General features: G+C 43.3%; 2 protein-coding genes across 2 annotated transcripts; both read left to right on the top strand.

Moving 5' to 3' along the window:
• Positions 1–916: 916 nt before the first annotated feature.
• Positions 917–15,846, top strand: LOC120727380 (sodium/hydrogen exchanger 9B2-like). The gene is made up of 15 exons (XM_040021612.1): positions 917–1,189; positions 2,829–2,900; positions 4,998–5,087; positions 8,563–8,665; positions 8,812–8,982; positions 11,115–11,257; positions 11,340–11,467; positions 12,654–12,735; positions 13,425–13,518; positions 13,599–13,705; positions 13,789–13,938; positions 14,068–14,176; positions 14,367–14,503; positions 14,979–15,153; positions 15,274–15,846. The coding sequence occupies exons 1-15, from the start codon at positions 1,133–1,135 to the stop codon at positions 15,360–15,362; spliced, it is 1,707 nt and encodes a 568-aa protein (XP_039877546.1). The 5' UTR covers positions 917–1,132; the 3' UTR covers positions 15,363–15,846.
• A 6,506-nt stretch (positions 15,847–22,352) lies between these two features.
• Positions 22,353–39,937, top strand: LOC120727381 (sodium/hydrogen exchanger 9B2-like). Its single transcript, XM_040021613.1, has 13 exons — positions 22,353–22,815; positions 23,570–23,678; positions 23,901–24,071; positions 25,015–25,157; positions 25,261–25,388; positions 25,581–25,662; positions 28,030–28,123; positions 28,205–28,311; positions 28,396–28,545; positions 28,675–28,783; positions 28,974–29,110; positions 38,890–39,064; positions 39,152–39,937. The coding sequence occupies exons 1-13, from the start codon at positions 22,780–22,782 to the stop codon at positions 39,190–39,192; spliced, it is 1,482 nt and encodes a 493-aa protein (XP_039877547.1). The 5' UTR covers positions 22,353–22,779; the 3' UTR covers positions 39,193–39,937.
• Positions 39,938–55,348: the final 15,411 nt, after the last annotated feature.

Raw genomic sequence — 55,348 nt, 5'->3', positions numbered from 1 at the left:
TAATACAATATGCACAGTCATGAATACGCTGGGAGTGGTGCTGGTCACATCGCAGGCGCTACATGGAGTCACTACAACAGTCTAAATGAACAGGTTTGCAGGTCCGGGTCACTGCTGTGTGCATCTAAGCAGAGATGCCCAGACTGTTGACTTACAAGGAAGCACCTCAGCTGGGAGGCATCCACGAGGCATGATAGTCAGGTCCCTGAACCACTTCAGCAGGCTCCTGTGGATGTGGACAGCCTTCAGAGGCAGCTCATACCTGCAACCACAGCTCACAGACAGAGCAGATCGATCAGTAAATCAGAAGCTTTGCATTCACATTCAGGTCTCTCTCGACCACAGATAGTTACAGTGCCCACATTACTGCAGACGCTGCACCGATCCATCCACCAGTCTCCTCCTTTCTCCCTCGCTCACAAACCCCAAGATACTTAAACTCCCTCATTGGGGCAGCATCTTACTCCCAGTCCAGAGTGCTGCTGCCGTCCTGTTGTTCACATCCTCAGTCTGGTAACCGCTGATTCTCCAAGCAAACATCTCAAACAAAACAAAGTAGAACGTCCAAACATCTTGTCTCACTTGGCGAGCATCACAAACAGTATTCGTCACAACTTCCTGACTCTTAAGAAGATAATACCCTGATGGTTTAATAGTTAGTTGCAGAAGCAAACCACTAATCCTCAGATACGGCGTGCGTGCACAGGTGTGGTTTTTGGATCACAAAGCAGTGGTTTCATCGCGCCTCTCAGCTCTGATTTAACTCCTCACATGAACATTTCAGTCTCTACAAAAAGGTCAAAGCTGGCCGTCACCTCAGCACCTGCGCGCGGCGTGTTAACGTCAGGCGTCCAGTGTAAATGTGCAGTCAGTGCTGCATGTGCGCACACACGGACACACACCTGCTATTATGTGTATGATAATGTTTGTGTCTGCTGCCCTGCAGCCTGGCATTAATACAGAGGACTCAGGGTTACTGCGACCTGTGTTCCCATAATGCCAGGCTTTACCACGCGTGTGTGTCTGTGTGTGACGTCTGTCATTCTGCACAGCGACAAACACAACAGAGTTAAAACCGTCTGTTGTTAACACGCGGCAGACACTCGCTTCCTCCGTCTCTTGTTGCTGCTTGATGACTAAGTCGCCTCCTGCTCTTTGTTCCAGTCACACAACTTTTCATCAGCTCGAGGTAAGAGCCTGAGAAAATGAGAATAATTCAGCTTTTATGGGTACGTGATGGGAAGTGTGTGAGGTTTCAGTGAAGCTGTCAGCTGGGACTGGAGGGAACATTTGTCCTTTGTTTTGGGTTTACGTGGAGATTTCTGTGATGGGCTGAAAAGACCTGAAGTGGAAATGGAGAGTAGTTGGACTATACTGTTTGACTTTTGCTTACGCACAATTAATAAAGCAGTGCGTTGATCAAGTACTGAGGCCAAGTATTTATTTTACTTGAAATGCCAATTTTCACATTTTTAAGAGAAAAAACTGCATATTTATATATATGCATATATTATTTATATATATTATTTAAAAGAATAATTTCTATTAGAAATAAGTTAAAGTTTGCCTGATATGTCTTACTCCTGCATCACTGTATTTCCAGGTAAAACTGCACATTTTATGTAACTTTGCTTTTCTGAAGGCTTCAGTTATTAGTCATGCAGTAGATTAAGAGATTACAGTAAGGGTGGCGTTAAAGATGAAAGATTTCCAAGTGTAAGCTTTTTCTAATCTGCTAAGTCTGGTAATCTATAGTGAGGATTATCAGCATGTTGACAATAACAATCATCAGCTGGCATTAAAACCTTTGAAGAAGTCACTCCGGGTACTTCTTGAGTTTGGACTTCTTTTCAGGTTCTTGGAGAAGTTTCACTGTTTATCCATCCAAGAGGTTTGTTCAGGTCTAACAGCTGGTGGAGACTCTCAGGTATTTACTCGTTGTTGGAGAGTCACCTTGCAGATGGTTCAACCCTATAATCATGAGAATCATTTGGGGTCACAGGGGCCAAGGTGGGAATCAAGGTGTGGGTCACTGAAGTGAATTTCTTATGAGTCACTGATCGCTCTACAGTCATGTGAGGCATTGAGGCATTAGGAGCACATTGGCTAAGGTGTGAGTGGAGATTAAATTGGATGAGAAGGGATCTCAGGACAGCATTAAGTGGAATTTCTGGTGAAGCAGAGGTGGTGCGTTCACTGTCCACCGCAGTCTTGGGATGGCCTGTCTGCCTGCAAAAAGCTGATGTCAGATGGAGGCGGTGCACAAATGGAGGCCTGTATGTGGACCGACTAATGTGTGCGTCACTCTTGCTTGTACTGCTGTTGGTCCATTCATCAACCGCAGAGAAGAGCGAAAGGGTTGCAGCGGGCAGATTTGATTGGTAACAACAATGAAAAGTGTCCGTGATTAAAGGTGTTGGTGGGACTAAAGTGCACCTACTTACATGATTACAGGGCGGCTCTGCGAGTCTCTGGGCCGCCGGCAATGTGTCCATGAGCCTGTAGAACTGAAATATCCTCTCAGATGAAATGTGGAACATCTTTATTAAAATTTTAAAAAGGTGAATGAAACAAGGATTTAGATGAGGATTTTCTGAATGGTCACATAAAGTAAACTGACACCGTCCATTAAGACGTTTTAAAATGTTTATTTGGGTGCTCATTTTGTTCATGATTTCCATGACATTTTCACTATTCTTACTTGAATAGACTGATTGGACTTCAATGGCATTTAGCATTAAGGACTTTGTTAGTTTGAAATCAGACTTATTTGAAATATTTAAATGCGGCTCCTCACATATATGAGAAGAAATGCGTGATTGTTTCAGATGATGGATGAAGAGGCCACCAAGCGTTACCTTCGGGTGAGCGACGTTGGGCTGCAGCAGGAACAGGCTGAGGTACCACCGACTGTTCACATCACACAAAACATCCACCTATTAAAACCACACACGTGGAGTCACGTGGCCTACAACTTTATCTTTCCTTCTATTTCTGCTCTGACATGGTAAAGAAAACACAACTGCTCCAGCCATCGAACTAGCCCAGTACGTGTGACCAGTTTGTCATCCAAGACTGGAGATGGTCACTTTAAAGTCTGTTTGAGATAACAAACTGACAGGGTGCTTCTTCTGTACCTGTGAAATCTCTCCCACACCACTGGCAGCTTGAACAGGTGATGTAAGGCAGGATGGATCCACGCTCTGACCCTGCCTGAATGTTGCAACAGAAACTGAGACTCATCAGACCAGGAAATGTTTTAACCATGTAAAGTGAATGAAGGCCGGAGCAGTAACGCTATCACATGTCACAGTGGACCAATGTATGGCAACGACAGATCATAAAACAATTAACAGATTTAGAGGTACAGATAAGCTGCTATTTGATCATAAAAAGTTGTTAAGTTCATGAAATTGGATCACCAAACATTAAACACCCGTGTACTTATTCGGTTATTCTTAGAAACAAAGTCAGCTTTACGTGCATGGCTGTCTGTCACATTTAAGCTGTAAATCACCCATGTGGCTGCAGAGTGTTTAGAAATCATCAAAGTTCTTCTGAAAACATAAAAGGTTGGATAGATCAACTGGAAACCAGCAGACTTTAGACATTAGTGAGGGTCCAGAGCCATAAAATGTCGAATGTTGACATTTTTCATGATCTGTATGTGTGTGTGAGAGGTGGGACAGTGTATCTGCTCGTTTAGTGACTGATGGGATGAAACAATAACTCTTTGTCTAGTAAACAGACAAACAGGAGGAAAACAAACAGGAATAGGTGTGCGTTCCTCTTTGACATGTGCTCACTCAGTCTCACGGTGGAGGCGTGGCCTTCCACAGGTTAGTGGGGCAAATGGGCAGACCAACAACAACCAATACCAGCACACCATAATGAACACACCCCAGTTTCTTGGCTGCGTTATCTGACTTTTAGGAGGTATGTGAGTAAGGAAGCCATCACATGACCCAATCAGAGATTACACCACACAACTACGTCACAATATTCAATAAAGGTTTTTGACCTTGGTAGTCATACAATATAGTAATGAAAAAAATAATCACTGACAAGTTTTTGCAGCACGAGCCCAATTAATGTACTTGGTTCACAGCAGTTTGGTGCTTCTGCAGCCGTTGTAGTAACCTGCAGGAATGAGGTGGCTGGCCTTGTACTAGTCAGACTTTTAAAGCATGACTCTACTCAAAAACTGCAAAAGCGACTTTGTGGTATTTGGTTTATAGGTGTCCCCTAATATATGTTGCAGGAAGCCTAAACTGGATAAGTGGTTTAAATAATGGATGGATTTTTAAGATTTATGTGACATACAGAAGAGAGTTGACCCCATATGTTATGAGCTTGTTGGCACCTTCCGATCCTCCAAAGATGAGGCTTGTTATATATCTAAAGGGTGACCATAAATTTTTCCATCAGGGCTTTCCAGCTTTGAAATGACCAGCCTGAGGAGATAAGGCTCACAGAAGTATTGGTGTTTTGCTGTGATTGAATCCTTTATGATCTTTTACTGCCTTTGATTGTCTTTTTGAAATCAGCTTTCAATTATGTTACAGCGCTCTCTGTTTTTGGTGGTTCTTCCATACCAGTTTTATTTCTCTTTACTTTTTTTTTTTGGGTTTTCCTATTTCTTTCTGTTCATCTCATCACTTAAATATTATAATAAAATTATTACTATTTTTAAAAAGATCTCTGAACACGAACAAAGTCCTGCATCTCTAAATCAGCAGTCTTTTGCCAACTTTTAAAGAAAATCTAGGAAGTATTGAGGAAAACATAAAGAGCAAATAGAGTAACTTCTAGGGCCTTAGTAATTCGTCAACCATTGAAATTCACCTGCTTCAAGAGGTTTGGCTGAAGAGGACAAAGGACAAAACCCTACAGCCCATGTCTCTCAACCCATTCTCTCTCTCTCTCTCTCTCTCTCTCTCTCTCTCTCTCTCTCTCTCTCTCTCTCACTTTTGTACACATGCACGTTTCTGGTAAAGGTAGGGAGTAAAGTTCAGGCTGGTCAAGAGGACAGAGAGATCACCGTCCTGCCCCGGAGGAAGACGGAGGAGCCGGATGACACGACCACGGTGAGTGTGATTCACCTCTGAGCTCTGAGAAAGGCCGTCTATTTATAGAAACCATATGCAAGTGTTGGGGCTCTGTAATTTTTAAGGTTTAGACTGAATGTAGGTGGACACATGAGAACTGCAGCTAACCTCTGGGCAGTGGGCTCTACATGTGAAAATATGTGTAAAAAACACTTTGGAGTCAGAGTGAAGGAGACCAGCATGCATACAACGAAAAAAAAAAAAAGACCAAGCATTGTTGTTATTAAGGCAGTTTCTACCCATTTATTGGGGAATTTTCCTTTCCAAATGTTAGAACATAAGAATTCCAAGGACAAAATTCATATAAGACACTTAATTTGAAGGGTAACACCTTATAGTTACTGAATCTGTGCTCTTTTAGCAACTACAGATGGATCGAATGCAACCTCACTCTAATGAAACCTCAGCAACCTGGTTGTAGTTGAGGGTTTAAAGTTCTCATGAATATTAATGATAATAAAGTTTGTGGTTTAGGCGTTGTGTCCTGTAAGTGCTCAGTCACCCAAGTGTAGAGACTGGGGATGGGTATCGTTTAGGTTTTATCCGATACCAGTGCCAAACCGGTACTTTTGAAACGGTGCCGGTGCTCAAACGGTGCTCAAACCGGTGCTTAAAGAATGGAGAACACAAAATTGGTCCAAAAACCTCTCATGTTCAGCTGTTTTTTTTTGTAAAAAGATAACAATGTTAGCCTTTTCTGCAGCTATAGGGCATATATGGTATCACTCTTGGCTGGAAGCAGTGCTTAATCAATGGAAAAAACACAAACTTTGTCCAAAAACCTCTCATGTTTAACTGTTTTCCACTTTTTCTTTGGTCATTTTAGCCTTTTTGGCCAGGGTGAAAGGAGTATCTGCCATCAAACAAGAAGACAGACACATGTAGCTATGATGAAGTTTGCTAGTTCACCTTACATGCATTAATGTAATAACGTGGTTAGCCTACTCAACGTACAGTGGGGCAAAAAAGTATTTAGTCAGCCACCGATTGTACAAGTTCCCCCACTTAAAATGATGACAGAGGTCAGTAATTTGCACCAGAGGTACACTTCAACTGTGAGAGACAGAATGTGAAAAAATAATCCATGAATCCACATGGTAGGATTTGTAAAGAATTTATTCGTAAATCAGGGTGGAAAATAAGTATTTGGTCACCTCAAACAAGGAAAATCTCTGGCTCTCACAGACCTGTAACGTCTTCTGTAAGAAGCTTTTCTGTCCCCCACTCGTTACCTGTATGAATGGCACCTGTTTGAACTCATCATCTGTATAAAAGACACCTGTCCACAGCCTCAAACAGTCAGACTCCAAACTCCGCCATGGCCAGGACCAAAGAGCTTTTCGAAGGACACCAGGAAAAGTATTGTAGACCTGCACCAGACTGGGAAGAGTGAATCTACAATAGGCAAGCAGCTTGGTGTGAAAAAATCAACTGTGGGAGCAATCATCAGAAAATGGAAGACATACAAGACCACTGATAATCTCCCTCAATCTGGGGCTCCACGCAAGATCTCATCCCGTGGGGTCAAAATGATCATGAGAACGGTGAGCAAAGATCCCAGAAACCACACGGGGGGACCTGGTGAATGACCTGCAGAGAGCTGGGGACCAAAGTAACAAAGGTCACCATCAGTAACACACTACAACCGGCAGGGAATCAAATCCCGCAGTGCCAGACGTGTTTCCGCTGCTGAAGCCAGTGCATGTCCAGGCCCGTCTGAAGTTTGCCAGAGAGCACATGGATGATACAGCAGAGGATTGGGAGAATGTCATGTGGTCAGATGAAACCAAAGTAGAACTTTTTGGTATAAACTCAACTCGTCGTCTTGGAGGAAGAAGAATACTGAGTTGCATCCCAAGAACACCATACCTACTGTGAAGCATGGGGGTGGAAACATCATGCTATGGGGCTGTTTTTTCTGCCAAGGGGACAGGACGACTGATCCGTGTTAAGGACAGAATGAATGGGGCCATGTCTCGTGAGATTTGAGCCAAAACCTCCTTCCATCAGTGAGAACTTTGAAGATGAAACAAGGCTGGGTCTTCCAACATGACAATGATCCAAAACACAACCGCCCGGGCAACAAAGGATGGCTCCGTATGAAGCATCTGAAAGTCCTGGAGTGGCCTAGCCAGTCTCCAGACCTCAACCCCATAGAAAATCTGTGGCGGGAGTTGAAAGTCCGTGTTGCTCGGCGACAGCCCCAAAACATCACTGCTCTCGAGAAGATCTGCATGGAGGAATGGGCCAAAATACCAGCTACTGTGTGTGCAAAACCTGGTAAAGACCTATAGTAAACGTTTGACCTCTGTTATTGCCAACAAAGGGTTATGTTACAAAGTATTGAGTTGTATTTTTGTTATTGACCAAATACTTATTTTCCACCCTGATTTACAATAAATTCTTTACAAATCCTACCATGTGGATTCATGGATTTTTTTTTTCACATTCTGTCTCTCACAGTTGAAGTGTACCTCTGGTGCAAATTACTGACCTCTGTCATCATTTTAGGTGGGGGAACTTGCACAATCGGTGGCTGACTAAATACTTTTTTGCCCCACTGTAAATTACACACGGACAACATTAAGCTACTCACGCAGAGAAGAACGGCTGCTGCTGCCATCACCATCCGGGTCCGATAACAGGCACCACACCCGCAGTAGATGCGCTCGGTGTGAGGTCTCGCGGCAAGCTTTCAAATACGGCGCATTCTTCGGCTTTTAAAAAAAACGCTATGCGTCGCCAGGTGTTTCATCGGATTTGAGGTGTTTTCACAGTATCACCTTAAAGCACTTGTTGCAGGCTGCTGAGTTTGCATCTTTTGCTGTGAAGTACAGCCAGACTTTTGACCGCTTCGCCTTGGGCATTTTTAATCTGTAGCTCTGCTCTAAAAGAACGTACGTACCTGGAAAGTGTATCACATCTCAGGGAAAAAAAGCACCGAAATAAAGCACCGAAATGTGCGCTGCTTTTCGGTCTGGTTACTACCGTTTATGTCAGAATCGGTGCCATCATGGCACCGGATACCGGTACCCATCCCTAGTAGAGACTGGTTGGCGATGTCCTAGAAACAGTCCGTTGCTAGGGAAAAAATAAAAATTCACCATCTGGTTGCTGGAGTTTGCTGGCAGACACTGTTTAACTTATTGCTGAAGACTCAGTAGGTCACTGCGCTGACCGAGAGAAAGGCCGGTATAAAAATGGAAATGAAAAAAAAAAAAGTATATTTCCCGATGTTGGTCAGTGGTTGCTAGCTGTCTCTAGGTGAAATAAGTTGCAAGTTGTAGGTTGCAGCAAAAATGAAAACGTTTTTCTTGAAAGACAAATGTTCTACATTTGGCAATAGTTCAGACAAGCTGGCGTCTTCTATGCAAACTACTGGTGTCTGCAGCAATCTGTTGCTGTGACCAAATGAATGATGAATATCAGAAACTGAAAAACATCTAATGAACAGATGAAGACGCCATCATCTGACTCTTCCTGCTGCGCGTCCTGTATCAGTCTGAAGGACAGATGTCCTCGACCTCGGGGAATCATCAACCTGCTCATCACCAAAGGTAACGAACACTCATGATGCCTGTGTGTTTGTATAAGGTAACATCCTCAACTATGTGTCTTCATTAAATACTCTACCTGACCAGCAGCACTGTGTAAATGTGTCCTGTCACACTGAATCTTAATGGGATGTCACATCTGCTCGCAGTGTGTTTGTTTGCTCTGCTGTTCGGAGTCGTCTGGTCCATCACGGGAAAAGAGTGTTTACCTGGAGGGAACCTGTTCGGCATCATCATCCTCTTCATCTGCTCCGTGCTGGGAGGGAAGCTGGTGGGAATGATCCAACTGCCCACACTGCCCCCCTTCCCTCCACTGCTTGGTACAGCCCAATCACTCATTCCTTTTATATTTTAAGCAAGTAGAGCTGGGCGATATGAGATTTTCTCATATCACGATATGTTTTTTTCATTTCAGGCGATAACGATATCTATCACGATATAAGCCAAATAACTATATTTGTAAGATTTAAATGTGCCGTTGCTCACAAGTAAAATGTGAAATAATCAGCAGCTTGTTTTGATTTAAATATTTATTTCCCATAATAAGTTCAACAGGGCAGATGTACTTAAAATGAGGCTTCAGTTTCAGATAAATAAAGGCAAATGTTACAAACTACACAAAAGGTAGCCGCTAAAGCATTTAAGTTTCAAAATAGAACTCCTCCTTGAATCGCTACCTTATCGTGGTGGAGGGGTTTGTGTGTCCCAGGGATCCCAGCGGCTATGTTGTCTGGGGGCTTTGCCCCCTGGTAGGGTCTCCCATGCCAAATTGGTCCTGGGTGAGGGACCAGACAAAGAGCGATTCAGAAGACCCTTATGAAAAGAATATCGAGGGAACAGTTTACCCTGCCCGGGATAGGGTTACCGGGGCCCCGCCCTGGAGCCAGGCCCGGGGAGGGTGCCCAAGGGCGAGCGTCTGGTGGCCGGGCCTTAGTCCATGGGGCCCAGCCGGGCACAGCCCGAAGAGGAGACATGGGCACATCCTTCCGCAGGCCCACCACCCGCAGGAGGCGCCATAGGGGTCAGGTGCATTGTGTGCCGGGTGGCGGCCAGGAGTGGAGGCCCTGGCGGACTGACCCCCGGCTGCCAAGACTGGCAATAGGGACATGGAATGTCACCTCTCTGGTGGGGAAGGAGCCTGAGTTAGTGCGTGAGGTTGAGAGGTACCGGCTAGATATAGTCGGGCTCACCTCTACGCATGGCTTGGGCTCTGGAACCAGTCTCCTGGAGAGGGGCTGGACTCTGTCTCAGTCTGGAGTTGCCCCTGGTGAGAGGCGGCGGGCTGGGGTGGGTATTCTAATATCCCCTCGGCTTGCTGCCGGTACGTTGGGGTTTTTCCCGGTGGATAAGAGGGTTTGTTCCCTGCGCCTTAGGGTCGGGGAACGGGTCCTGACTGTCATTTACTGTCCTGACTGTCATTTCATGGCATTTGTGTATTTTTTTTGTAGGAAAGGGAGAAAAATCCTTCTCATATTGATAGGTTTGTAGAAAAAACCTATTCGCTGGAACGTTCAGGAAAATTTTATTACACAGCAAAGCAGGACCCGAGTAGGCAAAGTTCTTCATGTTTCTCGTGCACGGGAGAGAACTGGACAAACGCCGTTCCTTCGCTTGACCCCAGTCGCTCTCGTCCGCTCCCCTGTAACACTGCTCTTTTATTGAGGTTACATGAATATACATAGGTTCATTAACATATGACGTCTACATACAAACAAAGAGTACCTTGCCTGTGCGTTGTGTAAGTATGTGTGTGTGTGGGGTCAGAGTGTGACCTGATAAATGACTTCTCTAAACCTGCTGGTCTGGAAGTCCAGCAGTTCATCTAAACAACAGGCACTTAGCCTGAAACAGACATAGATACGTTTATCCTACCATAAAACAATAAGACAAGGTACGACCTCTCCCATGCTCCCAATGTGTGGGTGTGAATGCCAGAGCACTCTGGAATGCACACAACGTCTCTGCAGACTATCAAGGATCAAACCTCTACCAATATGACATTGATTATACAACTCTAAGCATATATGAGTAGATATTGCTAAGCATAAATGACAATCAACAATACAAATCTAACACATATGTTTTGTGATATAAAGGGCCATTTGAATAGTGATATACACCAACATAATAAGAAATCAAAAAGGCAAAGCGAATCCCCTTAATAATAAAGCCTGCATCTCTAAAAGTACAACATAGTGTAAATTACTTAAATATTGATACACTACTTAAAATTACTGTAATTATTTTTTTAATTCCAGTAAAACATGAATTGTTACCCCTTTATTATAACATACTGTATTTGCCAGGAAGCATTTGTAGATAAAAAGAATTTAATTGTAATTTCAGATGCATGTTGAATCATTGTATTTTGCTAGCACAGATTATGTTAGCTGGGGTACTTACAAGTGTGGCAACCATGTAAAAACCTGTGTATGTGTGTGCGTGCATGTAGGTATGCTGCTGGCAGGTCTGCTGTTGCGTAATGTTCCTTACATAACGGACGCCATCTTCATCGACACTCACTGGTCTGCAGCTCTGAGGAACATCGCCTTGTCCATCATCCTGACCAGGGCTGGTCTGGGCCTCAACCCTGAGGTACATGTACATTTAAATATCAGTCTAAGTTAAGTTACACACAAAATCAAATGCAGTCTCTTAACTCTGTGTTTGCATGCAGGCTTTAAGTCGACTGAAAGCAGTGTGCGTACGTGTTGCAGTTGGACCCTGTATGGTGGAAGCCTGCATTATTGCTGTGGTTTCTCACTTCCTGCTGGGTCTGCCATGGGTTTGGGGTTTCATACTGGGGTAAAGTACACACACACATACACACACACACACACACACACACACACACACACATAGGGATGGGTACCGGTATCCAGTGCCATGATGGCACCGGTTCTGACATAAACGGTAGTAACCAGACCGAAAAGCAGCGCACATTTCGGTGCTTTATTTCGGTGCTTTTTTTTCCTGAGCTGAGATACACTTCTAGCCAATCATTTTACATTTCCGAGGATAGTAGGCGGGTCCAGGTACGTACGTTCTTTTAGAGCAGAGCTACAGATTAAAAATGCCCAAGGCGAAACGGTCAAAAGTCTGGCTGTACTTCACAGCAAAAGATGCAAACTCAGCAGCCTGCAACAAGTGCTTTAAGCTGATACTGTGATACTGTCAAAGGAGGTAAAACCTCAAATCCGATGAAACACCTGGCGACGCATAGCGTTTTTTTTTAAAAGCCGAGAAAGGCGCCGTATTTGATAGCTTGCTGCGAGACCTCACACCGAGCACATCTACTGCGGGTGTGGTGCCTGTTATCGGACCCGGAGTTAGCAACATCCCCCAAAAACCCGAAGAGGAGAGTCCTGGCCCCTAGCCCTGCCAGTGTAGCAGAAATGATGACGGATGATGATGCAGCAGCAGCCGTTCTTCTCTGTGTGAGTAGCTTAATGTTGTTCGTGTGTAATTTATGTTGAGTAGGCTAACCACGTTATTACATTAATGCATGTAAGGTGAACTAGCAAACACCATCATAGCTACATGCAGCTGTCTTCTTGTTTGATGGCAGATACTCCCTTCACCCTGGCCAAAAAGGCTAAAATGACCAAAGAAAAAGTGGAAAACAGTTAAACATGAGAGGTTTTTGGACAAAGTTTGTGTTTTTTCCATTGTTTAAGCACTGCTTCCAGCCAAGAGTGATACCATATATGCCCTATAGCTGCAGAAAAGGCTAACTTTGTTATCTTTTTTTAAAAAAAAAAACAGCTGAACATGAGAGGTTTTTGGACCAATTTTGTGTTCTCCATTCTTTAAGCACCGGTTTGAGCACCGTTTAAGCACCGGCAAAAGTACCGGTTTGGCACCGGTATCGGATAAAACCTAAACGATACCCATCCCTAGACACACACACAGAGCCATTTCTTTCTGTATGACTAGATTCAAAGTAAGTAAAGCGACACTCATTGTGCCTGTGATATTTGTGTTTGTGCAGTTTTGTACTGGCTGCCGTTTCTCCAGCAGTTGTTGTTCCTTCAATGCTGCTCCTGCAGAGAGAAGGATATGGAGTGGAGAAGGTAAATTATCACCTGTTACTATCATCACTACATTTGACTGATGAAAGGTTCATCCTGCCACAAGGGGCAGCGTATGAGTGGAAAAACAGATGAGCCTGAGATGAGTCTATAGACATGACACATCATCTGTGTGGGCTTATGCAGAGCAAGTATAAAATAAAAATAACAGCAGAACCACCTGCAGGACTGTAAACATTACATAACAATTGACACCATTAATAAAATCAATATAGGGGCCTCTAGAGATCCTCGAGCTCCATCAACACATTCTCAGTGATTGCTAAGCTTCCTAATCATGCTCTACCCCCTTTACAAGGACCCACAGTGACCTCTAGGAGACCCACAGTGGTCCTTAATAACTCATACAAAGTTACTAAAGCCAGCTTAAGCAACACTTGAACCTTTGATAGGATACTGATTAAGTAGCAATACTCTTCTAAAAGAGTTGTACACCTTATTGGTTTTCACAACAACCCCAATACCTATAATACACCACTAGAATCCCTTCAGCTATTTCTCAAAGCGTTTAATCACTTCAAGTCTATTTAAAGGAAGGGAAAGCATCACCAAAAAGATCTAGGGCTCCTCCAGTAAAGCTCCTCAAACCCAAGAGCTTCCATGGGAGTCAAGAAAGATCAGGTCTTCTGCTCTAATATGAATCTTTAATGTCACTGTGTGTTGTTCTTCAGGGAATCCCCACCCTCCTGATGGCTGCTGGAAGCTTTGATGATATTCTCGCCATAACAGGATTCTCTACTTGTTTGGGAATCGCCTTCTCTACAGGTCAGACAAAATGTTTCTGTCCTGTGCTGTTCAGTTCGTTCTTTTCTAGTCTACATGGTCTCGTTGTGTTTGTCCTGCAGGTTCTACATGGATGAACATACTGAAGGGTCTGCTGGAGGTGGTGGGAGGCATCGTAGCTGGCATGATCCTGGGCATGTTCTTGTACTGCTTCCCCAGCAATGACCAGGTTTGACATTTTTATATTAATATGATTTTTCCTTTTTTAATTGTTCATAAAATGTGTCTTTAATATCTTCTGTCTGATCGCAGGAGGATCTGGTATTGAGGAGGACCCTCATGTTGCTGGGTCTGTCCATATTTTCAGTCTTCTTCAGTCATGTTATTGGTTTTGCTGGAGCTGGAGGTCTCTGTACACTGGTGCTGGCTTTCCTGGCTGCACTGGGCTGGAAGACTGAAAAGGTATCATATATCAGGATCACTTTAACCTGCATCCTTGGATTTTGTCATGTTTACCCTAAATCAACATGTCTTTTAATGGCTGGCACCATGGAATGTGGTTAATCCAGGTATCTCTAACTTCGCAATCAGGCACCAGTAGCAGAAATGGTGGGTCGGTCATGGGATGTATTTCAGCCACTTCTCTTTGGTCTGATTGGAGCTGAGATCACGATTAAAGCACTCAGCCCAAGTACTGTGGGTAAGAACATTATATTAACGACATATTTAAGTTAGACTTTGCTCCATTTGTGTCTAGATTTTGTTCTCAGTTACTAGGAGCCCAGTGGGCCCAGTAATCAAAGAGCTTTAACCTGCAGAGCAAAACATTTCACTGCTTCGAGAAATTTAAGATATTGGTTTCCTCTTTGTTGTTGTGTCTATGCCCTTAGGTCTGGGTATGGCCTGCATTCTTATTGGTCTGGTGATCCGTCTACTTGTCACCTTCCTGTTGGTTCATTATGGAGGATTCAACTTAAAAGAGAAGCTCTTCATTTCTGTGGCCTGGCTGCCTAAAGCTACTGTGCAGGTCTGTGAGTGTGTAATCCTGATATTAGACTACTAGAAGATATTCATTTTTCAAGAATAATGTACCCGACTTTATTAAACCAGAACTAGAAGCACCTCAGACTTATCCGGAAACTTCTGCATAAAGCCTCTAAACACTCCTAAAATGCCACTGGTGGTCAAAACAGCTACTAAGATATCATATAGATTTTTCTTTGTAACCACTGAAATCATTAGATTGTAATGGTGTTGATTAGCTACCTGCATGGCTCCTGAATTCTCTTTATTGACTTCGAAAACCTAAATTACTACAATAACCACGCAAAGAAGTTCTAGTTCACCATTAGTTATGATCTAAAGGCCTTTAGATCTAGATGACTAAGAACTAAAAAAGTACCGTTGTTTCCCTTAAAACCACCTCTGTGATTTTAATGATACATGCCTTCATTGTTAATCTGCACTTCTCCTGAGCAGTTATTTATGTCTGTATGTGCTAGGCTGCCATTGGCTCCAAGGCATTGGACATGGCGAGGGAGGAAGGGGACGAGGCCTTAATTAAGTTTGGTTTGGACGTGCTAACATTAGCGGTGTTAGCCATCTTGACCACAGCTCCAGTTGGTGCACTGGGTATCGGACTGGCAGGACCACGTCTCCTGGCCCGGCAGGTCAAAGGTCAGCAGGCATACACATCTACACACTGTGTAGTGGCTTAAATCACTGAACAGTGTCAGGTGTAGTCATATGTAAACAACAAATGTCTTTTCTTCTCCTTTCTAAAAATCCCGACCTCAGCAGAAGAGACGGAAGATGGAGCTACACCATCTTACCGCAACGGGGTTGTTCAAGAAAAAGACAACGGGACTCTCGAGAGCAAGCTATGAAGCATCTGAGTGGAAAAACTGACTATACAAAACTGTATATACAATATATATATATGTCCACACATTATGTAAATCATAAACAGAATTTAGCTGCAGTTCATTTATATATACTGGCTGTCAATATCTTCTATTTTCTCATATGCTCAGGTTAGAAACTGTAAATGTGCAAATGTTTGTGTAGTGTACTATATTGATATTTATGCATTTTGGTAAAATGCAATGATTAATTTTACATTACACTAAGATTATGTTATCAGCTCATTAGCAGTGACAGAATCTATATTATGAATTAATTTCTGGCTAGCTAGTGTTAACATAAAGCGTATTTGCCACACCAGGTTTCATTTTCTTACTTTGTTTTTTATTTTCTTCTGTTTGTCTGTTGCATAAGTGAAGTACAGCTGAGGTCATTCATCATATGGGGACTGGCAGATAGTTTAGCTAGCATGCTAATCTGATGTGTTGGAGTTTAGCTATGGTGGAGTAACAAAGGCAGACTTGATGCGGGAGGTCAGGTCTTTAAACTGACATCACATTCTTTCTGGTGTCAGGTTTGGTTATAAGAAGCTAAAATGTTCATTTTTACTGTTTTGTGCACTTAAAACATGGTTATTTACAAAAGCAAATATTGGATACAGATTAAGTAATTAATGGCAGTAACAGATAGTATACTGTTAGCCTCATTAAACAGCTTCAAATGTGCAAGTGACTAATGTTAACTGGGTGGGTAATCTATTGCCTAATGACATTTTCAAAGATATATTAATATATTCTTAGATAATATTCATACAAAATATTCTGAATGTTTCTCTTTGAGACAGACTTCATTACACGCACGGCTGCCAGCCTGGAAGCTTGTATCAGTAATCGTGTAATCATTAAGCATGCTGTAATTGTGTGATGTCCTATTGATCAGCTGTAATTTACATGTGCAGCTTTAATTCAAAGCTCAATAAATATTTATCAATAAAGTTAGAATATTAAAAAAGGTTTCTCTTTTGTATACATCAAGACTACATGCTATTTACTTAAGTTATGGCAGCTAGAACCACACAATACAGTCTTAATTGGTAACTAAGGTTTTAGGTTCTGCTGGGATGACACGACGAAGCTATGACACACGTATCTGAACTGTTTATGAGCTCACACGGCCACATTCACCACAGATGTCAGTGTGTCATGATTCTTAGAGCACAGTTATCTACAGTACCAGCCTGCACCATGGATCCATGCTTGATTTGATGTGTTTGATTGTCACACTTTGTGTCTGGCCAGTGAGTTGAGCATTTACCATTTCTCCTTCACTCTGTGGTTCAACTGATCCAAATGATTCCACCTAAGATTACGTTGGTGATTGTGAAGGTAAGATCTCCTGATGCTTTTCCTCTCAGCTGGATGTGTGTTTTGGATTTTCTACTGAAAAACTAATGATAGGCCCATGATTGGTATCAAGTTGGTCCTAAAGATGAAAAACATGACATGTACTTTAGTTTCTTACTCAAATCCTTGTCCACCAGCTGCTGCCTGAACACACTGAAATTAAATGGATGTGGAATGAGCCTTTTAACAACCACCAAGTTTCAAGCAACTCATCTAGAGCTGGAGTTTTATTTTAACTGTGTAAATGGGCCTAACCCTAATGAGGGATTCATGGCAGCATTGTGTTTCTTTGCAAAAGTATTTGGTTAAAAGAGTGAAGAATTCTAAGTATATAGCCAGCTGTGTGTAGTCAAAAAACCCCACACCCATACAAACCCTGTGATGATAGTATCCATTGCTTTAATGCAGATTGTTTCATTTGTTTGTTTGTTTGTTTGCTTTTTGAGTAGATGTTGTGAACAGGAAACGAGCAAAAGCCGAGTTAATGCTAAGAAAACAAGCATACTGCAAATTGTGAAAAACAAGTGTGGCGGGGATATGATTAAAATGCAATAATGCCACCTAGAGGAATTTCAACGCGGGAAATATAAACGGTAAATGGCCTGTATTTGTACAGCACTTTACTTAGTCCCTAAGGACCCCAAAGCGCTTTACACATTCAGTCACACACACATTCACACACTGGTGATGGCAGCTACGTTGCAGCCACAGCTGCTCTGGGGCGCACTGACAGAGGCGATTTTCAAACAAACCGACTAGAAGATGAAAATACACAGAGGCAGTCTGGTTTCAGTATTAAGATACCTTTAAGATATTCGCTTTTTTCCTTAAACAATTTCAGCATGGATCACAATAAAAGATGAGTGTGGGAGGGCCATCCTATAGTACAGTCCCAAATTACGCAAAACAGCCTAATATTGAGCTGGACTAACAGCGAGGACCATTAGAGGAAAATCACATTGTTAGGTTCATTTTGATCAATGTTGTCATTGTTGCACTTACACTTGTAAACCTTGCCTTAAACTGCATGTTTAGATATTCTTCTGTTCCTCCCCTACACATCGAAGCAACTGGCTATAGTGTTAAACTGCAGGCACATTCCAATCTAAAGGTTCTGGTTGTCTTATCTGTAAAGGATGATCACTCCTGGCCATTTAAGAGCTCATCTGTGCTTGTATATGGTGAACCATTAAAGTTAAGCCATATAAAGGGTGAGAGGAGATGACCCTTTGTGATCAGCAGGATGTCACACACACACACACACACATGCTCGCACATGCATAAACACGCACACACACACACACACACACACACATGCTCGCACATGCATAAACACGCACACACACATACACACACACACATGCTCGCACATGCATAAACACGCACACAGTGCTTTAGCTGTTATGACGCACCATTTATGGTTTTACAATGGGGGGGTTGTTTCATTTCAACCAGCGGGGCCTTTTATGTACCAAAGAAAAAAAATAAAATAAATAAAATAATACCCTAAAATTTTACACCCAAGTTGCTATGCAGCAAAAGCAGTGTGGAAGAGGACTCCACCACCAGAGAGGTCCCATGGGTACTGGCTTATCCTCGGTCACTGCAATAAAAAACAAACAAGCAAACGTAGCAAAAACAAGAACCACTAAAATCTCTACTCCAGCAAATCAGTCACTCCGCAAACAGGGCGTCAAATAAGCCATTACACCGCATATTCAACCAATAAAAGGGATTTTTTAATATTTCTGTCATATATTCGTGGGGGGTCTCATGTAATATTGGTACCAAACCATTATCACACAGCTACAACTAATGGGTTTCAGCCCACACATACTAGTAGCATGTGAAACCAACCCTGGGACATGCAGATAAACACTGTGTGTCTCCAAACTTGCAGTGTTGGTCTTAGATATCATTTTCAAATATCTCAAGTTAGATTCAGAACCATCCTGAGTCTCATAACAAACACAAAGAGACGTGTGTTTCCTGCTTCTGCTCGTCAACTTCTGCTCGTGTTGTTTTTGGTGTTGATGTGTACGGCTGCAGCAGGAGAGCTGCAGCCGTTGAATGTACTGTTACAGCGACCGTGTGATTACTGTGAGGGTGGACAGCGTGCGGCTCGGGGTGAGCTGGAGGCTGGTGCGCCGGAGGGACCACGCTTAAATGAACATAAAAATAAAAAGTGCTAAGTAGATAGATATATACATGATATATACATGAGTGCAGGTGGTGATCAGTGCAAACATGGAATGATGCAGTGAACACAGTGTAAGGTCATGTGTTAGTGGTGGGAACAGTCATATGGTTATTGTTCATGTGTTCAACAGCAGAGGGGAAGAAACTGTTCTTATGGCGAGAGGTTCTGGTGCGAATGGACCGGAGCCTCCTGCCTGAGGGGAGCAGGTCAAACAGACTGTGTCCAGGGTGAGAAGGGTCAGCTGTGATCCCAGCTGCACGCCCCAGTGTCCTGGAGGTGTACAGGTCCTGCAGAGATGGGAGTCTGCAGCCAATCACCTTCTCAGCAGAGCGCACAACACGCTGCAGTCTCTGTTTGTCCCTCATAGTGGCTCCAGCGTACCACACGGTGATTGCGGTGTAGAATTGCATCATCGTCCATGTTGGCAGGTTGGATTTCTTCAGCTGCCTCAGGAAGTACATCCTCTGCTGGCCTAGAAGCGGGCGATGGGGTATGTGGCGGGGCGTGTTCTGCGATGCCACTGCAGGTTTGGTGGTGGTGATGTGTACAGCTGGCAGTGGGAGAGCTGCAACCGTTGAATGTACTGTTACAGCAACCGTGTGATTATTGTAAGAATAAACGATGCTGTGAACCATGAAAAAGCCATCGGGTCTGCCGTGGTGGCGATCTTTGTTTTGTTTTTTATCTTAAGTGCACGCAAACCAGTAAACAAATTAAAACAAATACTGTTGATAAAGTATAATACAAAAATTACAATTAAAATTCTCAACAACAAAAACAATTGGTGAAAATATAATTAATATGTAAACAACTTAACAACCCCCAAAATGTCTAAGTCACGTGACGTGACAGCGCAACACCGAAACATAACGTTGGGGGAGACGGAGCAAAGTGTGCCTGCTCTCCGCTGACACAGCGACCTGGCTGTTTCGTCGTTGCACAGCGTTGTAAACAAGCAGAACTCAAAGTAAAGGATCAATCTCACCAGGCTAGTATCGATCTGATACCGATGCCGACTTGGTATCGACACTATTGATATTTGCTTCGATGTTTGCCAAAACTCATCAGAACTTTTTAGATAACATTTGTTACTTTTCAAATTCTATATGTATTAAGTTATGCAGGCTTGTTTGCACAACAAGGCTAAATAATTAAACTTTTCTGAATCGAAATAGTCTACAGTCGTCGTTTCAGTTGTTTCTGTGATTCACTGAAACATAATTACAAGCACTTCATATGTTTCAAAGGCTTTTATCGACAATTACATGACATGTATGCCAAGAGTCAGTAGTTGGCCCTTCTTTTTCAGGACCTCTGCAATTCGACTGGGCATGCTCTCAATCACTTCTGGGCCAAATCCTGACTGATAGCAACCCATTCTGCCATAATCACTTCTTGGAGTTTGTCAGAATTTATGGGTTTTTGTTTGTCCACCCGCCTCTTGAGGATTGACCGCAAGTTCTCAATGGGATTAACATCTGGGAGTTTCCAGGCCATGGACCCAAAATTTCAACGTTTTGTTCCCTGAGCCACTTAGTTATCACTTTTGCCTTATGGCACGGTGCTCCATCGTGCTGGAAAATCTGTTTCTTACCTCTTACTTTTATTTTTATTTAATTACCATCTCTAAAGAGATCTCTGAACATGAAAAATCTGTAAATCACATTATCATGTTATGTTTTTACCTTTTAAGAAGTTGTTGTTGTTGTTTTGTTTAGCATTTTTTAAATGTTAACAGCAATTATAGGGAGTAAATTTTAGGGTCTTAATAAATCTTGACCATGAAATGCACCCACTTTAAGAGGTTTGGCAAGAAGAGGATAAAGGACACCACCTTACTCACAGTCCATGTCTCTAACCCAGTTAGCGCTCTCTCTTACACACACACACACACACACACACACACACACACACACACACACACACACACACACACACACACACACACACACGCGTGCATGCACCTGTTCCTGGTAAAGGTAGGGAGTAAAGTTCAGGCTGGTCAAGAGGACAGAGAGATTTCCGTCCTGCCCCGGAGGAAGACGGAGGAGCTGGACGGCACGACCACGGTGAGTGCTTGAAGAGTCACCCCTGAAAGGCTATTTATAGAAAACATATGCATGTGTTGGGGTTGTTCTTGCTCCAGACTCTGTGATTATAAAGGTTTAGGCCAAATGTATGTGGACAGATGAGCACTGCAGCATTAACCAACCAAAAGTCCTGGAGTCTATCCCAGCTGTCTTATAATGCAACCTCTAAGGGGTTTGTCAGCAACCTGGTGATAAGGGTTTAAGATGCCACCTGTGTTAGTGGTAATAAAGTTTCTGGTTTAGGCCGTGTGTCACATAATGCTGGGCTTGCACTGTGCGATTTTCGGCCCATTTTGAGTTGATTTTTGATGATCGGCCAAGTTTCGCCTTCATCGTGTGTCGTGCATCGTGTAGTATACGTGGGGTAACGAGAAGCGATTAACACCTCACGAGCAGCTCCCGATCATCAATCGTTTGGTTGTAAGAAAATCAAACCTGTTTGAAGTCCTGTCGGCCGTCGGGTGTCACCGCAGACTCTCACATTGCGCACGCGCAAACACAGAAATGAAAGTGAACAGACGGAGCAGCACAGCTGTGCAGCGTGTGATCTGGACACAAGCGGCGGAGGCACAACTTGTAGAACTTTGGAAAGCTCATCTGAACAATTTCGATGTGGCCTCAAAAATTATCACAACAACCGTGAAAATAGTTGGAGCTACACTGCTGCTCAATCACAGCTGCCTGATCAATGTTTTTCAATAGCAATTTAACAAAGCTGATGGTGTGTGCGGTAGCGGTTTTAGAAACGGGCGACACGGGCGGTTTCCCGGGGCGGATTCGTGGTGGTGGGGGGGGCATCACGGGCATCGGTAAAAAAAAAAATTGCTCGTACTCATGCTGCCCCGACATCATGCGAGCGCATATTGGGAATGGCATAGGCACCGATCGGTTTTCTATCGCCCATGGGAGTGAGGGCGCCCTCCGTTTGCGAGGTGCGCCTGCTGCGGCACAGGGAGGAGAGGGCGGGGCGGCGGGGGAGTCTCTGTCTGGCTGGAGCAGCATCTAATAACCAACTCGCAAAATAAAACAAAATAAAAACAAACAACAAACATGTAAACACCAGACATCATGATGCAGACTTATAATTTGCACCGATGTTTTTCTATACGTGAAAAGTGAGCGCGAGAGCCCTCGGTGCGCCTGCTCGCTGCTGAAGTCAAAGTAAACTTTATTGTCATCTCCGCTACATACAGTCCAGTATATAGAGACGAGGCTCCAGTTACAGCACTGCAAGTAAACAAACAATAAATATAAATAAATATACACTTTAGGACTCGGGGTAAAGGGATCAATAACAATTTAAAAAGTATATTTTATATTTTGTTGATTTAAAGTCTCACACACAACCCGTTTTTAAAGTTTAAAAACAGAGAAAAGAAGAGGAGTGTAGCGACTTCCTCAGTCGCTGGAGGCCGGGGATGGAGCTTGCCTATTTGCCTGACGCGCTGTCAACTTTACGCAATAATGCGAGAGGTGGAATTGCTTGCTTGTTTATTAAAGTGCTTGAAAAGTTTACAGAGCAATAAAACATCACAGGCTCTAATGCAACAAGGGGAAACTCGTCGTGCTGCGGTCAACAAAAACTACGGCTACCCAGCCCTCCTCTGTCAAAATCAAACCAGTGAATGACAGACTGACAACGCCCTCTTAATGTCACCGCTAGCACCCACGTGACTCCCGTTACACATCACCATAGCAACCAAACAAATGAAAACCCAGTGATCCTTAAAATTCAATACATTTAATTATGGCTCCTACAAGGAGAAACGAGCAAAAGATACAGGTAAGCAGATGTGGGGGTGCCAGAGGGGGTGTTCGCCCAGGGCGCCTAACAGGCTAGGACCGCCACTGGGTGTGTGTGTCTGTGTGAGTGAAAGACAGAGAGGGAGAGCGAGCGACAGATTTTGTGTTATAAGCTTCATGTTATGGACGCACAGTGTGAGCACTCAGGTCGCATCTGAGCATCGGGCCGTAGAGTGTGAGACCTGCATCGTGACCTATGAACTTCTAAACCCTGCAAGTCAATTGTGCAAAAGCAGAGCAGAAGCTGAATAACGCAACTGAAGAAAAAGAAAACGTGCACAGTGTATGCCCAGCTTTAGACATAAAGACTGGTTGGCAATGTTCTGGAAATGATCAATTGCTAAAAAAAATGTATTTCCCCATCCGGTTGGTGGGTGGTAGCAGGAGGTAGTAACTATGAAACTGGTTGCTAAAGGAAGTAGTTGCTAGCAATCTCTAGCTGAAATTTGTTGCAACTTGTGCTCTTTGTCAGTTGGAAGTTGCAATGAAAAGGCACAACTTTTACTTGAAAGACAAATGTCCTATGATCGGCAATATTTGAGACAAGGTGGAGTCTTCTATGCAAACTGCAGTAATCTGTTGAGATACTTTTCCCCTAGCATTTAGTGGTTGCCATGGCATTACCAGGCAGTATCTAGGCAAGTGTGATCAGGTGATTAAGGTCCAAATATCTAACTTGATCACATGTATTAAATAAAAATCAAAAACAGAAAAAAAAATCTGTGTGTGGACAGATGATGATGACATCATCTGAGTCGCCCTCCTCATGCTGCGCGTCCTGCATCAGTCTGAAGGACAGATGTCCTCGACCTCAGGGACTCGTCAACCTGCTCATCACTAAAGGTAACGAACACTCATAATGTGAGAATTATCAGCCCAAGGACCAGAAGTGGGTCGAGTATCCAAAAATTGTACATTGTAGAAACATCAACAAAATAAGGCACACCAATTCTAATTTCCAGATTCCAGTTTTTCACAACATAAAGCCTGAATATGTGTAATATCAGAGAAAGAGGAAAAACTATGAAACTTAACGAGTCTAAAAGATTTCCCGTCTGCTTGCAGTGTGTTTGTTTGCTCTGCTGTTCGGAGTCGTCTGGTCCATCACGGGAAAAGAGTGTTTACCTGGAGGGAACCTGTTCGGCATCATCATCCTCTTCATCTGCTCCGTGCTGGGAGGGAAGCTGGTGGGAATGATCCAACTGCCCACACTGCCCCCCTTTCCTCCACTACTTGGTACAGCCCAGTAACTTATTGTGTTGTAGTCTCATCCAGATTAATAGAGGTCATGTAAAACTTAATAAATACTTCCTGTGTTAAATGTAGAGCTTACAGCGTAGCACATGCAAGTTCCCAGCGGTTATACTCGAGCGCTGTTATGTGCTGCAATTGTGCAGCTAGAACACTAGGGGGTGCTGCGATTTCTCTCTTTGAGAACGATCCATTCTCCATCAATCCAACCACTCGCTTTCAGTCAATGTTTTGCATTATAAATATGTTCTACTTTCAGGCGTGTAAGCAATGTTATGTAGCGGCTTTTGTTTGAAAAACACAAACACAAAAGCTGCCACATATTTAGCTTTTTTGTAGTTTTACTAAAGTTCTTTTGTAGTCCATTTGAAAGTTGTGGTTGGTGGTTGTGAGAGAAAAAGTCAAGTTCGACTTGGCTCAGTTTTATCACATGGGCCTCTGCTATTCAGTGTTCAATGCTATTTTATTTCCTTATAAGAAGGAGAAGGAGAACAGTCCTCATATGTGACATAAATGGACATTTGAATATTGGAACATCCATGATACACACCAAAATAATCCATAATAGGAAAGTATAAAGGCAATGTTAACCCACTCTATAATACAGCCTGCATCCCTAACAGTACTTCATACATACAAACTTTTTCCACTATATTACCTGAAAATCTTCACTGCTTATTATTTCTTCATGTCAGTAAAACTTGAATTGTTGTACTCTTATCCTATGCACAGTATCTATCAGTAAGTATATGTAGATACTTAGACGCACATTGCGATTTCAAATAAAATACAATTAAATTCCATTTAATTTGAGGGGGATCACACCCTCAGTCACAGGCCATATCACAAAGTGCTACCACACATTATGTTAGTTATGGTCCTTACAACTACAGCATGCCTGTACAAACATGTGTGTGTGTGCGTGTAGGTATGCTGCTGGCGGGTCTGCTGTTGCGTAATGTTCCTTACATAACGGACGCCATCTTCATTGACACTCACTGGTCTGCAGCTCTGAGGAACATCGCCTTGTCCATCATCCTGACCAGGGCTGGTCTGGGCCTCAACCCTGAGGTACACAAACATTCAAATACTGTAGCAGCATACAATTCCTGACATGCTGGTAGTTACACACAGAAAATCAAATGCAGTCTCTTAAATCCTTGTTTGCATGCAGGCTTTAAGTCGACTGAAAGCAGTGTGCGTACGTGTTGCAGTTGGACCCTGTATGGTGGAAGCCTGCATTGCTGCTGTGGTTTCTCACTTCCTGCTGGGTCTGCCATGGGTTTGGGGTTTCATACTGGGGTAATTTGCACACACACATACACACACACACAATGGTCTTAGTCAATACTTTAGTTGACATGTTGGAATCTCTTTAAACCGACTTTAAACAGGTGGTTTCTGCATGTTAATTGCAGCTATTTCTGTCTGTATGGCAGATTCAAAGTAAGTAAAGCGACACTCATTGTGCCTGTGATATTTGTGTTTGTGCAGTTTTGTACTGGCTGCCGTTTCTCCAGCAGTTGTTTTTCCTTCAATGCTGCTTCTGCAGAGAGAAGGATATGGAGTGGAGAAGGTAAATTATCACCCGTTACTATCATCAATACATTTGACTGATGAAAGGTTCATCCTGCCAGAAGGGGCAGCATATGGGTGGAAAAACAGATGAGCCTGAGATGAGTCTATAGAAATGACAAAACATGTGTGTAGGCTTACGCAGAGGAAGTATAACCTAAAAATAACAGCCATTACAGGAGTTCTAGAGGACTCCTAGAACTCCTGTAATGGCTCTAGCTCCATCGACACATTCTGAGTGATTGCTAAGCTTCCTAATTGTATCCTAGCCCCTTTACAAGGACCCACAGTGACCTCTAGGAGACCCACTGTGGTCCTTAATACCTTCTACAAAGTTACAAGCTTAAGCAGAATCAGAATACTTTATTGATCCCTTATTGATCACTTATCAATAAGGTATTAGTCACTTATTAGTCACTTATTGATAAATAGCTGGATAAGAAGATGAGCATGTGCAACAGGGGTGTAGCTGTTGCAGTAAACAGTGTGTTAAGTGGATGAGTTGTACAGGGAGATGACCACAGGCAGCAATGATTTCCTGTGTCGTTCAGTGGTGCTTTTTGGTAATCTCAGTTTCTCACCTAACGTGCTCCTGTGACTGACCAGCATGTCATGGAGTGGGTGGGAGGTTAGGTTAGGGGCAGGGATATCTCAGGTAGGGGCAGGGATAGCTCAGTAGGTAAAGCAGTTGCCCCATGATCGGAAGGTCAGGGGTTCGAATCTCCTGAACGGCTACCCTGAGGTACCCTTGAGCAAGGTACCATCCCCACACGCTGCTCCCCGGGCGCTGCACTGGTGGCTGCCCACTGCTTCACTGAGTGAATGGGTTAAATGCAGAGGATCAATAAAAGTGTACTTTATTATTAGGTTTTATCCAACATTGTCTTTATCTTGGACAGCATCCGCCTCTCCGACACCACCTTAAGGGAGTCCAGCTCCATCCCCACAACATTGCTGGCCTTACGGATCAGTTTATTAAGTCTGTTGGCATCTGTGACCCTTAGCCTGCTCCCCCAGCATGCAACAGCATAGAGGATCGCACTGGAAACAAAAGACAAAAGAAAAGAAAATCCTTTGCATTGTCCGGCAGATGTTGAAGGACCTCAGTCGCCTCAAAAAATAGAGACGACTCTGGCCCGTCCTGTAAAGTGCTGATGTGTTTTTAGCCCAGTCCAGTTCATTGTCAATGTGTACTCCAAGGTATTTATTGTAATCCACAATGTCAACACTGACCCCCTGGACTGAAACAGGGGTCAAGTGTTTCCTGGTCTTCCTGAAGTCCACGATCAGTTCCTTGGTCTTTGCCACGTTGAGCTGCAGATGATTCTGCTCACACCACGTGACAAAGGAGTCGACCACAGCCCGGTACTCTGTCTCATCATCCCTGCTGATGCATCCAACCACCGCAGAGTCATCAGAAAACTTCTGAAGATGGAGGTCTCTGTGCAGTGGCTGAAGTCTGTGGTGTAGAGGGTGAAGAGGAAGGGGGAGAGGATGGTCCCCTGTGGTGCCCCTGTGTTGCTGATTACCTTGTCAGACACACACTGTGGGAGACGTACATATTGTGGTCTTCCTGTCAGGTAATCAACACCTGACAGTGCTCGTCGGCTGGTCCAGATGGGTGTAGACACGATTAAGCAGGTAGATGATAGCGTCCTCTTTTCTGAGACGAGGCTGGTAAGCAAACTGAAGGGGATCCAGATGTGGTCTGAGTATGGGTCGGAGCTGGTGCAGGATGAGCCTTTCCAGGGTCTTCATGATGTGGGAGGTCAGTGCCACGGGCCTGTAATCCTGGGGGCCACTGGGACGTGGCGTCTTTGGTACAGGAATGAGACATTATGTCTTCCACAGTACTGGGACCCTCTGCAGACTCAGACTCAGCATGAACAGTTTATGGAAGACTCCACAAAGCTGGGGGGCACAGGTCTCGAGGATGTGGAGACTCACTTCGCCTGGTCCAGCAGACTTGTTTGAGTGGAGTCTCCTCATTTGCATCTGAACCTGGTATTGAGAGAAAGTGATGGGTGGTGGAGGGGTGTCAGGAGCATCCCTTGAAGCTTTTAATAGGATAGTGATTCAGTAACAATAGCCTTCTAAAGGATTTGTAAACCTTATCAGTTATCCCTCCAAATTAATTCATAAGCTTGTAATACACAAGTACTTTCAGCTACTTAGTAGTAGCTACTACAGCTACTTCTAAAAGTCTTAAAATACTTGAAGGCTATTTAAATGAAAGCGACACTCCTAATCACCCAAAAGAGCTCAAGGCTCCTTCAGGATTGACTAATAGTTAAGCTTCACCAACCCAAGAGCTTCCAAAGGGTCAAGAACATTTAAAGCTCTAATGTCACTGTGTGTTGTTCTTCAGGGAATCCCCACCCTCCTGATTGCCGCTGGAAGCTTTGATGTTATTCTCGCCATAACAGGATTCTCTACTTGTTTGGGAATCGCCTTCTCTACAGGTCAAAGAAAGTTTTTCTGTCCTGTGCTTTATGGTTTGTGTTTTTTCTAGTCTACATGGTCTCGTTGTGTTTGTCCTGCAGGTTCTACATGGATGAACATACTGAAGGGTCTGCTGGAGGTGGTGGGAGGCATCGTAGCTGGTATGATCCTGGGCATGTTCTTGTACTGCTTCCCCAGCAATGACCAGGTTTGACATTTTTTTATTAATATGATTTTTCCTTTTTTTAATTGTTCATAAAATGTGTCTTTAATATCTTCTGTCTGATCGCAGGAGGATCTGGTATTGAGGAGGACCCTCATGTTGCTGGGTCTGTCCATATTTTCAGTCTTCACCTGTAATGTTATAGGTTTTGCTGGAGCTGGAAGTCTCTGTACACTGGTGCTGGCTTTCCTGGCTGCACTGGCCTGGAAGACTGAAAAGGTATCATATATCAGGATCACTTTAACCTGCATCCTTGGATTTTGTCATGTTTACCCTAAATCAACATGTCTTTTAATGGCTGGCACCATGGAATGTGGTTAATCCAGGTATCTCTAACTTCGCAATCAGGCACCAGTAGCAGAAATAGTTGGTCGGTCATGGGATGTATTTCAGCCACTTCTCTTTGGTCTGATTGGAGCTGAGATCACAATTAAAGCACTCAGCCCAAGTACTGTGGGTAAGAACATTATACTACCGGTATATTTCAGTTAGACTTTGCTCCATTTGGGTCTAGATTTTGTTCTCAGTTACTAGGAGCCCAGTGGGCCCAGTAATCAAAGAGCTTTAACCTGCAGAGCAAAACATTTCACTGCTTTGAGCAATTTAAGATATTGGTTTCCTCTTTGTTGTTGTGTCTATGCCCTTAGGTCTGGGTATGGCCTGCATTCTTATTGGTCTGGTGATCCGTCTGCTTGTCACCTTCCTGTTGGTTCATTACGGAGGATTCAACTTAAAAGAGAAGCTCTTCATTTCTGTGGCCTGGCTGCCTAAAGCTACTGTGCAGGTCTGTGAGTGTGTAATCCTGATATTAGACTACTAGAAGATATTCATTTTTCAAGAATAATGTACCCGACTTTATTAAACCAGAACTAGAAGCACCTCAGACTTATCCAGAAACTTCTAAAGGATCCATAACGTGTCTTAACACTCCTAAAATGCCACTGGTGTCCAGAACAGCCACTAAAATTATCCACACACATCGTGTGTTTTATAAACCACTGAAATCACTAGATTGAATTGTGTTAGGGAAAATATTCTAAAACACTTCTTCAGTAAAGACTCAGAGAAGAGAAACACACAGAGTTCTTGCTAGCAAGGGCAGCTCCCTACTGAGAGACTCCGGTGAGGAACTGCCCTGGTCTTTATTTTATACTCCATTGAACGTGTGTGTGTGTGTGTGTGTGTGTGTGTGTGTGTGTGTGTGTGTGTGTGTGTGTGTGTGTTACTGCTGATCAAAGGGTCAAACATCCTTGGTCAGGAAGAGGGTAGCCTCCCCCTCACCCTAGATGGTTCATCCTAGATAACACGGTGAGGAAGTCCTGCAGTTCATCTAAACAAAGAGCACTTAGACTAGAACAGATGCAACTACGTTAATCCTACCATTAAAACAATAAGAGAAGGTACGACCTCTCTCGTGCTCCCAGGATGTGGGTGTGCATTCTAGTGTGGAATACACACCAAGCCTTTGCAGCCTGCTAAAGATCACAGTCCTATCACTACACAATTGATTATACACCTCTAAGCATATATGGTTAAATATTTCTAAGCATAAATGACAATCAATAATACAAATAACTACATGCAGTATTCTACCATATGCAAACTTATATCACTAAAAGATTATACTGACTACTAAATACAATTTTCCATTGACATTCCCTCCTGTTGTCAGAAAAAACTTTTAAAGTGAGATATCAGTTTGTAACATCTTGTCGTACATTTTCTGTCACATCGTCATTAATCACACAAAGTCTTCATGTTCCAACAGGCTAAAGTTATCATCGTCATTTGTCACAGCTGTATATGCAGCAACAGTAGAAAATATTATGCGGTTAATCATAAGTTTTAGGCATGGCAATATACACGTTACAAAGACACAAAATAAAAGTAAAAATATCCCAACTCCGATGAGTAGTCTTTTTAGCACCTGTAACCAGGAGCCAGTGTATAGCCAAGAAAACCAGTCACTTGTATCACTTACATAGTCCTGATTTTGAGCTTGCTGGATCTGTCTCAAAACATTCAGGGCGTTAGTCATGTTTGATGAATGCACATCGTCTGGTATGTAAGTGCAGCATGTGGTATTAAAAAGGACGCAAAGTCCCCCTTTTTCTGCTAATAACATGTCCAGAGCTACTTGATGTTGCATCGCTGTAATCCGTAATGCATCAATTTCCTGGTTCTGCTGTTCGTTGATCTTACATGAAGCGTTCAGGAAAAGTCCAAACCGGTAATCCAGAGTTTCAATTCTCAGCATGTTTTTTCCAGCTCCCACCCAGGGGAACAATGAATGGAGTACTTTCTGTCCAGTAGTCCATAACTTGAATTCCTTGGGCACGTCGCCTCCCCATATCGGGTCGTGTGCTTGAAGTTTAGGAATCGCTAATCTTCTTTTCCGGCGTACTGTAGAAGTGGTGTTCACCGCAGTCATCCTGAAAGTGTGGTCTGACAGGAATATAGGAGCACATGTTCCTGTCCAGTCTGGGGGCAGTATGAAATATGCCCGTTGTCCACATAACCAGGCCATTCCTTGCACCCAGTACGTGCCGTTAGAGGGCCCACTCATGTTCACAGGTGCGCCCTCTCCGTGGCTTGCAGTTTGGACACAATTTGTGGTGTCTCCAAGGGGTCTGTTACCTTTCTCTTGCTGGTAACACATGGAGTGGTTCTTTCCGGGCACTTGGTCCAGAAACACTGGGAAATGGATAGAGATATTCCGATTTGTCACATTGAAGTCGATCCAAAAAAGTTGATCACATGTTCCATTACTAAGTCCAACATCGTGTGAGATTTTATCGTCGATGGTGATTCGGCTGTGTTGGAATCCAATGCCAGCAAAGCTAGCTGCACACTTTGCTTGAGTGTTGTTCATATATTCGCCATATAATGTGGGGTGTGTCGACGTGCTGGGCATATGAGAACAGACATAACAGTCTGTATTTGCCGATTCTGCCTTTGTTCTGTCGTGGATATAACGGTACCAGGCATTATTCATCCACGGATGAATGTGATCTTGTATCATGTCCCTTAGGTGAGAGTTGTTGTGTGTCCATCTCTTCTGCCTGCCTCCTGATTCAGCTGCTGTTGGGGTCAGCTGAAGTCCTGTAAGGGTGAGCATCGTAGTCAAGGTAACCAGGAGGGTCCGCCTCCCCATGGTTGCACACAGATCCGTCACACCTCACACTTGGTTGCCCTAAAGTTGATCAGAGGCTGGAGGTTGAAGTGCGAGCTTACCCTACGGGGGCTCAATCAGCACTCCCCCCTCACCACTGAAACAACCAAGCGTGAGATTTCCCTACTGTGCTGTCTTGGGGGTGTCGGGGTTTCCTGGGACCTCAACCTTTTTGCAGTGGGTCTGATGTATCCAGGAGGGTCTCTCCGCTATCTTGCAGGCAGTTGGAGTGGTCAGAAGCACTTGAAATGGCCCCTCCCACCGTGGCGAGCTCCAATTTTTTCTTTGGAGTACTCGAACAAGGATCCAATCACCTGGCTTCAACCTGCAAGAAATAGGTGAAAGAGAGTCTTGCGGCAGTTTATTATTCAACACAACTTCTCTGTTTGTCAACAATTGAGTCATCCATTCTGCCAGAGTGGTTTCACGAATCGATTTATCTAGTGGCTCGCTAGTAACCGGTAGCGGAAAAGGTCTCCCATGTATAATCTCAAATGGGGACAGCTTGTTGCTTCCTTGTGTTATTCTCATCCACACCTTGACCAGGCCCAAACATTCTGGCCATGGTCTGCCAGTTTCTTCCATTATTTTCCTGAGCCTTTGTTTTATAGTGCCATTCGTTCTCTCCACTAATCCTGCACTCTGTGGATGGTAGGCGCAATGATGTTTCAAACTGAAACCTAATGCTTCAGATGCTTTGCTGATCACATCATTTACAAAATGGGTTCCATTATCTGATCTTATCAGAGTAGGAATGCCATATGTTGGACTGAAATGATTGCAGAGACACTTTGCAACTGAGATTGCGTCTACTTTTTTCACTGGGTATATTTCCGGCCATTTTGAGAATACATCTATAATTACTAGAGCATATTTTGAGCCCTGACACTCATTCAATTCAATAAAATCCATGTGGATTGTATGAAATGGATGAGGTGGTGTAGGAAAATGTCCTCTTTTTGGTCTTAAATTACCTTGGGTATTATGTTTTTGGCAGGTCATACATGCTCTCACATATTCTTTTGCTGAAGTTTCAAAATTTATAGCATAAAATTGTTGGGTTATTATAAAGGTCATCCCTCCTGTTGAGACATGACTTAAGCCATGGCTCACTAGAGCGACTGTTTTGTGTAACGATTTAGGAAGAATGGGTTTTCCTGCAATTTTCATTATACCATCAACATCTAGTACTGCGCCATACTTTAGCCATTGCTTTTGTTCCTTCGATGGTGCTGCTTTTTGTTCATCCTGCAGTACAGATATCGGAATGGTATGATTTTCATGAGTGGCTAATAAAATTGTAGTTGTCATGGCTGCTGCTTTCGCAGCTTTATCGGCAAAATTGTTTCCCTTCGTAATTTCAGAGTCATCTTTCTGATGTGCTGCACATTTACAAATTGCTAAATGTCGCGGTAGTTGGACTGTTTGTAACAGTTGCTTTAGCAAATCTGCGTGCTGAACTGGGTTTCCAGAGGAGGTAACCATTCCTCTGTTATCCCATATTTTTGCAAAGTGGTGAACTGCCGCAAAGTAATACTGGCTGTCTGTGTAGATATTAATATCCTTTCCTTCATGTATCACACATGCTCTAATTACTGCAATCAGTTCTGCACTCTGAGCTGAATGCGTGTGTGGCAAGGCTCTGGCTTCCACTATAGTGTCTGATGTAGTTACTGCATATCCTACACAGTTACGCCCTAGTGCATTTTTTGATGCTGAACCATCAACAAAAATGTCAATGAAACTTTCTTGTGGTGTGCTGTAAATGTCAGCACTTGGTTTAGTTTCTTCTTCTAATTTTTCCACGCAGCGATGTGTTTTTCCCTCTGTGGGTGCTGGCAACAATGTGCTAGGATTTAAGGGTCCACATCTCACTATGTTGATATGGGATTGTGAAAGCAATATGCCAACATAAGAGAGTTGTCTCGCGTGTGTTAAGAAAGGCAAATGTGCTTGTAGCAGTATAGAAGTTACTGCATGCGGTACTCTAATAGTCAGGGTGTGTCCCAAAACTATGTCAGCAGATTTTTGCACTGCCTCTGCAGCTGCTGCGCATGCTTGTACACAGGTTGGCATTCCCTGAGGCCACTGAATCAAGTTTACTTGAATAAAAGGCAAGTGGCCTTTGTTTTTCTCCAAATGATTGCGTCAATACTGCTTTCATGTATCCCTGTGTTCCGTCTACGTTTAAGTAGAACGTTTTGTCATAATCTGGTAATGCAAGCACAACGTTAGTTTGGAGCATGACTTTTAGTTTATTAAATGCTCCTTCTGCTTCTGGTGTCCACTGTATTTTATCTTTTAAAGCAAGATCTTTTCCATAGATTAGGTTTTGCAGTAGTTGTACCTGTGCCGCATATTCTGGAATCCACGCCCTGCAGAAGTTACATAACCCGAGAAAACTCATCATCTGTTGTTTAGTTTGTGGCTGTGGTGCATTTTGTATGGCCTCTTTTCTTTTGTTTAGGAGTTTCCTTCCTTCACCTGAGAGGGTATGACCTAAGTATGTTACTTCAGGTCTCCATAATTGGAGTTTATTCAGAGACACTTTGTGGCCTTGCTCTGCCAGGTGACGCAGCACAGCCATAGTATTCTGTTTACACCCTTCCTCTGTGTGGCCAGTCACTAAAATATCATCTACATAAAGTAGAAACTGTCCTTCTGTTGGCAGAGAGCAGGAGATCATTGATTTCTTTAAAGCTTCAGCATAGAGAGTAGGGCTGTTTTGAAATCCCTGAGGTAACCTAGTATAGGTGTATCTCTGTCCCTCAAATGTGAAGCCAAACAGATGTCGCGCATCTGGATGTAAAGGCACTGAGAAAAAGGCATTTGATAAGTCTATCACTGAGAACCATTGTTCTTTTGGAGTGACTTGATTTAGTATAGTGTGAGGATTTGCGACTACTGGTGGTATCGTTTCAGTAATTTCATTTATTGCTCGCAGATCATGTACCAAACGATACTTTCCAGTGTTAGCTTTCTTAACTGGAAAGATTGGAGTATTGCAGGTAGCAGAATTAGTTTTTATTAGAATTCCGGCTTTTTCCATATCTTTTATCACTGGCTTGATCCCTTCTATTGCTTCCTTAGATAAGGGATACTGTGGTTTAATGGGCCTGTGGGATGAAGTAGTCTGTACTTTTACAGAATCTGCGTTTTTTATTAATCCCACATCAGTTGGACCATCCGACCACAGTGTAGAAGGCAGACTTTTAAGTGCTGGCTCTTCTTCTAACGAGAGAATTTCTCATTTTTGCGTACTATCGTACAAATGAGTGTTGGGTGTAGTTTTTATCACCCAGCCTAGTGTGTATCTCATGCACCCTGTTCTTTTACCCTGTGCCCAACCCTCTTCTTCTGTAGGCGCATATTTATCATTCTCTACTTTTTGCAGGATGTCACCTAATTGGTTCCATTGTGTACTTGTTGTTTTTGCAACTGACACATGGGGTTTTGTGATCCTATTCAGGTTTTTTACTTGATCTCATTGGATCACAGAACATACTGCGTTTCCGCTTTTTGTAACATACAAGTGTTGCAAAGTCAAATATGGGCTTTTTAGGCCGTGCACCTGTTTATCATACAGAGGGTCTGGGCCTGGGGTTTGTTTATAGCGCAGGGTGTTGTGATACTCAGTTGGCTTCATTTTTTCGGCACTTGCGGAGGAGATGTTTTTCAGCTGCTTCTTTGAGCTGCATAAGCGGTGGCAAATCTAATGACCAGTAGTAGTTTGGCTCTCCTTTTCCTTCCCTTTGATAGGGGTCTCCCTCTACTAACATTATTTCTGCCATCATACCTGTTTCTGTGGGGATGACTCCTATCCCTAATTTTGTCATCGCGTCTCTTCCTAGTAAGTTTACTGGGCAGGTTGGGTCTATTATACATGGCATGTTACAGGAGCGTTGACTAGGTTTATGTAAAAATGTCAGTGGCATTGTTAGTGGCTGGGTTTTTACATGCCCTGACGCTGTTTCCACCATTACTACTTCTCTAGAAAAGGTTGTGCGCGGGGGCTCTGCCTTAAGTACTGTTTTACAAGCTCCTGTATCACACAACACTTGCAACTTTTTGCCATTTACATAGATTGTAAGCGTTGGCTTCCCGTCCAGTAAAGTTACTAGCTGATGAACATTATATACTTCAGCTTCATCCTGTTCTAAATTATTTTCCGCATTTGTTAAAACTTTTACTTCTTTTTCAGCTATCTGGGTGTTTGCAGCCACAGTGGTTGCAGCTGGTCATTCTGTGTCAAGTGTTCTTTGTGTCTTACAGTCACGTGCAAAGTGTCCCCTTTTCCCACACTCCCAGCATGTAATGTTAAAATAACTGTTTGGTGTTTGTCGAAACCTGCCTCTACCTCTTGCTTCTCCTCTATGCATTCCTCTCCCTCTCCTTTGACCTCTGAAAACTCCCCTGTAGCCCCCACTCCCACTAAAAGCCGTAAAGACGGTGTCAGTGTCTAAGGCAAAGACTGAGGCCTTCTCTTTGTTTTTCACTACTGTTTGTGCATGATTAGCATATTGAAGCGCCTCATCTACTGTGCCTGTATCTTGTGTTACCCAGTATTTTTCTACATGAGACCTAATGTTTGGCAGTAATCCTTTAATAAAAGCACGTTTAAATTGTTGCTGGTATGGTGATTGCGGGTCATCAGCATAATTTAAACCTGAGTTCTGTCTGAAAACTGGTCTCAGCCTGTCCATGTATTCATGTGGATTTTCCGTGTTACTTTGTTTAACTTGGTCTATTTTACCATAGTTGGCCCTTGGTGCTAATTGTTGACGGGCCCTATCAAACACAGGTATTAATGTTGCTTGGAGGTCAGCATGACCTGGGGGAAATGCTCTACCATCTGGTAGAGAGCCAGTAAAGTCTCCCCTAATTCTTCCCCAGGAGAGCCCTAAGCAGTCTTGAAATAATTGTATTACCTCGTGACCGTTTAGATGCCACTGGGTAATTACTTCGCGCACGGCAACTTGCCATGGTTCGTATCCTTCCTGTATTAGTGGAATGCCTTTTATTACATTCTGTCTATCTTTATGTGTCCACGGGCGGTAAACAAGGATCGTGGGTCTGTCATCCCTGCCTCCTCCCTGACCATCACCTAGGAGCGTGCCATATCTGGGGTTTGCTACTTCAACTAATGAACACGCTAATGTAGATGACGGTGGTGGTGGGTCTGGGTGTGGACCACAACTGTTGCACACTTTTTCAGAGCCATGATCAGATCTTCCTGGATGAAAATCTATTTCATGCTCAGCTAACAGCGTTTGTGCTTCCCTGTATGCATTGTCAAGTTTAATTTTCCTATGTCTTAGCCACATGGGAGATCGTTCAAAATGAGGTTTTGATGTAATGCTGGCTGTTTCTCCTGCAGCTGGTATGGAAAGTTTAACGGAGGGGTCTAAAAGAGAGTTATGTGGGTCTATTAGTGGAGGTCTTTGTTCGGCACGTGCCTGTTTTGTAGTTTCATCATCAGGGGTTATTAAAGCTGCTGCTAATTGTTTTTTCTTTTCCTCTTTTTTTATTTTATTTTTAGTTCTCCTTTCGGTTTCATTTTCCCATGCTTGGAAAAACCTATACTCTTCCTTACGTTTTAATTTCTTTTTTGGGTCTTTCGTTAATGTAATCTCTTGTTTTAAGGCAGCTCCCAGCTGGGTAACAGCTGAGGGGCTGCAATTCCCTTTCCAGTTACAGCTTTTTGTTTTTCGTGGATTTCTCCACCTGTTTACACTTATTTGTCCCGCCCCTGGACATGTCTTTTCCAGCCACTGCTCGTCAGCAGTGAGTTTAATGGGCTGATTCCCCATTTTCACAGAACTGCAAAGCTTTCTCTGGCACGCTCGACTCAGGAATGGTTTACTGATACGGCCTTCGACTTCACCCTAGCGGTGAAGCGGTATCAGTTTTATGAGATGAAACTCAACCTTTTTCCTTTGTCACCAGTACGTGGGCTCTTGCAGGATACACAAAAATGGAAGTAGTTCAGCAATTTATTGTGCTGTAAAATCAACTTACTTCCAGACACACACACATATGGACATTTGCGCGCTTTTACAATTTGTCACGAAGTAATTTCAGCTACTTCTAAAACTAGTCAAAACACAGTTCTTTTTGCAAACTTAAACCTAATTTGTCACGAGATAATTTCAGCTACCTCTAAAACTGGTCGAAACACAGTTCTTTTTGGCGAACTTAAACCTAATTTGTCACGTTACTTTAAATCTTTGCGGCCGTCTTTATATACCAAATAGTGTTTCTCACCCCCGATGTCCCACTGATGGTTCGGATCACCAGACTGAATCCCAGCGCCGTGGACCTGGTCACCGGCCCAGACTCGAATTCACGCTCTGGGACTCTCTCCTCGTCTAAGAGGGCTGTGCACAGACGTCGGTGCCGGCTCCCCACGGCGTCAGGAATCAGTGCTGGATCCTGGAACAGAGTCACAGATAACAGTTCTGATATATTCTGCTCCGGCTCGAAGGACCAAGTAAATGTTAGGGAAAATATTCTAAAACACTTCTTCAGTAAAGACTCAGAGAAGAGAAACACACAGAGTTCTTGCTAGCAAGGGCAGCTCCCTACTGAGAGACTCCGGTGAGGAACTGCCCTGGTCTTTATTTTATACTCCATTGAACGTATGTGTGTGTGTGTGTGTGTGTGTGTGTGTGTGTGTGTGTGTGTGTGTGTGTGTGTGTTACTGCTGATCAAAGGGTCAAACATCCTTGGTCAGGAAGAGGGTAGCCTCCCCCTCACCCTAGATGGTTCATCCTAGATAACACGGTGAGGAAGTCCTGCAGTTCATCTAAACAAAGAGCACTTAGACTAGAACAGATGCAACTACGTTAATCCTACCATTAAAACAATAAGAGAAGGTACGACCTCTCTCGTGCTCCCAGGATGTGGGTGTGCATTCTAGTGTGGAATACACACCAAGCCTTTGCAGCCTGCTAAAGATCACAGTCCTATCACTACACAATTGATTATACACCTCTAAGCATATATGGTTAAATATTTCTAAGCATAAATGACAATCAATAATACAAATAACTACATGCAGTATTCTACCATATGCAAACTTATATCACTAAAAGATTATACTGACTACTAAATACAATTTTCCATTAACAAATTGATTAGAACTACCTACATGGTTCCTGAATTCTCTTTATTGACTTCGAAAACCTAAATTACTACGTTAATCTCATAAACATGTTCTAGTTTGTCATTAGTCATGAAACCCAAGGTCCTATACATCTTCCTCAGTTATGACTAAGAACTAAAAAAGTACCGTTGTTTCCCTTAAAACCACCTCTGTGATTTTAATGATACATGCCTTCATTGTTAATCTGCACTTCTCCTGAGCAGTTATTTATGTCTGTATGTGCTAGGCTGCCATTGGCTCCAAGGCATTGGACATGGCGAGGAAGGAAGGGGACGAGGCCTTAATTAAGTTTGGTTTGGACGTGCTAACATTAGCGGTGTTAGCCATCTTGACCACAGCTCCAGTTGGTGCACTGGGTATCGGACTGGCAGGACCACGTCTCCTGGCCCGGCAGGTCAAAGGTCAGCAGGCATACACATCTACACACTGTGTAGTGGCTTCATAATTTTACTGTTAAATCACTGAATGTCTTTTTTTCCCGACCTGAGCAGAAGAGACGGAAGGTGAAGCTACACCATCTTACCTGTGAGAGTATTACACCATCTTATCCACCTTATGCTTCTAATCAAATAATTGTTGAATCATTATACGGCCATAGGCCACATTATGCCTTTAATTAAAGGTTGTGAAATCATTACACTGTTTTATGATGCATTATACTGCTGAGTTATAAGAAATGCTGTTTGTGTAGAATCATGGCCTTCCTTTTCTGATTACAAAGAGAACAGAACATACTGTAGAGTTTTTCTGCCCCATCTCATCAGGAGGAGATAAAACAGGAAGCCAAGGCCGTCACTTAGGCGTTGTAAGATAGAAAGAATGTGAGGGTTTAGGCTTTATGGCCCTGAAGGGAGGTGGAAAAAGCTGTAAGAGTCTGTAACTGTTGGACACTTCGAGATGTTGCCAGACACCCTCCTGTGCACATCTCCCGTCTGGACATCGGTAAGGCTCAAAGTGTTGTATGGAATAATGAGAACTGTATGGAATAAAGCGACTTTTGATTGAGCATTTATACACCATTTATACACCGAGTGTTGTTTCTCCTTCAGCCCAAAGATGAAAGAATTGGGGTATTTAACATACCGCAACAGGGCCGTTCAAGAAAAAGACCGCTTAAAAAACTCCTTATATACAAACTGTATATACAATATATTGGTATGTCCACACATAATGTAAATGATAATCAGAGTTTAGCTGCAGTTCATTTATATATACTGGCTGTAGGTTTCTCCTATTGTCTCATATACTCAGGTTAGAAACTGTAAATTTGCAAATGTTCATATTTTTATGAGGCTATTATTAATGAAGCAAATGTGTTAAAAAGTACTGATATATTCTGTGTTATTACATTTTACATATTTCAGCTATTTTACAATCCTTTGAAATGAACTCTGTTTGTTAAGCGTCACATGTCTGAGCTACACCGGTCTTATATATACTGGTGAGAACCCCCATGTTTGTATGAAAGATGAGGACTCGTCTGCAAGCACTCATCCACTCCTGGCCAAGTGGCAGTGAAATGTTTTTACAGGTATTGTTACTACGTCAGTGGCTTTGCTCTGCAAGGGTGTCACAAACATGTCCTTTGTAGTGTTGTAAACTATACTATGTTGATTTTTATGCAGCATTTGTTTTTGTTAATTCAATTATTAATTTTACATTACACTGTAATGTTATCAGCTCATTAGCAGTGACAGTATGTGTTTTATAAACCAATTCCTGGCTAGCTAGTGTCAATATGGGCTAAAATATATTTGTCACACCAGATTAAATTTTTTTTTACTTCAGTTTTTTTCTGTTTTTCTATTTGTCTGTTGAATAAATGAAGTACAGCTGAGGTCATTCATCATATGGGGAGTGGTAGAGTTTAGCTAGCATGCTAGTCTGATGTGTTGTTGTTTTTTTTGGTTATTTTGGTGTGGTGGACTTATGTAGATAGACTTGATGTTGGAAGTCAGGTCTTTAAAATTACACCACATTCAATAACAAAAAACAAAGCAATCATTTCTGATTTCAGATTTGGTTTGTTATAAAAAGTTTTTTTTTTACTGTTATATTTGTTTAAAACATGCAAAAAGCAAATATTGGATACAGATTAAGTAAATTATGGCAGTAACTGATGCTTTTCCTCTCAGAGGCTGGATGTGTGCCTTGGATGTTCTACTGAAAAACCAATGGCAGCACAAACTTGACACTAATCATGGGTCTAAAGATGAAAAACGACATGTACTTGAGTTTGTTACTCAAATCCACCAGTTGCTGCCTGAACACACTGAGATTTAATTATAGAGGACTTTTAAGATCCCCCAAGTCCACCAGTGATAGCAGTATCAATACTTTTTAATGCTGCTTCTTAGTAAAGTGGACGTCAACAGGAAAAGAGCAAAAACTGAGCTGCTGTAGACGTTTCCTCAACTTGACTGGACCAAAGCACTTAAACACCAACCGCTTGATGGAGGCAATGACTGGCAGCTATCAGGTCTTAGAAAAAACAGTAGCTTAAGCTAATAGCTAAATCCAAGTGCCAGTATTAATGCAACAAGCCTCCCCACCACACCCGGAAGCAAGCAAATAAGTCACTACACTGCTTAATAAACCAATAAAATGGATAGTATAGAGGAGGACGAGAACACCTGTAACTGTTGTAGAGCATGATTAACACTGCCTGGTTATCTGGCTGAGTGCTGAATGAGCCAGCTGTGCTCTTGGGTATGCCAGGACAGCCACACAACATCTAAGTGTGTGAAGAGGACTTTTGATTTACATTAAAAAACTAGAGTCTACTAAATAGATATCGTTTAAAGCACTGCAGCACAGTACCTTTAATACCTACAGCATGCTCTAGTTGCTATAATAAAATATCATGGTCCACATTACCTGCTGTTCACCATTCGTGGCCTCCCTGTTTCGTGGATTTTTTGTGTGCAATTTTGCATGTTTTTTTTAAACAGCGCATTGTGTTCTGCTTCTTCATTGGCTGTAGACCACTGTCAGTCAGTCTCGTGCCGTGTCTCCTGTACAGTACAGAATGCATTCAGCTTGTCAAATTCCCATAAATCTTCGATCACTGCAGTGTGACTCTGAAGTGTTGTACTGTAGGTTTTCTCCCCAACAAACAACAATGTTGACGAAACGTTTTGCAGTCAAAGGCACCTGTGGTAGCACCCAAAAGGCAGAGGAAGATGCTAACCATTGCACAAAAAGTTGCTAAAGAAAGGTAGAAGTTACCGTATTTTTCAGATTATAAAGCTCGCCGAAACAAAACAGTCAGATAAGTTAAACTTTACTCAGCTCATTCTTCTTGCTTCCTCTACTTCATACGATTTATTCATAAATGTTGAATTCTCTGGCAGCTCTATTCTCATGTTCTGGACCTGAAAACAGGGTTTGATCTTTGGTTTCATTCTATAATACTGGACTTATTTTTCTACGATGGTTTGAACTTTGAGAGTGTTTAAAAGTGTGAAAATATTCATGCCTGTCTGAGAAAAGTGTATAAAGCATGTAGTGAGAGGTATTACAGCCTTAAAACATCTATAATAATTATAAAATATAAAGCCTGCTACCATGTATGTATACCACAATACATGTGGTTTAAAAGAGCAAAGATGGTAAAATCCCAGAGCTCAGGCATTCGAAACAAGACCTCACAAACCATTTATTTTGCAAACAGTTCGCACTAATCTCAGCACGTTACCACAGGAACCAAAGACCAGGTACAGTCAAGAACAGAGGTGAGAATATTCACGCACATTTTTTAAAATATTTTTTCATATATTCTTTACGATCTCATGTAATATTGGTACCAAACCATTATCACAGGGCTACTGGATTTCAGTGCAGATTATAAACCATCCCACAGACATACTTGTAGTCTGTAACCCAACCCAAGATAAACGCTGTGTGTCTCCAGACTTGCAGTGTTGGTCTTAGTCACCGCCTATTACAACAGTGAACATCCAGGGTTTGGGCATTGAAACGGGGGTGGAGTACAAATGACTGGGTGTTCACCTCAATAACAAACTGCATTGGTCCACAAACACAAATGCACTCCACAAAAAGTGTCTAAGCCATCTCCACCTGAGCCTGAACGAGCGCTGAGCAGCTCGTTCAGCAGTAGACTTTTACACCCACATTGTAGGAAGGAGCACTACCGCAGGTCATTCTCACCAGCAGCTGTTAGATTAAAGAACACAGTTTAGTTCTGTATAAACTAATTTCAGTTGCTTAAGTATATAGGACTACTTTGTGTCTATATTCCTCTTGCTATAAGAGCTATCTAACATCAAAATGTCTAATTTGTGATAATAAAGGTTTATTCTATTCTATTCTATTCTGAACTATTCTAATAAATATCACTTTCAAATATCTCACTCAGATTCACAACCATCCTGAGTTAAACTGAGTCGCATGACAAACACAATGAGACGCGTGTGTTTCCTGTTTCTGCTCGTCACCTCAAACAAAACATCTTCAGTCATAACCACAGTCAGTCAGACAGACACCAGTGGAAAGAAAACCCCCCGAAGTGGAACTGTGGTCTTTTTAAATTTTTGCATAAAGGCACCAATATCAGCTTTTGTAGCATTCGCTTTACAACCATAGTTAATACTTTATGACTGAAATGTGCTGCAAAAAGGCTGAGGTGATATCGCTGTTTCAGGCCATGCATAAATCACAGGTGGTCATGCCCAGGTTGATGAAATAATCAACAAAGCACAAACAATGGGCTTTCCAATTATACAGGTGTTAATTCTTGACATACTTTGATAAAATACTTGATAAAAAGACATCTAAAGAGAAAAGTGTTACTGAACAGTAATGGCACGAGTAGCAATTTGTCCAGATGGCCACAAGACAGAAAGTCATTCAAGACTTGTAGGCAATAAGAAAGTTTGGATTTATTTAAATGTTTAATGTAAGTTGTTTGTGTTTTCTGCATTCATTTAACCTCAAGGGCTAATTGTTATTTGCTGCAGACCAAGTGAAAGCATGTGTAATGGAAATAGCTACCATGACATCATCACTGAGGGAGAGCAGAAACATCCAAGTCCCTGTTAAGTCCATGCATGAAGCCTCGAGCTATATTTACATCACCATCTTGGTATTTTTAACCCACATGAGGTTGGTTAGGGTGGATCTTACTATCGAAGTGAGAAAACTGTAGTCCAGAGGGGAAGCTTCAAAGTGTTCAGCGACAGTTCTGTGTATCTAATCATATATTGTGTAACAAGACTCTGTTAACAAACAGCTTGGTTCATTTAATTGTACAAAATGTAAAATGTCTCCACATGTCCACCTATCCTGGATCATGTGACAGAGCCAGTGCGAGCTGACTGTGTGTTGAGAGAAGGAGGAACTAAATCACAAACAAAAAGCGAGCCTTTTATTGTGGCGGAACATGAATACAAAAATAAAGCAAAAAGGCAAACAGGGGTAAAACTAAACTGGAAGAACTAAACTATGATAACTGACATGAACATGATTATGAGCAGGAGCATGATGGACGCTACAGGACAAAACAAGACTTGAAATACGAACATGCCCCAAACAGAATCATGAGAAAATACTAGAACCTGACGTGACTTGAAGGAAGGCCAAAAGACAACCTGATAACCATCTGCTGCTGCATTCTGGGGTGGGTTCAAGAGAGCCAGCTAATGTAATCTCCCACCCAATCACATGGCCAGAACAGCATGCCAGGAGGCATCCTTATTAGATGCCCGATGATCGTTGTGCCAACTTTAACAGTGAAATTGGTTCACTGGGGCCTCCACCATCAACTGCTGCCCAGCAGGGCACTGTGGTCTGACTCAAGTGGACTTCAGAGGAACTGCAGTTTTTGAAACTTATGATTTTTGATTACTTGTTGTCACACATGGTTTGAAACTATGAGTAATAAGTGACGACCCCCCCCCCCCCCCCCACACACACACACAGACACACACACGAAGCAAGTGTACAGTTTGTCCATGCAGTTGGCTTTTGCCTGTTTGTACTGTGCCGTGTCAAAACAACCGCTGACCTTTCAAAAATGCAGAGAGAGGATGTGTGTTGTGTCTTATTTTCCTGTGTTCGCTCTGTTCACAAACACATTAACATAGTATAATAGGAAAAAGCTCATCTATGACAAAAATGCTTTGATTGGAATTAAAAAATGTTAATGAATACCAGAGGTATGCAAGGTAAAGGTTAAAATGTCTCATGTTCTTTTTGGTTTGCTAAAGTCCCCCCCCCCCAACAGCATGTGGTTTTTTAACAGGATGTTGTCGCCACTTTTGCTACAAAACGGTCAGTGAAACTGCAGCGTGCAGACGCTATGAAGACAGTTTTGCTTCTGCTCTGTAAGTACTGAACAACAAACCCAAAACTTTTTCATCACAAACAGCATACTATATATACTATACTGTAGCTTAAGAACCACAGAGATGTTTTTGGATTTTTGCTACATGTATTTTGATCTCTGTGTTTACATGGCACACTGAGTTACGTAATTGTGATACTTTGTTATGTTTTATCCGATGTTGCTTAGCACTTTTTTTATTTTTGTTTTTACGTTTATTTAAGTGTTTGTCTAATAGTATGTTTCGCACAAAGCACTGCAGCAATTTCCTGTTGTAAATCTGCTCAACATTTGGCAATAAACCCTTTTCTGATTCTGAAAGTTAAATAACGACTGAGCTTCACCCGTAACTTTGTGTCAAATATAAGTAACACAAATACATAAACTCAAATGTTTGGGAGTTTTCAGAAGCACTCACACACTGTGTGTGGTTGGATCTTTCATTCTTCGTGCCTTTGAGAACTTTCTGCGTTTTTTGAAGTCAGACTACAGTAGCTCGGTAAGGCTTGTCCACAGCCCTGTGTGTGCGCGCCTATGCTACGTGTGAATTGTAATGCTAGCTAAAAAATCAAGTGAAGCGGCCCTAGGAACACTTCTACTTTTGGAAAACACTATGGGTTTACGTCAGATCCGCCGAACCTCCTATTTCAAAGGCAAACTGCCCCCCCCCCCCCCCCTTTCCCCCCCCCCCTTTTCTCCCCCCCCCCCTCACTTCCTCCCCTCTCCCTCCCCCCCCCCCCCTCCCCCCCTATGTTTTTTTCCTTTTTTCTTTTTCCTTTCTCCTTTCTCCTTCTTCTTCTTTTTTTTTTTTTTTGGGGGCGGGTGTGGGATTCCGTACTTATGGACAGTTCGTGAACTATGTTACGCAATTTACTGGAAGCTTTCCTTCTTTCTTAATAAATCCAAAGTCTGCTTCTTCTGCTTTTTCTTCCAACGGTTCTCTGCTCGTCTACTACGAGGCCAAAGAAACGATTTGTTACACCCCTTACCACGCCCCCCTGGCATGTAGCCAATTTCTTCTTCAACACAAAATCAATTTGGACTCAAGGGTTTGGCGAGGACAATGTACACCCAAACTTGCTTTCACCCGATCTATCCAATAACATAAATCATAAAAACACTGTCCTCCCCTAACCGTCTGCTGAAGTATCCTTTATTCAAACTAAGCACTTGTCATTGCTATTGCCTTTAGCTTAAGCCGCCACACATTCGTTCACCTTTGAGTAACCACATTCCCATTTCAGCCCCCTACACTATGTTTTCATATAACTGGTCTTTAAGTCTGACGTCATTAGTGTGTCTGGACACCTAAACTACGCCTGAACCGCGGTCCACAAATTTCCAAATGATCACTATGGCCATTACTGAGAGTTGGAAAAAAAATGTCACTACTTATGCTTTTCATCTGTAATTAACAATTGATCATGGGATGCTCACACAGGCTGTCCTCTGTACACAATTAAGTTCAATCCCATCCTAGGCATCCATGCAAGCAGCAATAACATTTAAAAGAGTTAGACACGTTAGCAGACGAGGTTTAGGCGTCCCGCTATTTTCCACTCTAAACATCAACTATATGCCTTTTGCTGACTGAAAGATTTCTTAAACAAATTAAGACGTACAGCTCTGCTATCACTTCCGACAATAAATCGAAAACAGGAAACTAACAGCAGTGATGTTTTTTAAGCGTCACTGAAGTTGGACCAGCTGGTTTATATGATGTGTCCGGGGCCGGCACGCTACAAGCTTTGTTAGCACTGAAGATTAGCTTATCTTATTGGTCGATAGCTGGAGGTCTTATCGAAACACTAACTTTTTTCGTTTCAAGCCTCAGTTTTTTTCGTTAGTCACCCTAATCATACTGCCTGCATTTATGGGCTCCCGGGGTCTACATCGTACGGGCTTTAAAAACTGAGCTTCTAAAATTAAACCGTCCCGGTCTCTCATTTAAAATGTACCAAGCCCTTTCTGCAGGCCGCCAGAGTCAGTGATCACTTTTTTTTTACGACCTACCAACACCCCGAAACAAGATACTAAAGATTTTAACCCTACATGTTACAAACATTTCAAAACGCCATTACTAAATTGCCAGGGTAGTCTGGGCCCGGAAAGCAGGATTCATCAACCGGGTTTTTTTTCCCCCAATCACTAAAGCTTTCCGGTATAGAACCTTTGCGTCGCAAAAATGCTCCTTCATCGTCATGCCTCGTCAAACTCCCAGACAATTTTTAGAGATTCACACTAAAGAATATTGGAGCAATATACAGCTCTGTTTTCTCGCAAGCTAGGTAAACCACATCCCAGTGTCGCTCCATACCAACCCGATTTCACCATTTATCAATTTCTTTTGTAAGTTTTCTTCGCTGTTGCCGGCGCCGGGCCTCCACCCTACCCCGTGATCTGTAAGTGACAACATGCTCAAACAGCAGCAAATGTGCTCAAAATCAAGCGCACCATCCAAGAACAAACTAAACTGCTTTCTTTACTGTTTATTTACTGCTGTCGGTTCCTTTGCTTTCCCCCGGTAAAATTAAACTACTCATGCAGTTTGGCTAACCTACCACTATTTATTCTGTGGCTGTGTGAAGTGAAGCACACCATAATCAGAATTCCTCTAGCCTCATTTATTGGTCAAAACGCCCGCAATTGCAAAGCTCAGTTTGTTACACTGTTTTCACTCACTGGTAACTCCACCTCCCTGTTTTGGTTCCTTTGGATCTCCCAATTTAAGTGAGCGCACATTCATCCTACACATTTTTGCCCGCCCCTAAACATCTGGTATCCCAAATCATAAACCCCTCCTGCAAATAGCACTGCGTGAAAAATGTCCACATCAGATATTCCTGCCAGATTCTTATTTCAGCAAACGTTTCAGAAAGCCAAAAGAACCACATGCTTATCTTACTTATCGCCATTGAACGGGGAAGGACAACAGTAAGTCAGTCGACCTCGGAGGCACGGCCCTCCCATTGCTTGTGCCGGCTTCAACAGAGAGGAAGAAAAGGCCGCCTTTTTCTTTAGGCCAAATTTGCATGAGTTACATGACACCCGAGTTTTGTGAGTTTGGGGAAGCTTTCTAAGCACGGCCCCGGTTCGACTGTTCAACTACTGCCTCCTACGAGGATGGTTACGACCAAAAGTACCCATATCTCATTTGCTTACACAGAATTATGAGGCTTAAAAATATTTTTTTGTTTATTGTTGTTGACCCATTTCTAGCTACTTTTTTTTCTTTGATCCACCCCTCTGGGATGTAGTTGTGATCCACCCTTCTAATTTTACTTTATACTTTGCTCGGACAATAGATATACCGTTATAAGAGGAAAGACTTCTAAATGCTCTTAAAATAATAACCTTTATCATTCTGAGCTGCCTTAGATAGTCCCACCCCCGGACACCCCCAGCTTCTCCCAGGCTTCCTCGAAGCGATCAAAATCCCCCACCTCCCAGCGCACGTTGCCCCCCCCCCCCCTCACACCCGCCCGCGTTCCGTCGCGCCCCCTCCCCCCCCTCCCGGCCCCCCCCCCCCCCCCCCCCCCTCCCCCCCCCCCCCCCCCCCCCCCCCCTCCCCCCCCCCCCCCCCCCCCCTCCCCCCCCCCCCCCCCCCCCCCCCCTCCCCCCCCTCCCCTCCCCCCCCTTCTCCCTCCTCCCCCCCCTCGTTCTCCTTGCGTGCCTACCAGTCGTCATTTTTTTTTTTTTTTCCCCATTTCTCCTTCCCCCTTCCTTCCCCCTCCTTTTATTTTTTTTTTTCCCTTTCCCTTTCTTTTTTTCTTCCCCTAGCCTTCCCCTTCTTTTCCCTCTCCCCCCCCCCCCCTTCCCCCCCCCTTTTTCCCCCCCTTTCTTTTTTCTTTTCTTCCCCCTCTTCCTCTCATCCCCCCCTCCGGCAGCTCTTGCGTCCCGCCCAGACTCCCCCACTTTTTTTCCTTATGACCACGGTACAAGTGTTAATCCCATACCCACCCCTCCCCATATGCTGCCCTTTTATAACGTTCCCGACTGGCCTACTTCCAACCTGATGCCCGCCCTGTTTCCTTGCAACCCCCATCCTGCATCTAGTTTTTTTCCCTCCCCCGCTCCTCCATTGCACAAATACCTCTGCTTTCACCTGCTGTCCTTCCCCCCCCTCGTCACTCTTCCTTTTTTCCCCTCCCGTCTTTCGACATCCCCCCCCTCTTCTCCCCCCTCCCCTCCAACGCCAAACTCCCCCCCCCCCCCCCGCCACACCACACATCCAACCCACCCAACAAAATACCCTGCACCCCCCCCCCTCCTCGAAATCCCCAATAAGCCCAATAGATATTCCCCTGCGCATCTTTCCCCGTGCCGCTCTATTCTCCCTTAACTTACACCCCCCGTGATAATACTCTCCCGCTTTTCCCCATTGCCCAAAGCCCACCAACACTCCCCCCCACTTGATGCCGTCTATTCTGATTTTCTCCTCGCTAAACAAATGAGTCTCTCACCCGTTTAGTCACGACGCCTCACCTCATATTTCTCTCTCTCCCCCGTCTACCCCTACCCGTTATAGGTTTTTTCTCCTTGTATGGCCGCAATAACTCAATCGGTCGTCAATCGTCTTCAAGGGAAGTGTTTATGGTGGCGGGAATTAGTATTTTAATTCCGGTATCCCGTTAACGCCGTGGATGCTTACCTCCAACTAGTTTGCGATGTATTCATTCTAGGCGTGCGTCCACGACTCCCCCCCCCATGGAATTCCCCTTCCCCTTTTTATTTTCACACGTTGCTGATTGGCTTCAAGTCTTTTCCCCGGTACACCCCCTCCCTCCCTCCGCCCCCCCGGACCCTCGATACCGTACGTTGCGGGCTTTAGCTCTTTCCATTTTTTTTTCCATTACGCGCTATGTTCGTGTTTCGTTTTTTCCCCTTTACCTCTCCCTGTTTGTTTTTCTCCCCCCTGCCCCATGTTTCTAACTCCCCCATATTATTTATAAACGCTACCCATTCCCGCTTCCCCTATCGGTGCAAGGTTTCTGCTCCTAGGGCGGTCTTAAACCGGTGGACGGTGATACCGAAACAGACCCAAAGCACCCCAAAGCGGTCTTCCCTTCTCTCGCCCCTATTTCCCCGTCGTTCTTACGTCCCCTTTATGAAAATTATGTTATTCCTCGCTCAGTCAGCGTGTCTTCCCTTCCCCTTCAGAAGTATAGTCTCCCTGTTCCCCCCTCTCCCTCCCCCCCCCCTCTTTTTTCCCCTGCCCCTACCCCCCCCTCCCCCCTGGCTTCGTATTTTTAAATACTCTTTTCCTTTTTCTCCTTTTTTTTTTCCCTTCCCAGGGCTGCGAGACAAGCTTTTTCCATTACACAAGTGTTCCGGTTGTTAACCAGTTCCTGACACTCCCGTCCCGTGCGCCCACACCCCCTCCCCCCTCTTTCCCCGGGTTGGCATATTCTCCTTTCTTCCCACCTTCCTTTTTTGCTATGACACACGTATCTGAACTGTTTATGAGCTCACACGGCCACATTCACCACAGATGTCAGTGTGTCATGATTCTTAGAGCACAGTTATCTACAGCACCAGCCTGCACCATGGATCCATGCTGACTTGATGTGTTTGATTGTCACACTTTGTGTCTGGCCAGTGAGTTGAGCATTTACCATTTCTCCTTCACTCTGTGGTTCAACTGATCCAAATGATTCCACCTAAGATTACGTTGGTGATTGTGAAGGTAAGATCTCCTGATGCTTTTCCTCTCAGCTGGATGTGTGTTTTGGATTTTCTACTGAAAAACTAATGATAGGCCCATGATTGGTATCAAGTTGGTCCTAAAGATGAAAAACATGACATGTACTTTAGTTTCTTACTCAAATCCTTGTCCACCAGCTGCTGCCTGAACACACTGAAATTAAATGGATGTGGAATGAGCCTTTTAACAACCACCAAGTTTCAAGCAACTCATCTAGAGCTGGAATTTTATTTTAACTGTGTAAATGGGCCTAACCCTAATGAGGGATTCATGGCAGCATTGTGTTTCTTTGCAAAAGTATTTGGTTAAAAGAGTGAAGAATTCTAAGTATATAGCCAGCTGTGTGTAGTCAAACAGCCCACACCCATACAAACCCTGTGATGATAATATCCATTGCTTTAATGCAGATTGTTTCATTTGTTTGTTTGTTTGCTTTTTGAGTAGATGTTGTGAACAGGAAATGAGCAAAAGCCGAGTTAATGCTAAGAAAACAAGCATACTGCAAATTGTGAAAAACAAGTGTGGCGGGGATATGATTAAAATGCAATAATGCCACCTAGAGGAATTTCAACGCGGGAAATATAAACGGTAAATGGCCTGTATTTGTACAGCACTTTACTTAGTCCCTAAGGACCCCAAAGCGCTTTACACATTCAGTCACACACACATTCACACACTGGTGATGGCAGCTACGTTGCAGCCACAGCTGCTCTGGGGCGCACTGACAGAGGCGATTTTCAAACAAACCGACTAGAAGATGAAAATACACAGAGGCAGTCTGGTTTCAGTATTAAGATACCTTTAAGATATTCGCTTTTTTCCTTAAACAATTTCAGCATAGATCACAATAAAAGATGAGTGGGGGAGGGCCATCCTATAGTACAGTCCCAAATTACGCAAAACAGCCTAATATTGAGCTGGACTAACAGCGAGGACCATTAGAGGAAAATCACATTGTTAGGTTCATTTTGATCAATGTTGTCATTGTTGCACTTACACTTGTAAACCTTGCCTTAAACTGCATGTTAGATATTCTTCTGTTCCTCCCCTACACATCGAAGCAACTGGCTATAGTGTTAAACTGCAGGCACATTCCAATCTAAAGGTTCTGGTTGTCTTATCTGTAAAGGATGATCACTCCTGGCCATTTAAGAGCTCATCTGTGCTTGTATATGGTGAACCATTAAAGTTAAGCCATATAAAGGGTGAGAGGAGATGACCCTTTGTGATCAGCAGGATGTCACACACACACACACACACACACATGCTCGCACACAGTGCTTTAACTGTTATGACGCACCATTTATGGTTTTACAATGGGGGGTTGTCTCATTTCAACCAGCGGGGCCTGCAAGGGCAGACTCAATATTTATGTACCAAAGAAGGAAAAAAACAAAAATAAAAAAATACCCTAAAATTTTACACCCAAGTTGCTGTGCAGCAAAAGCAGTGTGGAAGAGGACTCCACCACCAGAGAGGTCCCATGGGTACTGGCTTATCCTCGGTCACTGCAATAAAAAACAAACAAGCAAACGTAGCAAAAACAAGAACCACTAAATCTCTACTCCAAGCAAATCAGTCACTCCCGCAAACAGGGCGTCAAATAACGCCATTACACCGCATATTCAACCAATAAAAAGGGATTTTTTAATATTTCTGTCATATATTCGTGGGTGGGTCTCATGTAATATTGGTACCAACCATTATCACACAGCTACAACTAATGGGTTTCAGCCCACACATACTAAGTGCATGTGAAACCAACCCTGGGACATGCAGATAAACACTGTGTGTCTCCAAACTTGCAGTGTTGGTCTTAGATATCATTTTCAAATATCTCAAGTTAGATTCAGAACCATCCTGAGTCTCATAACAAACACAAGAGACGTGTGTTTCCTGCTTCTGCTCGTCAACTTCTGCTCGTGTTGTTTTTGGTGTTGATGTGTACGGCTGCAGCAGGAGAGCTGCAGCCGTTGAATGTACTGTTACAGCGACCGTGTGATTACTGTGAGGGTGGACAGCGTGCGGCTCGGGGTGAGCTGGAGGCTGGTGCGCCGGAGGGACCACGCTTAAATGAACATAAAAATAAAAAGTGCTAAGTAGATAGATATATACATGAGTGCAGGTGGCGATCAGTGCAAACATGGAATGATGCAGTGAACACAGTGTAAGGTCATGTGTTTGTGGTGGGAACAGTCATACGGTTATTGTTCATGCGTCCAACAGCAGAGGGGAAGAAACTCCTGCCTGAGGGGAGCAGGTCAAACAGACTGTGTCCAGGGTGAGAAGGGTCAGCTGAGATCCCAGCTGCACACCGCAATGTCCTGGAGGTGTACAGGTCCTGCAGAGATGGGAGTCTGCAGCCAATCACCTTCTCAGCAGAGCGCACAACACGCTGCAGTCTCTGTTTGTCCCTGATAGTGGCTCCAGCGTACCACACGGTGATGGAGGAGGTGAGGATGGACTCGATGATTGCAGTGTAGAATTGCATCATCGTCCATGTTGGCAGGTTGAATTTCTTCAGCTGCCTCAGGAAGTACATCCTCTGCTGGCCTAGAAGCGGGCGATGGGGTATGTGGCGGGGCGTGTTCTGCGATGCCACTGCAGGTTTGGTGGTGGTGATGTGTACAGTTGGCAGGGGGAGGGCTGCAGCCTGTTGAATGTACTGTTACAACAACCGTGTGATTATTGTAAGAATAAACGATGCTGTGAACCATGAAAAAGCCATCGGGTCTGCCGTGGTGGCGATCTTTGTTTTGTTTTTTATCTTAAGTGCACGCAAACCAGTAAACAAATTAAAACAAATACTGTTGATAAACTATAATACAAAAATTACAATTCAAATTCTCAACAACAAAAACAATTGGTGAAAATATAATTAATATGTAAACAACTTAACAACCCCCAAAATGTCTAAGTCACGTGACGTGACAGCGCAACACCGAAACATAACGTTGGGGGAGAGGGAGCAAAGTGTGCCTGCTCTCCGCTGACACAGCGACCTGGCTGTTTCGTCGTTGCACAGCGTTGTAAACAAGCAGAACTCAAAGTAAAGGATCAATCTCACCAGGCTAGTATCGATCCGATACCGATGCCGACTTGGTATCGACACTATTGATATTTGCTTCGATGTTTGCCAAAACTCATCAGAACTTTTTAGATAACATTTGTTACTTTTCAAATTCTATATGTATTAAGTTATGCAGGCTTGTTTGCACAACAAGGCTAAATAATTAAACTTTTCTGAATCGAAATAGTCTACAGTCGTCGTTTCAGTTGTTTCTGTGATTCACTGAAACATAATTACAAGCACTTCATACGTTTCAAAGGCTTTTATCGACAATTACATGACATGTATGCCAAGAGTCAGTAGTTGGCCCTTCTTTTTCAGGACCTCTACAATTCGACTGGGCATGCTCTCAATCACTTCTGGGCCAAATCCTGACTGATAGCAACCCATTCTGCCATAATCACTTCTTGGAGTTTGTCAGAATTTATGGGTTTTTGTTTGTCCACCCGCCTCTTGAGGATTGACCGCAAGTTCTCAATGGGATTAACATCTGGGAGTTTCCAGGCCATGGACCCAAAATTTCAACGTTTTGTTCCCTGAGCCACTTAGTTATCACTTTTTCCTTATGGCACGGTGCTCCATCGTGCTGGAAAATCTGTTTCTTACCTCTTACTTTTATTTTTATTTAATTACCATCTCTAAAGAGATCTCTGAACATGAAAAATCTGTAAATCACATTATCATGTTATGTTTTTACCTTTTAACAAGTTGTTGTTGTTGTTTTGTTTAGCATTTTTTAAATGTTAACAGCAATTATAGGGAGTAAATTTTAGGGTCTTAATAAATCTTGACCATGAAATGCACCCACTTTAAGAGGTTTGGCAAGAAGAGGATAAAGGACACCACCTTACTCACAGTCCATGTCTCTAACCCAGTTAGCGCTCTCTCTTACACACACACACACACACACACACACACACACGCGTGCATGCACCTGTTCCTGGTAAAGGTAGGGAGTAAAGTTCAGGCTGGTCAAGAGGACAGAGAGATTTCCGTCCTGCCCCGGAGGAAGACGGAGGAGCTGGACGGCACGACCACGGTGAGTGCTTGAAGAGTCACCCCTGAAAGGCTATTTATAGAAAACATATGCATGTGTTGGGGTTGTTCTTGCTCCAGACTCTGTGATTATAAAGGTTTAGGCCAAATGTATGTGGACAGATGAGCACTGCAGCATTAACCAACCAAAAGTCCTGGAGTCTATCCCAGCTGTCTTATAATGCAACCTCTAAGGGGTTTGTCAGCAACCTGCTGATAGTTAAGGGTTTAAGATGCCACCTGTGTTAGTGGTAATAAAGTTTCTGGTTTAGGCCGTGTGTCACATAATGCTGGGCTTGCACTGTGCGATTTTCGGCCCATTTTGAGCTGATTTTTGATGATCGGCCGAGTTTCGCCTTCATCGTGTGTCGTGCATCGTGTAGTATACGTGGGGTAACGAGAACACCTCACGAGCAGCTCCCGATCATCAATCGTTTGGTTGTAAGAAAATCAAACCTGTTTGAAGTCCTGTCGGCCGTCGGGTGTCACCGCAGACTCTCACATTGCGCACGCGCAAACACAGAAATGAAAGT

The sequence above is a fragment of the Simochromis diagramma genome, unplaced genomic scaffold, assembly GCF_900408965.1.
Source record: "Simochromis diagramma unplaced genomic scaffold, fSimDia1.1 OVJJ01000740.1, whole genome shotgun sequence".
Lineage (NCBI taxonomy): Eukaryota > Metazoa > Chordata > Actinopteri > Cichliformes > Cichlidae > Simochromis > Simochromis diagramma.
The sequence above is the reverse complement of the archived record's forward strand: the minus strand, read 5'-3'. Positions and strand labels throughout refer to the sequence as shown.

What these genes read in the sequence shown, in the direction of transcription:
- LOC120727381 (XM_040021613.1), top strand. Translation starts at nt 22,780, where the DNA reads ATGGCTCCTACAAGGAGAAACGAGCAAAAGATACAG. An exon ending in AAGGATATGGAGTGGAGAAG is followed by an intron (nt 25,663 to 28,029) that starts GTAAATTATCAC and finishes GTTGTTCTTCAG; the next exon opens with GGAATCCCCACCCTCCTGAT. An exon ending in GGGAATCGCCTTCTCTACAG is followed by an intron (nt 28,124 to 28,204) that starts GTCAAAGAAAGT and finishes TTTGTCCTGCAG; the next exon opens with GTTCTACATGGATGAACATA.
- LOC120727380 (XM_040021612.1), top strand. Translation starts at nt 1,133, where the DNA reads ATGACTAAGTCGCCTCCTGCTCTTTGTTCCAGTCACACAACTTTTCAT. An exon ending in GGGAATCGCCTTCTCTACAG is followed by an intron (nt 13,519 to 13,598) that starts GTCAGACAAAAT and finishes TTTGTCCTGCAG; the next exon opens with GTTCTACATGGATGAACATA. An exon ending in TGGGCTGGAAGACTGAAAAG is followed by an intron (nt 13,939 to 14,067) that starts GTATCATATATC and finishes CTTCGCAATCAG; the next exon opens with GCACCAGTAGCAGAAATGGT.